The sequence below is a fragment of the Chelmon rostratus genome, chromosome 11, assembly GCF_017976325.1.
Source record: "Chelmon rostratus isolate fCheRos1 chromosome 11, fCheRos1.pri, whole genome shotgun sequence".
In the NCBI taxonomy this organism is placed as follows: domain Eukaryota; kingdom Metazoa; phylum Chordata; class Actinopteri; order Chaetodontiformes; family Chaetodontidae; genus Chelmon; species Chelmon rostratus.
In genome coordinates, this window is record NC_055668.1 from 6464452 (window position 1) to 6536540 (window position 72089).

The 72089-nt window shown below is 42.1% G+C and overlaps 4 protein-coding genes across 5 annotated transcripts in view; 2 read left to right on the top strand and 2 right to left on the bottom strand.

Annotated features, from left to right (window-relative positions):
* The first annotated feature begins 1980 nt into the window (after positions 1–1980).
* Positions 1981–33177, top strand: LOC121613803 (regulator of microtubule dynamics protein 2). Its single transcript, XM_041947437.1, has 11 exons — positions 1981–2030; positions 5613–6067; positions 15932–16109; positions 16200–16302; positions 17402–17462; positions 27092–27167; positions 27951–28028; positions 29301–29399; positions 30265–30318; positions 30403–30483; positions 30637–33177. The coding sequence occupies exons 2-11, from the start codon at positions 5622–5624 to the stop codon at positions 30688–30690; spliced, it is 1230 nt and encodes a 409-aa protein (XP_041803371.1). The 5' UTR covers positions 1981–2030; positions 5613–5621; the 3' UTR covers positions 30691–33177.
* Positions 33178–37374: 4197 nt separating this feature from the next.
* Positions 37375–42897, bottom strand: LOC121613669 (cytochrome P450 1B1). Of its 2 annotated transcripts, none has more exons than XM_041947225.1 (3): positions 42832–42897; positions 39254–40269; positions 37375–38610 (listed from the first exon to the last, which is right to left on the bottom strand). In XM_041947225.1, exons 2-3 carry the CDS (start codon positions 40246–40248, stop codon positions 38004–38006), a joined length of 1602 nt encoding a protein of 533 aa, XP_041803159.1. In that variant the 5' UTR covers positions 40249–40269; positions 42832–42897; the 3' UTR covers positions 37375–38003. The 2 variants fall into 2 exon arrangements, with proteins under 2 accessions (XP_041803159.1, XP_041803157.1); XM_041947223.1 differs by lacking the exon at positions 42832–42897 and adding an exon at positions 40386–40791.
* A 26033-nt stretch (positions 42898–68930) lies between these two features.
* LOC121613713 (N-acetylneuraminic acid phosphatase) lies at positions 68931–71761 on the top strand. Its single transcript, XM_041947310.1, has 2 exons — positions 68931–69062; positions 70480–71761. The coding sequence occupies exons 1-2, from the start codon at positions 68949–68951 to the stop codon at positions 71119–71121; spliced, it is 756 nt and encodes a 251-aa protein (XP_041803244.1). The 5' UTR covers positions 68931–68948; the 3' UTR covers positions 71122–71761.
* Positions 71243–72089, bottom strand: part of polr1b (RNA polymerase I subunit B) — a 6457-nt gene continuing 5610 nt past the window's right edge. Inside the window, exon 15 of the mRNA XM_041947309.1 lies at positions 71243–72089. This exon is cut by the window's right edge and continues 821 nt beyond it. Within this exon, the coding sequence (XP_041803243.1) occupies positions 72028–72089 (62 nt within the window). The 3' untranslated portion in view covers positions 71243–72027.

A 72089-nucleotide genomic window follows, 5' to 3' on the forward strand; every position in this document is an offset into this window, starting at 1 on the left:
ACGACAGGGTCAAGGCTGATGTGATAATGTGTGTTCAGTAACTTTTTAAATCCCGGTGCACATTCTGTTGAAGCTCACTGCAGGGACACACTTGTCAGTGGAGTGAATCATAGAGGTAGGTCTTTGCTTGAGCTTCTTGTTATAGAATACCAAGAATTATGAAAAAAATTATAAGCAGCAGTCCATTCATTTATATTTTATAATTTGCAGGATCATGATATATTGATTGATTTGTTATAGACAGAAGTAGGTGCAGGTTCAAATGAGACTGGAAACATTCAAGTTTAAATTAAACTGGTAAAGCAACTTGTAACGATTGTTGACTCCCTTTAAAGGCAGTTATTGCTACCTGTCCATGCAGCTAGTGTAATGCAGCACATTCCTTCCACTGCTGTACCTACTCTATTGAACTTTGCTCAGCCTACAGACTAGTCTGACTATTCACTCATGTGTTGTAATAATAAGGTTGATAAAAGAGAACTCTTCTCAAGGAATACAATTCTTATGCAAGAGATCGAAAAAGGGTTAATTGTGCTGATCGATTACATCCACATCTACATTTTATGTTATCATTTTAAAAGGCAGCTTATAGACACTGAATATCAGATGACAAGATAATTAATGAGCAGTGCGAACCAAGCCTTGACACGTGCACTGATCAAATGCTTCATTACCTTTTATTAGATTGTGCATTGAGAATGAAAAATGAAAATGCAGACAAATGATTTTGCATGTGCTGTGTACAACTTTATCTGAAGGACATTGTTATCATTTCAGTTTAGAGCCAATGATATATTCTGAAATTAAATGGACTGTCATCAGATCAAGATGTTCTCGTTTTAACACAGTAATATGATAGGATTTATTTTTGATTATTATAGGCCCACATATACTGCAAGTATTTGTAGGTTGGGTGAGGGCAAACATCGTGCAAATATGCAAACAGTAGTTGCACTGTCAATGTAAAATCAGTGATGCATATAACTAAAAGTGTCCACCCATGTAGGAAGCGAAACCTCAAAGATTGGCTTTGATATTTCAGGATGGCTTGAACTTTAATGCAGATTATTTAGCCAACAATGAAATGAAAAAAAGAGTGCAAAACGGTGCAATGTCATTCATACAGATGGTCAGTTCAGAAAAGTGATTGTAGTCCATACATTTTCAGGGTCCTGGAGCTTTACTCCAGTGGCAGGTGGAAAGCTATGTCACATAGGTAGATAACTCAGATATCTATCGAAAATCTAACAAACACAGGCAGACAGGCCACACCTAATGGAAATTTCAACTTTGCTTTTAATTTGACATGCATCAGTTTCAGAGAAGGGCAACCCATGGAAACGTGCAGCTCCACACAGAACACTCCTGTGAGCAGAGGGAGTAATCCTTAAATCCTTTACTTAAGTAAGGTAGAAATACTGTAGTCTAAAAATACAAGTAAAAGTAAAGTAAAGTGCCAAGTAAAAGTTCTGAAGTGAAATTTTAGTAAACATACAGGCTCAATATCTGCAAAATCTGCTTAAAATATTTAAAGTAAAAGTAGTCAGCAATATACAAAATAGCACCTTTGAAAGGCTTATGTTATAATATCATATTATTCTGTTTTAATCACTAACAAATATGTGCATAATAATTAGATAATAGTTTAATGCTGTAGTTTATCAATGTTAAGCCAATTTTAGATGCCTTCTATACCACTATCATATTAGCTTATCATGAGTTTCCAGAGCTGGAGGTCATAATAAAATCAACTTTGGTCAAAGATTTGGATATCAGTGAGAAACTAATTTTTCCTGGCATTTATTTATTTCTTGTTCTTTAAACTCACAAATAGGACGTAAGTGACAGAGTGAGAAATAAGTGAGTAGGCAAATCAAGTAATGAGGTATATTAAGTAGTATGTTTATAGTATGAGGTTGGCGCACATGAAGCCCGGAACTTTTTTTTGTGGCGCCTAAGCCTGCACGGCGTGTTTTGACAGTTGCACCAGCGAAGCCGTAGACTGACGCTCGTCTTACCTGTACAGTAAGGTCTGTTATGTTGTCAATTTTGTGTTTATTTAGAAATTGCGTATTTATGTAACGGGTTGTTGTAATACTGTATTGCTGAAAATGAGCAATATAGCGCGTTATGGTCGTTTAACCTTGGCGAGTAACTTTGTTTTGAGTGCTAGCACAACGTTTCGGCACGGGCGACTTTTAGCTAGCAGCAGGACTTTGTCATTGGCAGCTAATTATCATGATTCATCTTAACAATGAAAATATGAAATTATTTTGGATAAAGCATGCTTGAGACCCCGGTAGACATTGAATTTCCCAGTGTGTTTAGTCTCGATAGAGCTGCTGTTACTGACTGTTAGATAACACGCTCGTTCAGTGATTAGTATGTTGATCCAATTATCTAAGCTAGTTGGCCAGTCCTTCTCAACGTAGTAAACACTATGCTGCAGATAAATGACATTCAGTTTCCAGGGGGACACTCGCTCCTTTATCAATCGGCCAATTCTATTAGCCTCCCTTCACCATAAACCTTTGCCTAAGCAACAGTGACTGAAAACCTGAAGTAGGACAGAGGTGAAATATTGAGTTAAAGCATATGGTCACTGTACACACAGTATTTAGTTTAAACTGTCCTGCTGTCAATATGTTAGTGTTTCACATGTTTCAAGGACACACACCGGAAGCATAATGTCCAAACATAGATAAGAGAATTATGTTTTTTTTTTAGAGAAGCCACACCATGCCGTGTCTCTTAACTAGCACTGTCTTCAGTTTATTATTCAAATCAGTTCAATTCAATTTTATTTATATATCGCCAAATTACAACCAAGGTTGTCTCAGGACACTTTACATATAGAGCAGGTGCAGACCAAACTCTTAATCTACATAAACCCAACAATTCCCTCATGAGCAAGCACTTGGCGACAGTGGCGAGGAAAAACTTCCTTTTAGGAGGCAGAAACCTCGAGCTGAACCAGGCTCTGGTGGGCGGCCATCTGCTTCGACCGGTTTCGGTGTCATCTGGCCCCCACTGTGGTTTTAGAGACTTTAGGAACCACCAGTAAGCCTGCATTCTGGGATTGCAGTGTTCTACTGGGGTAATAGGGTACTATAAGTTCTTTAAGATAAGATGGTGCCTATCCATTTAATGCTTTGTAGGTAAGGAGAAGGATTTTAAATTCTATTCGAGATTTTACAGGCAGCCAGTGTAGCGCGGCTAATATCGGAGAAATATGGCCTCTTTTCCTGGTTTTTGTCAGAACATGTGCCGCAGCATTCTGGATTAGTTAGGGAGTATTTAGCAACAAATTGGGACATCCTGATAGTAAGGAATTGCAATAATCCAGTCTGGAAGTAACAAATGCGTGGACTAGCTTTTCTGCGTCATTTTGAGACAGGAAGTGTCTAATTTTTACAATGTTGCGTAGGTGGAAAAAGGCAGTCCTTGAAATTTGTTTTATGTGGGAGTTAAATGACATATCCTGATCAAAGATGACTCCCAGATTCCTTACTGTTGTACTGGGGGCCAGCGCTACGCCATCCATTTTTACTATTTCATCGGATAGGGAGTTTCTATGGTGTTTAGGCCCAAATACGATAACTAAGTTTTGTCAGAATTGGTTTCCTCTGGCTTCATTGATAAATATAGCTGAGTATCATCTGCATAACAGTGAAAATTTATGGAATGTTTCCTGATTATGTTGCCTAGAGGAAGCATATATAAGAGTGAAAAGGATCGGTCCAAGCACAGAACCCTGCGGAACTCCGTGACTGAATTCTGTCTCTAGTAGTTAGAGTTTTTTCATTAATGAAACTCATGAAGTCGTTACTACTGAGGCTTAAGGGAATAAGTGGTTCAATGGAATTATGACTGTCTTGTCAGCCTGGCTACAGTGCTGAAGAGAAACCTGGGATTGTTTTTATTTTCCTCTATTAGTGAAGAGTACCAGGCTGCTCTGGCAGTTCGGAGGGCTTTCCTGTATGTTTAAGACTGTTTTGCCAGGCGAGACGAAATGCTTCTAGAAAGGTAGAACGCCATTTCCTTTCAAGTTGTCGTGACGTTTGTTTCATTTTGCGGGTTTGGGGGGTATACCAAGGAGCTAACCTCTTCTGTTTTGTTGTCTTCTTTTTTAAGGGGGCAATCGAGTCAAGGGTCATACACAATGAACCTGTAGCACTATCAGTCAGATGATCAGTTTGAGAAGGACTAATCTTGTCACAGCAGTCCACTGTTGAACTGAGCATTGAGTTAAATGCAGATGAGATCACATCCTTAAATTTAGCTGTAGCACTATCTGATAGGCATCTGGTGAAGAAATTTTTTCCTAATGGCGGGTAGTCTGGTAATAGGAATTCAAAAGTAATCAAATGATGATCAGACAAAAGAGGATTCTGTGTTGAAATTTTTAAGGCCTAATTTCAATGCCATTTGTCAGAACAAGGTCGAGAATGTGGTTAAAACAGTGAGTAGGTCCATGAACACTCTAACGGAAGCCAATTGAGTCTAATAATGAGATAAATGCAGTACTAAGGCATCATTATCAACGTCCATATGAACATTAAAGTCACCTACAATAATTATTTTGTCTGTTTTCGGGATTGACCCTGATAGAAACTCTAAGAATTCAGATAGAAATTCTGAATAAGGACCAGGAGGGCGGTACACTATGACAAATAAAACTGTGATGTTTTCCAGGTTCGGTTTGAAAGATTAAGAACAAGGCTTTCAAATGAGTTATAATTTGGAGTTTAGGTCTAGGGTTGATTAATAAGCTAGAGTCAAAAATGGCTGCAACTCCACCTCCTCTGTTGCTGCCTCGAGGAACATGAGTATTAGTATGACTAGGAGGAGTAGCTTCACTTAGGCTAACATACTCATCATGAGAGAGCCAGGTTTCAGTTAGACAAAGAAAACTGACATTAACTCATTTACTAATACAGCTTTAGAGGACAGAGATCTGATATTAAGTAGTCCACATTTAATTCTCCTGTCTTGTACTGTCACGGTGCTGGTGTTAATTTTTATTAAGTTTTTACATATAACTCCTCTCCTGTTTATTTTAGTTTAGTTTAGTTTAGTCTCTATTGAGTGGGTAACTGCTCTAATGGAAGTGCAGAAAAGCTTATAGGAAGGAACTCCTGGACTCAGGAGGCAGATTGTCAGTTAATAAGTGCTTGAAGACAGTGAAGTCTGTAACTGTAAAGTACCCACCAGCATAAGCTGTTCCAGTCACTATCTTTCTGCCACGTGTTTGTTCCTTCTTTAACTGATAATCAAGCTGATTTAAGTATTAACATCAAATGGTAAAAAGCACACATCAGTAAAGAAGAAATTAAAATTCTTTTTTGACTGACAATATGATAATAATAATAATAATAATAATAATAATAATAATAATAATAAACTTTAATTGTGTTGCACCTTTCATACAGGAAAGAAAAACAATACAGAAAAAACTAGCAAATTTCGTCATTTTGGGCCCTGGAAAATCTGTCATTTTTAATTATTTCCTCACATCCTATATACTAAATGATTTTGTAATCAATTGCAAAATTCAAATCAATTATATAAATAATTGCTGTTGTCTTGTTATTTCTGTCTGTTTTCTGCAGGCCTGCAGGATGGCCCAGGCAGACAGTAAGGTGCTGGTCCTGGGAGCGCTGGCTGGAGTGGCTGGCATCAGTTTGGCTGTGGTGTGTTACCAGGGCTTTAGGTCAAGACGACGAGGCTCATGGCCAGGTTTCTACCTCAACCGTGCTAATGAACAGGGGACTGGCATGATGTTGGTGAATAGTCCAGGTCTGCCGACGGGTCAGACCGAGGTGCTGGAGCGCCTGGAGGCCCTGATCCAGTGTGTGTCCGAGCTAAAGGATGAGATGAAGTCGTTGAAGAATGCTTTGCCAGCACTGCAGGACCATGTCAGGGAGGAGCTGAGGGGACATAATGAGGTGCGTCGAACCAGTCCCCTTCACAGGACCACACCAACACGAAGGAAAAGGGCTGCAGGCACCCTCACTGGGGCCCCGGCTGGAGGTCGGAGCTCAGAGGAAGCAGAGAGTGAGGGGGGGTGAGTACTTTAAAAGCTGGGGGATTCAATATTCCAGTTTTATAACAAATGATTAGACAGTGCTCCAAAATTGTGTCAAGTCATACATCACAGCACTCACGTAAGATTTTTATCTTTCCAATTATGGAAGCTCACTTTTGCCACAACAGATTCTGTGGTACTAACATGTCTAAATATCTTCCCACTGATGAAGCCACAAAGTCATACTGCTTCTCACACACATTCATTTAAATGCTTTATTTGAACCCACAAGTTGCATTAAAGTTTAAATGGTTCACACACACAATCTTACAAAAAATAACACAGTGTTATTAAACTTATTAAAACAATTATTAAACTGAACACACACACACACACACACACACACACACACACACACACACACACACACACACTGTCTCTGGCTAAGATATTAATTTCACATTGAACCTTTGATCGTGGCCTGTATTTTGGACTGTTGATCCCATGATAATTAATTTGCCAGATCAGCTTGTGCTCATAGTGCAGTATCGGCATCACACTTGCCATCTATTTGTACAGTAATCACACACTGTTACATCCATAAATAGTATTTTTGTCCCATTCTACATATATCCTCTATGCTGTTGGGAACCCCATAATGCTTGTGCGTAAGAATCTTTCTCTAGTTGAGCTGGCCCACTGCCCATACACATGAATGATACCATGTTAAGAACTAGGTGGTTTTAAAATGCATATTATATCTATATCTAGCAAGGCTCTAAGGAGCATTTTGCTCACATGAGTGAAAAAATTGGAATGTGAAAAAATATTTGAACACATCTGTATAAGTGACTGTGACTTCTGATACCTGGATTTGTCAAAATACAGATTCACTAAGCTCCTGTGCTAAACCTAAATGCATTAACAAGCTCACCAAAAACTGTCCTGTCTCTCCACTGTTACAACAATCAAACACTTAAGTTTGGCTCTCCAAGTTAGATATGAAAATATTCCGGCTCTAGACGCTGCTTTTCCATGCTGGTAATGACCGACCTTCCTCTCACTGCCCTCTTGATTCACGCCTCTCCTGTCCTGGCCTGCCGTGTCTTCATCGTCCCCACAGTCAAAGACCTAGTCTGAGCCACGGCAAATCACTTCAGCACTGTTTTCCCTGTCATCAAACTGGCCCCTGTCAGTCTTGGAGGCTGTGTTCAGTCCTGATTCGTTAAACAAATGGATTCAGTGAATGGATTCAGATTGGATAAAATGCTATCAAATCTCAACATTAATTGCAACACAAGAATTATCAGCCTCTATTCTGTTTGCAAAAGAGTGCATTAATGAAGCATTGCTGTCCTTTGTTAGGTCCCATGTACATCCCGCACAGTATTGACAAATTCTTTAGTAATCTCTTCAATAAGCGTGCCTGGGATCTTTTACAGATAGGATGTATGTGAATGGTGGATGTTGAAAAGAGTTACATTAATATCATTTCTCAAAAATGAGTGCAGCCCTGCCTACGGTTTCAAATTGTGACTATTCAAATACAACTTTTTGAATGTTTAGGAAAACAACATCAGTTCTACTACTGTTTCTTTTAGAGAAAATATATTTGGCAAGAAGTCATTCTGGAAGTGGTTCTGATTCTTGCCGCAGTGGCAAAGTTGTAGCAGTCAGTCAGGAACTTGTATGATAGTGTCGATGAAAGTTGTTTCTTCCTCTACAAAGGCAAATACTACTAGATGAAACGTAGTCTGTGGTTTTCTGTGAACCTAGACTGGTAAGCTCTTCAGATTTGGACGCAGATCAGTAAGATTGTTAGATCAAAGGCTCCTGAAAAGCATCATTTCACATGTGCAACATCTTTGCTTTATTCAAGTGTAGCCTGGCCTGTCACATATTATATATTGACATATAGATGCTGATATTAAATCTATTTTCGAGGTCATTGTGCAGAAACACAGTTTGTAATAATTTAGAGTCAGTGTCATCATTACATAGTTTGTCCAGCAGACTTCACTGTTTACAGTACTTAGCTGCTGCTCATCATGAGGCACAGTATAACAGCTGAACAGATCTGGGTGTAAAGGGTTTTAGAATAGCTCTAAATATCTGGCCTGGGCATTTACTATTGACCAATATATTCAACCTTTTTTCTGGATCAGCCAAAACATTCTGCAGACTCTAGTAATTTAGTAATGGAAGTCATTTAAATAGATGAACAACAGACAAATATCTTAACTGGTGGCAACCTGTAAATTGATTTCAGGTTAATTTCCACTTTTACAACCATATTCAATCTTCTGAACTATCTGTTGATCAGTGTGTGAATCCAACACCTTGAGGCCCTCCTCTCCTTTACCAGTTAAACTCACTTGCTCATTTTATGTGCTAAATTATAGTTATGGCAGTATGCACATTTGCCTTAGGTGCTGCAGAGAACAGCAGACTAATCAAGTACCACATGCACAGTCATCCACCTCCATCCTCAGCCAAACGCCTTGAACTCATGCCAGCCTTGGATAACATAAACAGCAGATGTGTTTCTTTTGAATGGACTATCATTTGAAATCTCATCTCATAAAAACAAATATCAACAGTTAAATGATGATGATTAAGTCAAGGCTTTAATGCTACGAGCAGTCAGGCAGGCTTACGTTTTTCTTGGACATGATTGAATGTGTTTTAAACATGCGATTCAGAAAAAACTCAGAATGCTGAAATTGCAAATTGTAGCACACAGAGACTCAAGGATTTGGATGGACATTATGTTTTACTTAACTTGGATTGGCCTATGCTCCATTTATGTTGGAGTATGTGAAGTAGCGTCACGTTAAGTCACGTTGGCTGGGCTAGCCTACTTAGTGCAAATATAGGCAGGGAAAATATGCAGGAAATTGACAATATGGACGCATTTCGATTTAGCCGTCAATGCAGATAATAACGAAGCAGTTGGTTTTGCAAAATGTAAAGCGTGTGGGGCTCTGATGAGTTATGACAGCAAGCAGACTGGGAGTTCAGCCTTGCAGGGACATGTGGACACAGGGTGCAGGATGACTAACAACAGTTGTGTGAGAGGGTAACACCTCAGTGCTTCATCTTACATCAACTGCACCGGGTTCGGACATACAAACCTGGATGCCTACCGAACTCGTGTCGGGTTATAACAGAAAAATGCAGCCCCAGCCGCACTCTGACATGAAGACATCATGATACTAAGTGCAGCAGCGTTCAAATCCTAACCACACAGTTTTTAGGTGTGCAGTGAGCCTTAGATCAGAGCTGTACGGTTCCTCCCCATCTCTGTTACTGTCCTCGCAATGATTAATCAGTTGCCTTGAAGCCATTTTTTACAACTACAACAACATAAAGTAGGCCAACTGAACATCCAGTGCACCCCGGATAATTAATCAGTGTTGTGTTTTACTGTCTGTGTCGTCTGAGGATCGCATTCCACGCAAAGGCTGGGTCTGTGATGAGGTGTTTTCTTTTTCTTTCTTTTTTTTCTGTAGTTTTTAGCATAAGCCAATGTCAGCAGTTATATTATGTTTAAGATACTTGAGATAATTTTACTGATTGAACAAGATGAATTACAAACTTTTTTCCAATATTTACTTAGGAAAATGAATGATAGAGTGACGTGGAACCGGTACCGGTCGCTCCAAAAGTCACATGTGCTTGTTGGTGCTGGCTCATAGACAGGTAATAGCACCATATCATGTGAGTCTTCTTTCATGATGGTTAAACATTTTAGGTCGACCCAGCTCTACTCATGTTACCCATGCCCTCCTCATCGCAGATGTAGTTCACAGGTTTTGAGTGACAGTTGTCGGCCTCATCAAATGCTTTTAATTACAGCCCGGGTTATTATGCTTTAAAAGAAATCACATCACGCACACACCTCCCATAATTAAAGAGCCTTTCCTGCCGCTCTGTTATTTGTAAGAGCAGAGGGTGTGGGGGATATTGGGAACGGCGCAGTGGAGAAATTTCAGCCCCTTAGGGAACGTGTAGCGTTCCCCAGAGGAGCCAGTTACACCCCTAATCCTCACATTCATTTGAAGTGCTCTTCATGTCTGTTCTGTTTGCTTGAAAGTGTTAGGAGCACAATATGTCCACACGATATCCCCATAAGAGCCGTGGTGCTGGGTATTATTGCATGTTTGTTGAAATCCAAAGCTTTAGGAATACAGTTAAGATTAGCATGATTGGAGCATTTATTGCTTGGTGCTAAATACAAGTTTGCAAACATCTCAGTTGAACATTTTGCCACCTCAAAAACAAGAGGAAGCCATGTTTAGATTTTGCATCCTGTCAGTTCTAGTACCAATCAGCAAGTGATTTGATAAATTAGCGAAACATCTTTAATTGTATAAATTAATGAACTGAGGTAAGTAAAGACATTAGTGGGGCAGCAGATTTCCAACAGGGGGCATCATGCAAGTATGAACAGGGCCTTCAACAAATCCTATAGCAGGATCTGCTGCAGAACATGATAGATGCACATCGTGAATATGCAAAGACTTGTGTTTTAATCTATCAGTAGCTGATTGCTTTAGAAAGCTTAATGGTTTTTTTAACAAGTGTGTCCAAATGTTTTTTTTATGGTTGTGTAATAGCAGAGGAAAATACACTGACCTGAAATCCTGAATGTTTGTCAGAGATATTTCAAGTGTGACCAGCGTTGTCAAATTGTCTGATAAGAAGGTGCAGCACCAGTCTGAGTCTGTGTAACGATGCATTTTACTTCTGCAGAAGTGTTAACAGGTAATAGAACAATTAGTTTAACAATAATGTCACAATTATGGAGCAGTGTAGTGTCACTCAGAATAGTGCAACAACAGACCCAGCCACTGAAAACGTGAAACTTCCAGCTGTTTATTCACTCCTCATGTGTCACAACGGCTTCCTCAGAGCTACCTCTCTGCAGGTAAGGAGACCCATCAATCACACTGTCTGTGTGCCAAGCTGTCAGAAGCCTCATTTAAACGTGTCTTGTAGGAACTTGTAATTCCTTGAACAGTTCCCACTGAGTTTATTCACATCACGTCGCTGTAGCTCAAGGACATTACCACTTCTTTTTTCCTTTTCCAAAAAACATAGCATTTATGATATTGGATAGTTGTTGATTTAAGCAGATTTGAGCAGGAGTTTTGTTTAGTAACGGGCAAGCCTGATCAACACACACAGAAATGTTTAGAAAGAGAAAAAGGAGCTCATTGTCTGCTTTGTGATTAAAAGCTTTAGTCTAACTTCCCTGTGACGACATGGTACGTGCTGCACCGCAGCTGTCTGTATCCAAGACATTCATGTCTATATCCACAGATTCATACTTCGCTGAAAGGCTTTTAGCTAAACAGACCCATTTGCTGAACTGCTTAGAATGTATACCGTGCACACATAACAGCCATGTTCGGCTGTCTGATGTATTCCCAGTCAGCCGGCTGAGTCTGACCACCCACATCATCCCATTCCTGTTTGCTTTAATGGTCAGTGCTGGCTTTTCTGTGATCATACATCCTTGACTGCAAAAAGATCCTTCATGTAAAATTGGGTGATCAATGAAATGTTGTTCTTGCTCCCCAAATTATGTTTTTATTTTCTGTGATACATTTCAGCGGCTATAATCCATATTCTCATTTATATTAACAGTGGCTCACACTCATTACCTGCACATGACATGGGTCTCTCTAAATGAGAATTGTCATCCAACTGCAGTTTCCGTCAGCTCTACAGAGGGCGCTAACATCTCTTAGCTCATTGTTTTGGTTTTCTGGTCCACAACTTTGCTATTTTGGTTTGCTCTCACCCCTCTCATAGTGTTGTGTTTACTTACAAGAAACTGACTAATATGAACTAGAAAGGGTCCTTGGATGCTCGGCTGTCTTGACATATCATAATATTACCATTGTTGGTGGAATAAACTTTTCTTTAGATCACTCTGGCCAGCCCTTTCATATTTCTTTGCTGTCTCTTACTCATTTCTCAGTAACTCTCTCTGCTCTCATCCTACTTCCTGTTCAGATGTATTTCTTTCCCTTTTGGCAAAATTACAAACCTGACATCACTTGTACATTTGTACAGTTGTGGACAAACCAGAGTTTCCAATTGTGTTTCTTCCTCCTGCTATTTTAGGAACAAAGTGTTACAACCCCCCAACAGAAGTGCTATTTATGGTTGAACATGCAAGATGAATTACTGCATTCATTACTGACTTGTAGTTCATTACATTCCAGTGACAAATGAATGGCAGGTTATTTTTCACCCACATTTTTTTCCACTTGTATTATTTACCACAACAGAGGGTGGCATAATTAGAAACACGGATGTTGTCAGCTCAGTGGTTCAGCAGCTGATCAGTGGGAGTTAACTTCTGAATTGTCAGTCCCTGCCCAGCCTTTGAGGAGGATAGAGAGAAAATAACTGGACTCTTTCTAATCTGTCAGCCATTGTTGCAGAGCAGTCTTTCATTGGTCCTGTCACCACAAATACACAGGCTGAATAATCTGGACTGCGTGTTCCAAGGCCCGGTGATGTTGGGATGGTAACTCAGGTTTGTTTTGAACAGTGTAACCACAGAGACTGCCACTGCTAAGCTCTACTGAGAGATCCCTTCATAGCCCCTTGGGGTCTGTATGCTGAATGGCTGATCTACTCTAGTGAACACACAGCCTGTTGAACATGACGCTTAAAGCCTCTCATCTTCACATAGTGCATAGTGTGTTACAAGGTTGGACACAGCATGGGTAGATGTGTTGGACTGTTTCTATTGCTGAATACAAATTGGAAGATAAAATCAGCTGTTGGTGTGGACTGTGTTTTAGACAAGTAACAGATGAAATGATTCTGCTACTGACTTGGTTTTATGAATTGTGCTCACTATACAGTGGTTCATTTCAATTATCAGTGTTGAAATACCAGTAGTATGTTAGGTTAGCTATATTACTTGAATACCTTATTTAAGATATGTGTCCATAGTGTAGCTTTTAAAGTACCACAGAGTAGAATAATTGTTTTAAGATACGTATTATATTTTTTTTAGCATTGTAAACTAAATTTATTTCAATTTTGGCCTCTTTGTGGGAAAACACAGGCTAATAATTTAAAGAAATGGGACATTTTTCGCAATTCTCTGACATTCTTTCGACTAAACGGACAATCAGTAAATTGAAAAAATAGCTGACAGACTATTGGATAATGAAAATAGCTGGTTGCAGCCCTACTCCATATTTCTTGTCTTGTTTGATCAGCAGTGAAAGAAAATTCACAGTGACATTAAACAGAAAAGCAAGCAGCCGCTCAACTTTGTGAAGCAGTCATATTGTTTGTCTAGTAACTAACAAATGCTTCGACCACCCCTTTCAATAACACAAAGTTAAGGTCTCAATGGGCCAGAGTGAATGACCGACGTCAACGGCACCCACTAACTCTTTACCATGAGTATCAGCTCATTGATCCCTACCGTGTCTCTCTGTTTAATGTGCTTCCACTGCTGTTTGTCTTCTTCCGTGTCGTCCTTATTACTTGCATCACAAACCAGAAGTTGGCAAATTGATAAATTTGCCTGCAGAAAATATTGCTTGCACAAGTAGATATACAGTACTTACACACGTACACAGATAGATCCTTAGCTTCTTTCTCCTTTCAACTCAAGTGATTCATGAGCCATGGAATGGCGTGACAGGAATGCGCTGATCACTCAGTGCGTTGCTGCCTGTCTCTCCAGCTCCACTGAGTACATAACTGCAGGGAGGGAGGGAAAACGGACTGCTGAATGAATAAAAGGACAAAAAGATGAATGAATTAGGGAATGAATGAATGACACAGGTTCAATAATGTAACTGTCTTGCCATAGTGAAAAGACGGGTCTGGTTGTTGCAAGGCAGTGCTCTATCGTATGGTGCGGGCAGACAAAAAAGGAAGACCACAACAGTCAGAGTAAACACAAAAGCACACCCATCCAGATTTTTTTAAGATGAGGTGTATTGGCCAATAAATGGTTTGAGCCTTGCCTGCAGGTTTTAGGGTTTACACAGGGGTTAGTGCCGAGTGGGGGATTGTAGGAAGGCTTTGCACGCTATCTCAAAATTATTGTATAAAAATAGATGGAGATTAAAATTAAGATACTGTAAAGTCTAGTTTCTCTCTCAGTTGCAAGAATTCTCCGTTTCCTACTAAGATACTGGATTAGAGTAATGTACAGTACTATGGGTCACAAAGTTTTCTCTTTATATCAATAAATGTCTCAAAACATTTCAACCACAGTCTAATGCTTTGATCAATCTCGCATTAGTTGGTCTGGCAATCGGGATCTATCTTGTTTTTCAAAGGGATAAAATGTAACTTTTGAAAGAAGATAGCACAGTCTTGTCTTTACCAATGAAAAGTTAAAGTCAGAAGCAATAAACGCACCTTTGCTCAGTTTAATATTTGGGGGGTTTGGCTGCACAGTCTTACTTGGTCTGGTATGACCAAACTTTACATTGATGTTGTCAGCTTTCAAGTTTACATGGTCAACTTGTCGGCTAACACTTTCTTATTTACACACCAAGCAGACAATGAGCAACTTTATATTCACTCTTCTTTTAGCTCAGTTTTGTTCTCCACCATGAGTGATCTAAACTGGTGAAGCTAAGCTGTGGCTCATGAAACTAAAACAATGAGCAGAAATAAAGTAAATCTGTCCTTGGAGCTGAGGGAAAGTACAGAGACTGGTTGTAATTCTCTGTGCTTCGTCACTATGAGTGACACATTCCACGAGCACTTAGTCATGGGATCCATTGTTTATATAAAAATACTGAGTATAGCCGCTTTAAAGCAGATTTATCTTCATTTCAATTAGAATGGAGTTGATGGTAACAAACAACATAACACGGTATTCTTTAAAATAGGACAGAATTCATTCATCACAGTGTGTTGTGAGATGTTGACTTTGTCAGTCTCGGTACGTTCTTCTTGACAGTTCCGTTCATGGCTGCAGCTCAGATGCCCTCATATTACTCCTGTAATCACAGCACTCACGGTTGTGTGCATTGTGGGGTGGAGGCACGATGCAGCCTCCGGCACGAGACACCTGTTGGGTCCACAGTGTTTCTGTCTGTGGCCCGCTCTGACACATCCCTCCAGAACCATGGCTCACAGCCCAAAATATTCCCTTAACCACCAATGACGCACATGCAGCCGCTGCCAACACTTAATAGAGGCTTTTCATATTTTCACCCTTGCTTATGTCTTTCATTTTTACCTATACCATTAATATAGCTATTTTTTTTACTGCTGCTTCTTAAGTGTTAGCTTAGGGTGTTTGTACATACTTACACTAGTTGAAAGAGCACCATAAAACATCTAATGTGAGTGTTGCGTGCCTCACCCTGACAAACAAGTCCCCCCGTGTTCGTGGAAAAGCCTTCAGGTATCCCCGTGAAGGCTTCAAGAGTTTCTTAACAGCTAGCACTTATAAACAATTAAGTGCTCCCCTTATGTAAACAAACCCTGCGCCATTTGTGTGTAAACAGACAGTGAAGATTGATCTTTTATAATCAGCACCTGGCAGAGAACTGGTTGTAAAAATGCTCGTTTAGACAGGATTTGATCTGAAAAACTCCTTAGCTGAGGTGTTTTCATTCCACCTCACAAGTAGAGGATGTTTTTTTTATTGAGTTACCGACACACAAGCTGTGGGCTTGTAACTTTAGGTTGTTTATTGATGCTTCCTGAGGCCATGTTGCACATCTTGCCGATGGCAGGATGGAGACAGTCTGTCCAGGTGATTGAGACCACTGAGGTATTCAGTTCAGCTCTCTAATCCACATCAGTAATGTTTAACTGCACATGCTGACAGCTAACTGAAGCTACACATTTTCTTTTAGCAACCCGTTGTGGTCTGTGTTTGTTTGCTTTCAGGTATATGACTGCACTGACAGACTCGGAGGAAGAGGAGCTAAGCGATGCAGAACAGAGGGATGAAGAGCAACCTGCAGACAAGCTATCTGTCCTCCTTGAAAGGATCGACTGTCTACATCAAGGCACTGAATCTGACAAAAGGGAAAGTCTCAATGTGCTTTTGGATCAAAGAGAAGAGGTGTGTAACGCCGTGAATACATTCAGTTAGCATAGGTAACATAGATGTTAGGAATCAAACAGTACGTTTTAACACTCTGTAACTCTTCAGTTTGGACAGAACTCACCATTTCTCTGGCGGCTAATCCGAGCATACTGCGACGTTCATGACGTCAGCTCCACTGCGGAGGAGAAGAAGACCCATGCAGAAACTGGTAATCTACTAAACCTTGTGTTATACTTCATTTGCAAGGAGGTAGCTGTTACACTGGTCAAACCCCCAAATATCAGTGCTTATCTGGAAAACCCAAATCCATGCAAGTCTGCAGTTCTCAGTTAGTTAGAATGAGTTGTTGGCCCACAGTGAATTACTGTAACTGAAACTACTGTGAATTTTTCTTGCAGTTTTTTCAGTGTGTTTGTATTTCAAAGCACCAACGCTATGGCCAAAGCTTGTTGTTTTAGCACATCTGTTTGGTTTTTCTATTTACATCCTAGCACTACAAATATTCATCTGACATGGCTTGAAATTTATATTGTGCATCCGACGCAGATTGTGACCAAGATTTCTTTACAGCCAGTCTACAGGCGCCTTAACACATTCGCCTATATATTTTTTTGAAGTCATTGCACTCTGATCTATCGCCATCAAATTGCAATGCATTAAGTCTATTCCACATGCTGTGAATAGGATGTGCACTTAACAAAGAGGGCACCTTACAGTCTACAGTCTTTGTCATCAATAAGTCAACTTCATGATGACAAAACAGTTTCACAGTGATCAACAAGGTGCTACTGTGAGACCTAGACCATAATATTTTTTTTTCCTCGAACAGAGGCTGTTCTGTGATTCTACTGAAGCTCAGACTGGATTGACCTGTTTCTCTGTAATGAGCCTTTACAGCTGGCCAGGTGCTTCCTGCAAAGGCACCTGTGTCAAAGCATTTGACAGTATGACGGTGAGACATGGATATTTGAAGCGACAGGGCATCATATTTAACATTCATTAAGATATTAATAGAGCAACTGGAATGAGACACTTTCCACTGACTGATGAAGGATTTAAAACTGAGCTCTCTTGTTGGATTGCGTTTCATCACTTCTGTTTTTACTGCTTTAATCCAGTGCCCGGTGATGGTTCTTGATTTATGTACATCCTGTTGTGTTTTCTCAGCCAACACACTCCATGACTCAATTAAGCCTCTCTCTCTTCTGTCGTCATGTGAACAAGAGTGTCCAGGATGAATTACGTGTGCTAAGTTCGTGTTTCAGTAGAGCATCACTATCTGTTGTCTATCTTTTCTTTCCTCTTAGGGAAGAAAGTTGGTGAGGAGGCAGTGAGTCTGAACCCTACATGTGCTGAAAGTCATCAGTGGTAGGTTTGAGTGGTTTCCCTCTTTCCACATGTCATTGTTTTAAGAGCTACTGTTTGTTCTGTTCAGTAAAGTCTGAAGTGCTACCATTGCTGTCATTGAGTCCCTTTGTGTGAATTACATATGGTTGAATTTTAATCCAAATGTTTCAGTACATGCAATGACGGTGAAAGCATAAGCACAGGGACTTTCCCCGGATGAGAGTTGGTGCAGGTGCAGTGCTTTTGAGTGATGTGTCGGCCTCGAGCAGCTGTTTGAAGTGTTTGAATGGAAGTTTGACGCAAATGTAAACTTGAATGAATCCAGAGGAGCATCTCAGAAAGCCCACAGGGGTGAAAGAAAGAGTGGCTTGAATGTGAATGAACCAAAGTGGACTGGAATGTTCAAGGAGAAGTACATACTTTGTCAAACGTGTCCTCCGTGCACATCACCCCCTCAGCTGCCTGATAACATCACATCCTGTTTGAGGAATGTAAACACGAGCTTGTTTAACTTTGCTCATATAGACTGATGGTTACACTGGAATAACTCACGTAATAAACGGTCTTATGTTATTGCAGTTGCTGGTCCTGTATGTTGGTGGTTGCTCCACAGCACAAGCTGTTGATATTGCCAGCTGTGCGTATTTCATAAGGCTTGGGCCTGGAGATACATATGGTCCCAATGCATTGTGGACTTGTCCAGATCATAACATTTGCTTTCATGCACTGTATTCTTGTGGCTGAGGACTATTGTCTGACTTGTCCCCCAGAAATTACTAAAAAGAATATCTCAAAAGGCGTTTTTGTTGAATCCTGCCAGTGGAGATTTCAAAATGGCTAATAATTCTGTCTGCAAGTAGTCCTTAGTGTAACTGTAAGTTATGGGGAATTTCGCCGCCGTAGGTCATTCTCAGACAAAGGAAATCAGAAGAACCTCCTCTCCCCTTGTATACCTCCCCAGTTGTTCTGTGACTCAGGGAAAAATCCCCTTGCTTTTAATTAGCTGTTCAGAGTGGGCCTGATGGCATGAATCCCATTTGTATTTGTGCAGGCCCTACTGGTGCATTCCTCATCTGAAACACTGCTCATGTCAAAACTTGACTGGTGATCATACATGGAATCCATGGCTGGAATAGAGAGATGAAGATTGCACCAGATCCATCTTGCAACTGCTGGGATTTGAAAACAACTGCAAAGTCTGCGCCGGATGCAGCTACAATAAAATGATACAGGGCCCCGTTAAATTAGCTTTATTAAACTCATGTTCAGCTTTGAGCATTGAGCATATATGAATTCCATACAGTAAACAGTGTTTACTGTTTTTCATTGTATATGTAATCGTAATATTTTCCCCAGTATAGATATTTGTTACCGTTTATTACATTCCATGAATTAGTGTCCTGTGTAACTGAGATCATGTGGTTGCTCTCTGTGTACACGCGTATGGACTTTTGTCATGGAAAACAGACCCAGACCGCCTGCTGGAGCCAGCAGCCCTGTTTGCTCTGTTCGTTAGGGAATAATTAGCATTAGCTCATGCACATACCGCAGCACTCGAGACGTCAAGTGAAATAGAAGGCCGTGTTTGTTTAGTTAATTAAGAGCAACAGCTTTAAAAAAGCTTAATGCTTAATCCTATATCCACTAATGGAATTTGTAAGATCCTTAAATCAAGCAGAAACACTGTCTAAATTGAATGGACAGGGCAAAGTCGGTAAAGCCGCACTTTGAGAAGGGAGGAGGCCGGGACTGGGGACGGTGCCAGGCAGTGTTGCAAGGAAGTTTATGTCTGAGGTAACTGTTTACTTAGTGTACCGATGCCGTGAGAAAACTTGTCACCTGTTTTCCTAAATGCCGCCCAGCTCGTCACAATTTGGCAGATGTTGTTTAGACTCACTGCCAGTCAGTTCCTGCTCCGCCACTGAAACTACTTACACTGACTTTTTTTTTTTACATAGCCCAAGTGAATGGAAGGCTTTTTGAACATTTCCATTGCCGTCTACCCTAATTAAACTCATGTTAGAATGCCTTCAAATGATTGCTGCATATAATATGTGAAACATCTTCTAATGATTTTTAACTCACATTTTTGTAACAGCTTCTCCACATCTGTGTGAAAATACATACACAAATAAAATTGGTGAAGTACTGAAGTACGATCTGATGAAATATGTAGTATTTCAGCAAATAACGCAACAAAATAGTGTAATGTCGAAATGAATACACTGCACAGTTAGATTTTATCAACAGCACATAGTTGATGTTCACAGTAGAACGACTGTATGCCGTGTAATGTAAGTTACAGAGACCTTTTGGTCTTCTCGACCTTCCAGTTTGATGAAATATGATGATCTGTCATTGCATGAAGGTTGGATACCAAATTTCTTTACATCCTCAGTGTTAGTGCTCATCATGTGTTACCAAAACAAAGCCTGCACAGCCGACTCATTCTTAGTTAGTACCACAAAGCTGGTTAAAGACCTAGCAAGGCAGGTATAATTGCATGTTGACTAAAATGTTTCTTCTGAATGATCCATTAGTGTTGTAAGTTTCATGACACACAAACTCTGTTGTGTTAAACCTGTTTTACACATCTCCAATTACAAGGTGTCAACTTACTGTTTATCATTTATAAATAATGCAAGTTTAGAGCAAATTATGCAATTTCAGTTCTCACCAAATTGGTTTTTAAAGTGTGTCAGTTGTTTTTGATTCACAGAAATTTGATAAAGTCATTTTGTGGAGACAGTATATCCAGAAACTGTGTCCAATTAACCACAGCGACATAATGCATATTCACTGAGACATCTTTGATTGACAGTTTAACAGGTAGGGTGAGGAGGACAGTCTCAAAAACCTGCTCTGTTGTATATGTAGCGTACAGGGTAAGTCACAGATGTTAGTGGATAGACTGTGTCTCTGTGACACAGAGTACAGCCACACCCAATCTCAGAACCCATCGGCATCGTCTCACGATTTAGCCAATGTTTCTGGGATGGCTGTAGCCAGCAGACATACGGATAACAGATGTCTGGGCCAAGACTTCCTCTTCTGTGCGCTGGTCATTGTTTACAATTCAGTTAGCAACTTGACTTTCAATCTCGACAAAAAACATTTTGGCTAATCTCTACAAACAGATACATGCATATGAATGCAGATAAATTTAACAAAAATTTGTCGTTAGACAATAGCTGATGGGTTCCGAGATTGCACTTCAGCCAGTGCGTTGTGCCTCTTTTGCTATCCACATAAACTGTGTACTTGCATGCAACCAAATCCTGCGCATACATAATTGGTCAGTGCTACTCAGACCATAAACTATCCCAAAACCTTGTCCCTTACAGACAGGTTCTGCATTCATTTGCAGATACCTGTTTATAGAGGTTTAACCTCTGCAGCTGTGTGCTTCTTAAAGGCGTGGATCCCCCAAATATGTTTGAATTTAGACTGAATATGTTTTAACAGGCATGCAATTCTTTCAATGGCTCCTCCTAATACAGCAGAGAAAGGCAGCCTCTTTTTGAAGAATTTTTCAGGGACACAAGCAGTGCATAACTTATACTCATCAGTATCCCATAATTCATTCTGCGCTGGTAAAATTACCTTCAGACTAGACTGTCTCATTTCGGGAGAAGGAGCAGGTTCATCCTGACCTTCAGGTCTTTTGAAGGACTCTCCTTCATTGGCTGTGCCCGTGCAAGGACCGAGTCTGTGACACAACGATATTGTTACGCGCAACCATTACATACTGTGAATCATGACAGTGCGTGAGGAATTTGTTTTGCAGGTGTTTGGTCATAAGCCACAGTATTACCAAACCAATCATCTTCATACCACATTGCAGGTATGCTGCAGAATGATTGTGTTAATCCTGTATATATGTTTGCCTCTCATTGCATTTTGTCCAAATGAGTCCAAAGCAAGACTAGGAAAGATCAAAAACAGCAAGGAGGCGGATTTTGTTGTGTATATAGTATCTACAACTGTCTAGTACAGACCGACTGATAGAGCCTGATATTACTGGCTGACATAGCTTATTGTAAATATATCTGCATTATCACTTATATTGGCTAGTAAGTTACAAGTAACCGCATTTTGGGGTTCTTATTAAGGATATTTTATATGTTGTGATTTGCCATTATGTGAAAAAAATATACGATACATCATCTAAATTCTTAAAACTGGACTATATTGATATTGGTATCGGTCACAAAAGCTGTGAAGCTCATTTTTTGGGTTTGTATTTATTTCTATAGCACCAAGTTGATGCCCATAGTGAAAGATCTCAGACTGTTAATATAGGACCAGGGATTACACTAAATAACCAAGAGCTTTTACCTATTAAAAACTGTCGATGTGCAGCTACAAGTTCCAAGACATTTGTGAGCCTCACACCATCAGAAAAATGCAGAATCCTTTCTGAGCACGTACATTGGCCGTTTGAAGACCTAATGTGATGAATGAATGTGAGGTCCGTGTAACAGTCATCACTTCGCAGGAGATTACACATACTTCCCCTACTGTCATGCACCAAATCTCTGTACTTTTCCCCGGAGAGGTGGTTGAAGACTCTTTTGAAGCTGGATGTGTATTGAGGCACTTGAGTCAAAGAGCACTGGTGGAATGGATGCTATCAGCAGCTCCACACTGTCACCCCCTAAATTTCCCAAACTCTCTGTGTATGTCACAGTGTCATGCCTCCCCCTCTCTCCTCTCAGGTTTCATTCTTCAAAAGCACTCCAGTACCATGTCGCGGCCATGTCTGCCATTAAGATTTCGAGTTAACCACTTTACAAAAGACAGCTGATGTGTGGACCACAGGAGGTGTATAGCATAGGATGTCTTTTTGTCTGGAGGGAGCATACAGTATGCATGCACTGGGTCACATGGGGTGCTTTCATGACAGTGAATGTGAAGCCTATTTGTATAATCTCGGCAGGCTGATGTGATTGCATTCTTGTATCGCTGGCTTTGTTTACAGGTGCATTTTCAATGATCCCACCGTGTGAATTCAGCCCATGTAAATCCCTGACTATAGGGCCTCTCTGATGGTACAAAGGCCTGCGGATTAAGCAGGGAGCCTGTGGCTGTGCCAGTCAGAGGAGGGGGGAGGATGGGGTCACTTTGACCTCTACAGAGACTACTTTAATTTTGAAACACATGCCTGTGTTTGCCATGACCATCATCGGTGTCACCGTGGAAGCGTTGTGCTCTGTTCCCAGTAGCCGTGGAAACCCGGTGTGTGCGTTAACTTCAGAACTCACTGTGCTCCCGTTCGTCACTGTGGGAACACTTGAGACACAGCCGCAAATCCCACCTCCCATGCAGAGAAAACACCATCAGCTTATTCTGTCATGGGCTTAGTATATCTGCGCACCCTCACACATTGTCTCACACATGTTGTCCTCGAATTCCTCGAGTTCCTCCTCCTGTTTCTGTACAAGTTTTAGCCTGGAGTCCTGCCCGGCCCTCTCTGTCTTGAATGAGCTCTCTATGTTTGGATTTGAAGGCTGAAATCAATCTGCTGTTTCCGCCAAGCAGTTGACACTTAGGCCCTTCTGTTTTTGGCCAGTAGAGTGGGGGATTTCGCTGAGCCGCGATAAAAACACAGACTAACCTTGCGCAATTAGGTGTTCTGTCCTCCTCTCATCTTCCCCCCGTCATGTTTTGCCACCGCCCACCTTTCCTCAACCCCTTGATATTTCCCTTTTCTTGCATTAGACAGACGAGGAGAGATAGTATTTCAACTCCGAGAAGAAAGGAAAGGATAAACAACAGCACTTTGGCCCCTGAGGCTAGACACACCTCTGCACACCTTCACATCCAAACTTATGTTCCCTCCCCTTACCTGTCTCTGCCTCTCCACTGAAGGCCTGGTGCTGTTTCACACAATGATGTTGCATAACACCCAAAACAACACACGCTCCATCTCCTGCATGGTGCAGAAGATCTGATCGTTAATTTTTAAATGTTTATTTTTGGAAATTGTAGCTACAGAAGACAGACGCACTGGATAAGAACTTTTACACAATCACAAATGCAAACTCCCCTCCAGTGTAACTCTACAGGAGAAAGTCCAGGTGCAGAGATGAACCAACACTGTTATATGCTGGTCCAATCATGAGCAGCTCTGCCACTGGCACTCTTGGGTCCACATACTTCTCAGTAAACACTGCCAGGATTGCTGAATAATTTTAGAGTTGGCCAATCAGAGGGAAGTAAAACTATGTGTTGCGGTAGCCTGGATGTTAAGCAACCTCTCCCACAGCGCTCACCTGGGCAATGTTCGATCTCAATTATGATTACTATTCCCCTTTGGTATGCTGCTCTGTTCTCCCTCCTCATCTCACCACGAGTGAGATTTATTGCATTTAATCACATCAGCATATTACAGCATGCTTGTAGAGAGAAGGGAATGAGTAACTGGCTACTTTGAAGTTCGGTGAGATCATTAGTATTGACTTGTTTGATTCACAGGCATTGTGGGTGAGCTAAAACAAGTTAGGATTTAGACAGCCTCTTGTTTATTAATCTCATTTATGTTGTAATTTATGTTTATCATCTACATACAGCATCCTACATAAAGCTGTATGTAAGTATAGTATAGTAACTATAAGTAAAGATTATTTTTATTTTATTTTATAAATTATTATTTATATTTAAGTCCAAAAATATGGAAAAAATGGCCATAACAATTTCCCTCAGCCCAAAGTGTTGTCTACAGATAGCTTGTTTTGTTCATTCAGCAGCCCAAAACCTAAAGATGTTCAATTTACTCTAATATGGAAACACAGCCAATCCTCACATTCTAGAAGCTAGGTAGGGCTAACTTTTTGGCTTTTTTGTTGATTGATGAATCATTCAGCTGTCAATTGTTTCAGTTCTAGTATTTTGTGCCTGCAAGTTTTAACAAGATGAAGAATCTATATCCACTTGGTCACAGCGGTGCTTTGAACTCAAGGCTAGTGATGTCATAGTAACACGCTCACGGTGATAATGCTAACATACTGATGTTTGGCAGGTGCTGTTTACCATGTTAATATGCTAACCCTTCTAAGTTAGCTATGAACATGTGACACAGCTAAGGCTGAATGACATTAGTTTTACAGGTATTTGGACATAAACCAAAGTACTGGACAAAATGAAAGTCTGACCTGATGAGTAACTCTTACTGCTCAGAATGTGATTAAAGTGTGGTGGCCAAGCATGAACCAAGTGTACCCTGGCTCCGTTTTTCCCACAGCAGATATTTAGTCTCCGATGATGAATGTACTCAAAGTCTTTACATCCAGCAGTCTGTTTTCATTGGAAGCCAGGCGGCACAACTACAGGCAGATAGCATCTCTGCTCCTGTGATGATCTGGAGCTCTCCACTCATCGTGCGCCAACCAGCGGTAGTGTGACCGCACCCTGCGTTACCTTAAGAAAATAAACACAGTTCTTTTTGGTAACAGTTGCGCACAATTCATCTGCCTTTGTTTGCTTTGCAGAGAACATTTAGGGCAGTGATGTGGTTAGTACTTGTCTTATCACTGTTAATTTTCCACACCACCCACAGACAGTAGGAGTAATGACAGTTAGCACAAAGATTAATGTTTGCATGATGTTCCACCCAATTGCAACCATCTGAATTATGAGTCTGTTTTTCTTTTTTACATTTTGCTCAGTTAGTGCGTGGAACATTGTCAACTGAAGTTAAATTGCTATCTTTACTGACTTCCTCATTCATCATCATTGTACCTACTTTATCTTAATTTAGTAATTACCCGCTAACCGTGTAGTACAATTTGCACTCTGCCACAACTCACTACAGCTCACCCTTTTTTCTTTTCTTTGTTGGTCTTGGTCTTGGTGTTGTAATCTGTGTCGGCATGCTATGCTTGATCACAATCCAGAGACAAGAAAGAGTGAGAGCAACTACAGAGAACAGTAGCCCACCGCCAAATCATGCCCGGTTAAAAAATCCATTCACACATACCAGACACCTCAGTGCACACACGCACAGTTGCAGATTCCATCTACCGTCAGCACCACCATGTCAGACGACACTGGCAGATGACCTCTGTACCCGCTGATCCTTCATGTAAAAAGGTGTTTATGTCGCCATGTAGTGTTTGACAGAGTACCAGCAGGATTAAAGCAGCCTTGCGGTGAAAAGACTTTGATCAGCTCTCTCCTCTCCTCTCCAAACCCACAGCGTCATGCTGACTTACAGATCCCAAATCTGAAATCGCTCTTTGTTTCCCCTCCACCTGCCCACTGGTCCAAGTCAGTCTATTAATTAGTGACTGAGAGGGAGTAAGGTGAAGCAGCTTATCTCTGCTGATGTTGTCTAATGAGGAGTCTTGCTAAAGACAGTTGAGTGTTGGTGGGTTTTCAGTGCCCCTTTGGTTTCTCATTGTTAGTGACCCAGAAAAAAGGTGGTGTGACTGTAAGGTAATGCCAAGCTTCTCTCCAACCGTCCCACCTATGCCAAACTTGACTACTTGACTTCTGTTTTGTAGTCAAACTGTGCCTGTTGCTATCGTCGTCACTCTTAAAGTTCATGTTAATTCCAAATTGTCGGAAAGGCTCAAAATGTTTGATTCTTCCAGGTGGATCATAGGGTTTCATCTAGCGTACAGGTATTAGCTCAGAGTAACTCAGAGTAATGTGGCTCTTTGGGGACCTAATGAAGCAGTTAAAATCATTCCTTATGCAAGTTATTCTGCCTTCAGTCCAGTGGATGCTGCTGATACTCACACACACAGAAGTGATCTTGTTAAGCAAATGGTTCAAAATGCAGACCCAATTGTGTGGGTGTATTAATATTGAAGTGCACCTTTATAAGACACTCGATCCCCAGCTGTCTTAAAGCTGCTACATTATGCTCAAGACAAACAAATTCACATGACTTGTTGTTGTCATGGGTCAAAGGTGTTTATACCAGTTTGTGACAGCCACAATCAAATGCAGGATGAAAGTGGTTCAAATATGGCAGTAATGGCCCACTTTCGTTGTTCAGATGTTTTGTTGAGCAGCTGTTGTATTGTTGAGAGCAAATCTGTTCAAACCTTGCCAACTTTGTCACCTCCATGCAGTGGCCAATCACTGCATGGAGGTGGGCATGCTTGTCGAATTGTAGGTTGTGGGAAGGTCTCAAAAATGTATTCTTATGTCGGAAAGGTTTGGGGACAGGGGGTCTCTGAGGGGACACTGTTCAACCGTCCACCAAGCGCTTCTTTTTGAGCATACTAATGCCTTTAATCAATTTCTCACACTGAATGTATTAAGAGTATCAATAGCATGCACCTTTTAGTTTGCCACTATGAATAAAGGAAAGAAATGCCAAGCGTATGCATCCCAATAGAGCGTAATCGTAATTCATTATTTTCTGTTTGTATAGAAAACCCATCTGTATTCATTTTGAATATTGAAAAACTGAAAGTAGATAAAATAAATAATGTAATGCAGTTTTTTCTTCGTTTACTGGCTTTGGTCATTGTCTTCTTGCAGCAGGAAACACAGCAAACCTATTTTCCGTTTTAATAAATCTGTTGGGTTTTTATTCCCTGTGAAAATTTGTAAAGGAAAAAACAAAAACAAAGACACAATGAGCCAAGCAGTATGATGTGTAAACAACTGATCAACAGATTATTATCTCTCCACAGGTATGCCATCATGTGTGGAATTATGGCAGAATATGACACAATACAGAACAAGATAAGGAACGGATACATCTTTAAGGTGAGTTGTTGTGTACCGCAGACTGGGCTCGAGTCATCCATTGATATGTGTGACTACTTAATGAAATGCTTGCAGTATTAAGTGCATACATTTTTGTTATTGGACCATAATAGTAATGATAATAATAGACTTTATTTGTATAAAACGTTTCATACAAGAAAAGCAGCTCAAAGAGCTTTACAAGAAAAAAATTACACACACACCAAAAGCTTCACATAAAAAAAATATATGGACTGGACATAACGGATAAAATCCTGGAATTGATATTTCATAAAGTTGATCTTATTCTCCATCATAGAATGCACAAAGTCAAGTACATCCAACATTTTAAGCCTAGCTTGTACTTAGAGGTGAGGGGAGTCGCTGCTCGTATGACTGAAGCCAGTAAGGCCACCCCCCCAGCCCTTCAGTTGCATAAGACGAAGTGTGGAACAACGGCACGTAGCATTTTATCTTCTGTCAGCGGCTTCCCCCCAAACACTGTGTACTTTCAAAACTCTTGACAGGTGGAAGAGAGAGAGATAGAGCGCCGGAGAGGGATGATATGAAAAAAAAAACCCCTGAATCAGAGAGAGGGGGAATGGAAAAGAACGAGGGAGGGTGTGTGACAGGCGGGAGTGTGCGGTCGCTCTGCGAGATCGCGTGTGTGAGAGGTGTTTGTGAAATACTTGTGGGTTGGTGAAGCAGGACAGATCAGGTCAGAACAGAAGGCAGTGGAAATAGCAGCCGTGTCATGAATCAACTGTGAAAATCTTCTCTCTGTCTGTCTGCCTCCCCTCCCAGGATCATCTGGATAAAGCCATCGAGCTGAAGCCACAAGACCCCATGTCCTACTACCTGTTGGGCCGCTGGTGCTACGCTGTATGTGACCCTGCCGACACGCAACACATGTATCTCTCCCATCTCTCCTCACATAGATGTCTGCCTCCCGCCTCCCTATGCTCACCCACCCACGGTTTCCCCTCATTCGTTCCCACTGTTTAGCTTTCCCTCAGGTTTGTTTTCCCCTCTGTGATATTCGCAGAAAGCGCCACGGGAGGTTGACACCAGCCATTGTTTGCTTTAAATCAGATTGTACTAGGGACATATTTTCATCCTGTTTCTATTCAGCTCGTGTTCTTTCAGTGCAAGCGGCTGTTTTTGTATGCAGCTGATGATTGTTTCCATGACCATCATGTCTTGTCTGTCAGACGCTGTTATTCGTGAAAATAATGTGTGATGATGAATTACTTTCATTTAGATATAAAGGTTTACAGACGTTCTGCTGTGCTCCTGTTTTTTTTTGCTATTTATCCCCTAACTTGGTGCCAGTTGTCAAACCAACCCTGAAAGGAAGGAAGCTATTACAAAGATTGCTCTGATTACATTTTTTAATACTTACCTCCACCGAGAATGAGCACTGAGGGACGGCGCAAATTTAGTGGAGCAGTGACACCTGATACTTTCAGGGCTCGAGTTTTACGGGTTGTCTGTGGTGCGTTCATGTTCAACAATGATCTACTGTTTGCATTCAGCCAGCGGTTCTGTTTGAAAGGTCCTGAGATGACGCCAAAGCAATGCAACACCTGCAATTAGACGTTGCTCTGATGAATGGTGCGAGGCAGGAACATTGCATGTTTGACCAAGGCTTCTCTTGGTCATTATCATCCTCTGTGAAGTGTCAATGGAAAAGTATCAGTGTACAGGGTACCTGTAGTCATGGAAATACTGGAAAAGTTAGGAAAGTGTGCTTTTCTGTACTGGGATAGTTAAGTGATAAAAATGATGTGGGACCAAACCAGCTAGGACATTTTGCGATCATTTGGTAACAAAATGTATTAACATTAACTGTTACAGCACTTAATTTTACAGTTGGTTGCTCAGAACTGTAATTACATTTACGTACAAAAAGCACAAACCTCCACACTACGTAAATATTTCAGTTGACAGCAACAATATGTCTCAGCAAGATCTGACAGGAAAACCAAATAACTTTTTCTCTTCATGACGTTGGGAAGTTGTTTATTTTATTTTGGAAACCGGAGAGATGTTGATCCTTTTCTGGAAGTTTGTAGGAACTGCATCAAGAAAAAAACTTGTTAAATGTTGTTACTGTTCCCAACAGCTATATCTGATGTCTTGATTATTTTGCAGGTGGCTCAGTTGTCGTGGATTGAGAGGAAAGTTGCTGCAACATTATTTGGAGAGCCTCCAAGTGCTACAGTTGAAGACGCACTGAAGAACTTTCTTAAGGTACTGTGATTCATTCTTCAGTCATTCTCGTGTGTAATCCTTAAGGCTGAAGTGGGCTGAAAACAAACCAGTTCTTATAACATGTCTCCACATCTGAATGAAAAAGTGTGTATAGCTATTTCGCCTCGCATCAGGATGCTGTTTTGACAATCCGACAGTCACATAGTTTGAAACATACCTCCACATTACACAAAAATAGGGGCTGACTTGTTCTTATTTCCATGCTGTTTCATTGATCGAGAATGTGTCCTGTTTGTTTAGCGTCCACTTGCGGCTTGCCTCCAGGTCACTGCTGTGCCCAGCTATCAAAGGCTGAATGCTCCCTGCTTAGAAAGGCTTAATCTTTGTTCCCACATTACAGATGTTTATATAGTAGAGAAATAAGTTTTGCTTCTGGCCAGTATTCCCATGCGTGCCTCTTCCTCATGTCTTCGTGTCCCTGTTACAACATGCCGGTCATCACCTGGAGGAGAGCCTCCGGCGAGGCTGTCGAGCTCCAACAAAAAACAAAGAGCAAGGTTAAATAGATGCCCAGCCTGTAACCAGTGGTTATCTGTACCTGACTAACTGTACAGGAGCTGTTTTGCAGCAGCTGCAGGAGAAAGAGAGGCAAGTGAATGAGTCAGAGCCAACGGCTGCTGTTCCAGGCCTTTATAATGATACATATAGAGCTGTTGACCATGCTGGGAACAGAACAGTGTCTTCATTCTTATTCGTGAATCTGGTTAAAACACTCATTAAAATTTATACCAGCAGCTACTGCAGGATTTTACTGAACACGTTATGTATGAAGTACTGGTATATTGTTATATGCATCATGAGTAGAGTAGAGTTTTAAAGGAAACTTATTTTTTCCCCCATTCAGGTTGAGGAGATCCATCCAGGATATTCCAAACTCAACTATGTGTTTCTAGCTAAGGTCAGTGCCATAAAGTTGACGTTGAAACGTCATTGCCATTTTATTAAAGGACGCATTGGCAGTTTTTGTTCTTTTCTTCGGCAGTGCTACAAAGACCTGGGGCAGAGGAATGAGGCTCGGAAGATGTGTGCAGCTGCTTGTTCAATGAACGTTGTGTCCAAAGAGGTAGACCTCGTCACTGTCCTGTTGCCACGCTGTATTTATATCCATCTCACTGGGATGTCTCGCTTTATAAAATGCATCAGGAATCTTTGTACAAGTAACAGCAAAGTAATTGACTTTATTTAACTGTATTTTAAATCACCTTTTTCTCCTCAGGATGAAGAGGCACAGAAGGAACTGGATCTGCTGTGCCCAGCGCTCGGAGTGTGACGACAGCGACAGCAACAGCACATTCTTTTGGAAATTTAATTTCCGTGTGCGATGTGTGCGTGGGTGTGTGCGTGTGTGGATATAGTGTGTATTGAGAGGCCATCATGTTAATTCACTCTGTGAGTGGAGGGAGGTGTGCTGTGGCATTATATCATCAGTGGGAGCAGCAGTCTACCACAGACAGAATCCTGCTGCGTAGTTTTAAATCTTTAAATCTTTTAATGTCTTTTTTTAAATAGCAGAAAACAAACTTTTCATACCTGATTGCACCAAATCAGTGACATTCTTAATGTTCCCTCTCTCAAATAATCTATTGTCTTTTGCCATCAACTCTGTGAGGTGGATTTGTCTTGATTTTAATTGTTCCAGAAGTTGGATTAATCGTAATCATAGTAAATTGAGTGTGATTGTTAGTATTTGCATTATATAAAGTGCAGATATATTCCCAGTCGATCTGTGTAGCAGACATTCCCTCAGAGGTCTGATTACTGTGATAGCGAGTGTCACTCCAGTGTGTCTCAAGGATACCGAGTTTCCTTGGCAACAAAGACCTGTCACTTTTTGGGAAAGCGACCCAAAGGACTCGCTGTTCCTTCCTGTTCCGTCCTGTTTGTTGTTGCGTCTCCCGCCACACATTCAAGAGGCAATAACAAAAGCACATGAGACAATGGCGCACCCAAACAAAGATCTTGGAATGCCGTGGCCACTGGACGACCCCTTGCCCTCTGCATTAGAGCTCTCTGGCTACATTTACATGCAGCCTGTAAATGATTTGATCGCGCAGTTAACATACGTACATAGATGAATATGTTCTTTTGCGTGATCTAATGAGCTGTGCTTGTTGACTTTGGCATGTGTCCATTGAAGACATTCATTATTCAGTTACCTCCTGCTGCTCGGCTCCTGTGACAGTAATGACAGTCATGTATAACTGCAGCTAATCAAACGATCCATCATGAAGACATGGCAGAAGGCCCTGGGTGCTGTAGGTTTTTCATGCTTTTCCTTTATCTAAACAAAACCCCCTGTCTCCCTTACATTTTATCTTTTATATTGTTTTGAAATTTCATCCATCATTCATTCATCTGTTTTATTATGAGCTTTTCCAGCATCAGAGAAAGTGGAGAGGCATCCTAAGCACACCACTCGAACTTGGTATGCCAAGTTTAAAACAGGTTTAATATTTATTGAGGCTCCTGTTCTTGCATATGTACAACACCTAATTGTCCCAGTTAAACTGGCAATAGGCAGGTTTATGCTGTAATTTATCTTTATGAAGTAAATGTTTGCAAAATGTAATGGCTATTGAATAATGACACCATCTGTGTTTAAATTGGTTCCCTATAAGCGTCGCTTTGTCGGCTCTTTCTGCACCAGCTACGGTCTCCCGGGAAAATGAAGGCTCAATTTATGGCACAAAAGAAGTGCATCGACTATAGGTAGTAGATGGATGCAGTCAGCATGCCCAAATCAACGGATAGAAAGTATCACCATCTTCTTTGTGCTCATTTTGGAAGAACAAAAAAGAACATGATACAACCCAGTTTGCTTTTCTCAACACATACTGAAGAATTTCAGTCTGCTTTCATGTCGTCATCATAGACCACATGAAAGAATGAACTCAAGCTCTTTCTCCTGTTTTCTTCTGCTCCCCCCTCCACCCTGACACCAATCCCTGCTGTAGTTACTTGTTTGCATGAAGCAATGCTCAAATTAGTCATTGCTCCATACAAAATTATAGCAGTTTGACTTCAACTCTACAGTCAACATGCTTCTTTCTTCTCTCTTATTTCTGCATTTAACTGCAGTGTGTTGTCTTCGGCTCTAAGGAAAATGGAAAGGAGGTCGATTGAGGTGTTTAATAAGGACCTTACTGCGTGTAAATGGATATCATTGATAGGGAAACTGGAGAGCAAGTTGTGGTTTTTCGTCATCTGTCTGTAACAGAAAGGTTGGACTGATGGCGCTCTAGTAAAACTATGATGAGTCAAGCAGATGATGCAGACCCATTGCTTTGGCCTGATGTGATGCTGCAGACGACTGCATTTATGCCACTAAAATGTGATCAGATCAGACAGAGGTAGCGTTTAAATGTTTCATTTTATTACTGTTGTAGTCATTCCTAATTATTTTACACGTACACACCATGTGATGCATTTTAGATGTACGTATTATGTGAAACCATGAGGATTCAGTTTCGTTTATTTGAGATTTGTTTTTGGAGAGTGATAAATTTAAAAGATTTTATGTTAAGACTATGTGAATTGTGAAAACTACATGAATTGTTCTTATGTCACTTTACAGATTTTTTTTTCTACCAGCACTACGAATGTATTTGATTTTTTTTAATGCCAAAGCAAGTACCATATTCCTCAAGGTTGCATCAAATCTGATACACTACAAAGAGATTATACTGTAAAGGATCATCGGCAGGGTGCACTGAATGATTCATGGGACTGGAGTCTATAATTAAATCTGTGCAATCGAGATACAAGTTGTCAGTTTGTCGTTTGTCTTGCTTTTATAAGTACCTGAGCTTGTTTTTGTGCTTGTTATTTTTATTGCTGCTTACGAGGAATACCCTCCTGCGATGCATTTTGTAATGTGTAAGTTATTCAAATCTTCACTGATATTTTTTTTTTGCTAAATCATAAACTGGATTGATCTAAATCCAAAAACAACTAAAGATTTAACAAGCAGGCTCCTGCATGACTCTCAGTGACTGGAGTTTTCAGGCATCCTTTCTCTTTCCTCCAGACTGCTGTTTGTGCCAGAGCAATTGGGAGTTTGTTGCTGCTTCAGATTCAGGCCAGCTTCCCACCAGTCTAGTCATGTTTTAGCTTATTTTTTTTGTTTGTTTTTTTCCATGGCAGAACCTCTCTAAATGCCTACCAAATGAGTGCAGGTGTTTATTTATACAGTCATGAAAACTTTGCCTTTCCTCGACTGATTTTATTAGCCTCCTCTGTAGATTATTCAAAAACCCTGTTGAGACTGCTGCAGGATTCACTTACAGAATTCATACGAAGGAAACTTTGGATGTTTAATGTATATCACAGACATTATATAGTGTGTCTCTATGTGTGATTGCATCTAATCTTGCATGTCTGTACATGCTGGCCTAAAAGACAGGACCCTATGTTGGATAAGAATTTAGAGGCTGCAGCTTTCAGATGCACTCTTGTCTATTTTCATGCCTTTTGGTTTAGTCTCCGCTTGAGCACTTAATTTAGGTCCAGACAGGCCGGATTGAAGGAGTAGTTTGACATTTTGGGACTTGCACTCATTCAAGTTAGGTGATTGCCACTCTCATATCTGCCCTTTGTATATAAGGCTACAGCCAGCAGCTGGTTAACTAAGACCAAATAGTGTGGTTCTGGGCTTAGAAGTATGGCAAATTCTGATTTTCACATTTATTTTACACAAGCAAGATACAATGTGTTATTTGGTGAGCTTTTAACCTCAGACCAAGCTAACCAATGCTAGCTGTTTCTAGCCTTTATGCAGGCCTTCTGACCCACCGGTTTCTCCCACTTCCTGCACATTGTGTACATATTTGATAGTATTAGTAATTAGCCTGTGGTAACTTCATTAACTATAACTTAATCTAGGTATACAGCATGTGCCATGTAAGCACAATATCACCTGAAATAATAAAGGTTTTAAACTAGATTTTAACTCCCTCCACAAGAAAAGGCCTCAAGATTATATGATAATGCAGGTTTTTAGGTTAAGCCCGTTTGATTTCAGTTAGTACAGCGTTTAAGAAGTGCATGCATGCAGGATTGCACAAAGAAAAAACACTGTGAACCTGGAGCCTTCGGGACCCCTGAGCCTCTGGGGCTGCAGGACGATTGGCTGCTTTACTGAACGATATCAGACAGTCATGTACAGATCTGTTCGTGTCTTGGCCTTCATTGCTCAATCTGCTCTGGTCTTGACCTGAACACGACCCATTCAGGCAGGGCTGTCTTGACCCCAGCTGGCCCAGACCTGGTCTTGATACTGCTTCAGATTCAGCTGTTGACATCAGCCCTGCGCTGGCACTTCGGTGCTCTTGTTCCTTCATTCCTGAGCTGCTATCAGTCGGTCTAAACAGCAGTGAACTCTCTGAATGTCACGTCTGTACGTTCTTGCTAAGATTCATTCAGATCTCTGTATATCCCTCCATTCACCGTCTAAGCTCAGCTATGTCTAAGTTACACAACTTACAGTCAACAGCAGGAGGATCTTGTTGTGTGTATGTACTCCTTGGCCATTGCAGGATACCAGCTTAAATAGAGAGATTCACGCTAATCTTGCTAATGCAGTCTTGACAGGTCTAAGCTGTAATGACATAAGACACGTCTTACCACTATTTCATCTGATATTTCATCTTTCTCAGCAGGCTTATTCCACCACAGCCCATCTTCTGATGCGTGTCTGCCAGACTCACAGAAGGCACCTGCTTCGCGGCGCGAGACTTGACATTTCCCCTGTCATCTCCCCATTTAATCAGCGAGCACCTCACGTGTTAATGTTTTCGTTTTGGTTCGTTTCCATAATTTGCAGAGTGTGACGGTTCTGTGGCTTTGCTGTATGTTAGCAAAATATCTGCCTCCTTCTGCAGCTTCTTGTAATGCAAGGAGGGAAAAACAACGAAAGCGATGGCCCCTGAAGGTTGATGTTGTCTGCTGTTATGACTCAAGTCATTATGCCACTGAATTAGCCATGTTAGCCATGACATCGTCAGCATCTCTGAACTTTTTCGGCTCAGCTGTGTTTGGCTCCTTCTGACATGCAAAAGCAAATTTATTCCATCCGACTCATAAAGATTATGCTTGGAGCTTTGCCACTCGTGACTTCACTGGCACTATTTAGTCTTCAGATTTAATTTTGTACAGTAAAAAAAAAAGGGAGAAGATAGCACAGAGGGAGCCATATCAGTAATCATCTACTGTAGTTTTATCTGAATTTGTCACGCACAGACGAGAGTCGGCTGGCTGGCGAGCTGCGAGAACAGGATGTTCTGGCAGGGCGAGATAAAGCGCCGTGCAGGGAAAGGGATCTCCCAAACACTTCCCTTTTGTTCCCACCTGACATGGCTGGATGCCAAGACTTCATTGCTTTTTTTTTTTTTTTTTTGTGCTATTATTCACAATTGAGTTCACAGTGAGACTTTGAAATGTTTCGTTAGTCAGATCTGCCTGATCATCAATTCCCATCTATTATTATTTAAATGAGTCCACCTTTTCAGCTTTAACTCGCTCAAGACAGAGAACATCATCAGTGATATGCAAGACAATATTTCATGTGTCTGTTTATTATGTAAATATAATATCATTCAAGAGAGCATGTGGCAAGCAGATTGAGGAAATACTCACAAGAGCATCATCACAGCTGCAGCTACAATATGTGTAGTCAAAAGCTTTAAAAGTACTGCATTGCTACAGTGAGCAGTAATTAATGCCTTTTGTTTAATGAATGTTTAGTACAGCTCTACATGAGAATCATATGAGGTAAAGGCACTGTAAATGCTTGGATCTCAGGTATTTGTTGACCCCCAACATGTTGGCTATATTGGATATTAGCTGTGGAACAGATGTGGAAGTGTTTTCATTTGTTATTGGGTGACTCAAGCTACTGAGCTTTGAACATTTTCTTAGTTTTGATGTATTTCTTTCTAATGCTTTTATTTTCTTCTCCAGCACCACAGTTCTGTAAGTTCACATTTTAGCATTTGGTTCACTGTGGAAAAAACAGCATAGCGTTTGTAATTCTTTTCTGATCTTACCACCATGTAAAGACTGTGTTTTTACATGTAGAAGAGCAGCCTTGTCTGTCATATTTTGTTGTTGTTTCACTGGGCTCCATCAGCGGATATACTGTGATTTACTGAGACACATAATTTGTACCAGTTCTGTTAGCACTTGCTCAAAGTCACCGGTTCTTTCAAAGAAGAATCTGAATGACGGTGTTCCAGATTGCCTCAGCAGGAAGTCAACAAATGATCAAATCCAAGACTTTACAGTCAGTGCATTAGTCTCCCATGCTGAGACAGCAATTAGATGAGTCTACATAGTAATGATAACAATAATAATAAATCACTCCCTGTGTCCCAGCCCTAATTTTGACAGCATGAAAATTTCTGTAAATAAAACAACACAAAGAGGAAATAACCTGGTTACTGGCATCTCGAGCATGAAAATTAAATGACATGGTTTTTCCATAGAGCAGCATTCTACAACATTCACACTGAAACAAAAACCTGTGTGAGTACAAGAGAGAAGTAAATGACTAAATAACACTGATCTAATGTTCGTGTTTTCACACATGCAATAGGCAGCAGTTCACAGACATGAAACAGTACATGCAGCAGGTGTGTTGGGCGCGCCCCTGACGCTCCTTGGCCTCGTCCCTTCAAACAGCGTCTGCGGGAGCTCTCAGAGTATATTAGAGGACTTTGAACAGCATGCTAATTCAAACTGTTTGACATATAAACAGCCTTATATTCCTGAGGAACTACGCTGTTACACTGTACATCACAAACCACATGTTAGTACTTTTAGCGCACTTTATTTTAGTAGACATGAGGCTTAAGGGCTGGTGCACTCCGTGAGCTTATTCACCTCCTCATGCAGTATCAGTCGGGGACCCTGACATCACGTTTGTCACAGAAAAACCTTGTAACTCCAGCTTTGAATGTTTACCTTTAAATATCACATGTTTTGTGTGTTTTTGTATTTTTGATATTGTATTAAAAATGTTTTTGTAGGGGGGGGGGGGACCCCATTAATAAAACAAATAGAAATTGTGTTGAAATTAAAGGGATTCCTGAAAGGCCGGCGTATTGGAGATACAATGTTGTTGCTGTTTATATCTGACAGCAAAAACGTTCATAGAAAGCAACACTATGACGTCTCCGTAAGCTTAATGATGTCTTGTTTTCAGTACATTCTTGCAGCAGTGGTATTCACACTAAAATCACTTGGCTGCGTTACAGCAGCTATTCAACGCTCCTGTGAGGTCAGGCTGAAGCTGACTGCAGTCCTCCACCTTGAGCCATCAAAAGAAGATGCTTATTGTGACACTCAGTGGTATGTCAGATGCAGACGTGGCGTGTCCGCACTACACCACGTCCCCAGATGCCATCTGTTCCCACCCGGCACTATAACACTTGCAAATGAGTCAGTGATCAGTGATAAGAATTTAGCCTGAGATTTCAGCTTAGAAATACAGTTTTCAGCCCATGAACACGAGCTACAGTTCATAAGTCTTTATGTGTGTCAGCCTTCATTTTTTTTTTGCTTGTTACAGTTTTGATTTGTTTTTGTTTAGGAGTCTGATGAGGGCTCGATCTTGGCCTCTGGAGCAGGTTCCTGCCCAGTAGCCACGTTCAGCAGCCTCAGATCCTCACGCAGGGACAATGCTATGTGGAAGGTCTTAGGTTTCAGCGTCAGACCATAGGTGTAGTCCAGCTCGGGTGGTCTGGCTGGGTCTCCGGTGATGTGACACTGGTGCGCCATCAGGGTCGTGAAGAGGAACAGCTGCATTTTGGACAGCTCCTCGCCGATGCACCGGCGCTTACCCAGGGAAAAGATGAGCACGCTGCCGGTCAGGTCTTTGTTCAGCGCTCCGTTCTGGTCCAGGAAACGATCGGGGTCAAAGGTCTCCGGATGGGGCCACATGGCCGGGTCATGGTTGATGGACCACTGGTTGATGAAGATGACCGTGTTCTTTGGGATGTTGTAGCCCATGATGGAGGCGTCCGTGGTGGTGGAGTGGGGGATGGTGAGTGGCACGAAGCTCGTGTAGCGCAGCACCTCGTAGATGAAGGCCATGACGAACGGCAGCTGCACCTGGTCCTCGGTGGAGGGGAGCCTGTTGCGGTCCACCACCTTGTCCACCTCCTGCTGGAGACGCACCTGCATCTCAGGGTACCTATATTCACAGGTGAGACCTGCATTTAGGCAACTACAACAACTCTCATTTGTTTTTCATTAATCATAAGTGAGCCTTCATCTCTGTAGAAAGCTGTGACATTTAGTGACCAAAGAAATTGTGACTTCCTTTGTGAATATGATGCACGGGCACGTTTACTGAACCCATCACGCACGTAACACCCTGTTACAGAAAAGCACTACAGAAGTCAAATTACTAGAGGTAAAAGCATCTCTTTCTGCACAAACAGTGGCTCAAGGCGCTGCTTGACACCAGCAGACTGATCAAGGCATCAGGCACAGGTGGGATTAAATTAAGCAAGATTAAAAAAATGTAAACTCTGCCAAAGATCTCGCTCCTTGCACTGTAAAATGCTGACTGGGCACTTCATTCACTTTCATTGGTGTGCAGTTTCAGCTCTTTATGTTACGCTGCCAGTACCTGCCTGTTCCTCACCTCCAGGACCAGGCTGTTACATAACACAAATGCTACTGAACTTCCTGGAGTCTGTGCAGCTTTAGCAGCAGGATGAGGGACAACTCTGATTTATTATCTAGTGTTATCTCCCATGGTAATTTACAGCCATCTAAAAAGACCAGAGCCTTAAAATGATCAGTGTGAAATGAGAGGAAAAGCTGCTTACTTCACCAGGATGAGGAAAACCCACTGTAGTGCAGTTGACAGGGTGTCTTGACTTGCTCCAAATACATCCCCAACAGTGGGGGTCACGTAGTCCTTCCCTAATGTGAGGCCTGTTTTTTCGCTCAGTTGGTCCAGCGCCACTATAAAAGCATCCGTCATGTCCCTGATGGTGCTTGACTGGATTGTCTTTCTGTGTTCAATAACTTTATCTCGAATGAACGTGCTAAACTCCAGGTTGAGCTGCTTGAAGTTGTCGAATATGGTTTTGATGGGGTTTGGGAAGTACTGGAGCCAGGGCATCACGTCCACTATGCTCCCTGCGCCCACCGTCTGCGTGAACTGGTCGTTCCTGCCCACCACCTGTCGAAACTCCTTGTCCTCGTAGGAGTACCTCTTCCCAAAGCACACCGCGCTCATGATGTTGGCCGTGGACACCACGAGATATGTCATCGGCGAGAAGTACTGGTGCGCCTTGGTTTTCTTCACCAGCAGCTCCAGCAGCTCTCTGACCTCGCAGAGGACGTGGTGCTCGAAAGCCTTTTTGGTTTGCAGGTTCCCGGTGGAAAACAACCGCACCGTGGACTGAGCCACTCTGCGGTGCATCTTCCACCAGTCCGTGATGGTGTTAAACGCGAGGCCGTCCCCGTTGGCGATGAACTGGAAGGAGGTGAAGTCGGGTCTGCCGGCAAATTCCATCCCCTGCTTCACCAGCGCCTGTTTGATGGACTCCCCGTTCAGCACCACCACGGTCCGGCAGCCGAGTTTAATCTGGAAGACGTTGCCGTATTTCTTCGCCAGGTGCGTAAAATACAAGTGCGGCGTTTTGCCAATTTGCGCAGCGTTCCCGATGAGCGGCCAGGCGAACGGACCGGGCGGGCAGCGGCTCGACCGCTTCAAGAGCCACCGCCACAAGTGGAGGGAGATCAGCAGAGTCACACATGCCAGCAGCAGAGCTCTGAGAGTCGCCGGGTGGCTCCCATCCAATAGGACATCCATGATGGGGATCCTGCGGGGGGACTGGGATAATAACAGCAGCATTAAAGGCGCGCGTTCTGGAAGGTTTGGAACAGTGTGATACAGCACAGGGTGAAGACTTTAGACTTTAGATGTGAAAACATCAATTAAATAAATACCTAGTTCTGTCCTTGATTCACCGAGAAACCACCAGCCGACACGATTTATTCAAAATGTTTTCTGTTTCAGAAAACTTCAGATGCCTCTTCAGACGTCTTTCTCCACGAGCGGGTCGAAAAGATCAGCCTACATTTTAACCATCGCAAGCACTGGGCTGAAAATCCTGCCCTACACAGCAGATCCAGCGTGCAGACCACCAGCCTGATGTCAACAGTCATTCACACAGTGCAGCCTGTTGTGCATCCACAGTGCGTGTGCGTGCGTGCACGTGGGCGTGCATGTGTGAGCTCCCTGCTCTCTGTCCGCAGCCTGCCCATGCTCTGAAGCCCCGCAGCCCCAAGTGAAGGCATTTATCCCCAAACAGCGCGGCATCACGGCCCGTCTGCGTCTGTGTGCCCAAGCTCTGTTAAAGTGGGCAGGTTTGTTGCAAAGGGTGTCACCCCACCCTCCTCCTCCTCCCACCTCTCCCTCTCTCCCTCTCCCACTCTCTCCCTCTCTCACTTGGTGTACTTACTTAGGCGACAAGCGTTATTTTGCGACTTACAAAGGAGCGTTTAAACTCAACAGCACTTGTGAAAAGTTTAAATAAAGTTAACTGAGGTGTTTGTGTATTATTTGTAGTAGAATAACAGAGTAAGTCTATTCTTTGTAAGCGCCATTGTACTTTATATACACTTATATACGATTTAATAGTTGGTCTTAACTTATTATTTATTATTATTTATCCTTATTCTTATTCTATTATTATTATTGGTGATATTATTATAATTGTTCAAAACAAACATGTATAATATGATACGAATAAGAATAAGAATAATAAAAATGAGTGGAATACTAATAAAAATAAGAATTATCAAACACAAGCACCTGAATATTTTCGTCATTTTCTCTGGCCTCCTCAGCAGTGTTAGAAAACAAGGCTTGAAGTAAAAGCGCTCGCGACAAGGTGCGTCTCAGCCTCAGGTGTTGCCCGACACAAGACTTCAAACTGTTTACAATAAATGAAAAAGCTCCAATCCAGCGTAAACACTCATTTATAACCGCTGCTTTGAAGCAGGTGTGACGACACATTGTTTCACCTTTAGACAGCTCAATTTATTAGATTATTAAATGTCAAATTAAATTGTATTTATTTATTTAATTGTATTTGTCTCTCGCGGACACGTTCTGTGGCTCCTCTCTCTGTGTTTTTGTGATCACACAGCCGCTGTCGGATCACTGGAGCCGGCCTGTTTTGTTTGCGCTGTCACAGGTGCCCCCCTCTCCGGAGAGGCGGGCAGGTTCGCTCACATCGCGGCCCTGTCTGCATGACGCGTCTGCGCTGGCTCCTCTGGCGCTCGGGATGCCGCAGCCTGAAGTTGTTTTAATGGGATTACAAAGTGTGGGTGCGCTTTCCCATCGAGCCACCAGGAGGAGGCGAGCCCCGTGCTCCGCTCATTAATCCCCCCCTAATAAACAGACATGCTGATCTTCACAGACCTGTCCTGCAGACCTACTTGACACCACACCCTGTGTTTCTCAGCTTGTTTTTGTATCACAGTGCTTCATGTAGGGGGCAGTTTGCGCCTAATCAAGCTTAATCAAGGCGGAAAGATAATGGGGTGTTTGGTTTCGATGCGCCAAGGCTGGGTGATGAGAGCTGTTCCGTACCCGGCCCTCTCCTCTGCTCAGCCGGGCTGTGTGCGGCCAGAATCGGGGGTTCAGAGCCGCCTCTTCATTTTGTTGTTTGTTTGTGGATTGTTTTCTGCCTGTTAGTGTGAGAAGGTTTTTGGTTCTCTGTTGTCCTCTGCTCGGGCCTTCCTGCTCAGGTCTGGCCTGGCTGTGATGGGATTCGGGGATCCTGCTTCAGCACCGCGGACAGCGTCTCAGATAAACCGGCTCAGGTCCTCATGACCCTCAGCTGCTCCCACATCTTCAAGTTTCAACACAAACTACCGCAGCGTGTGATACCACTCATTTTATACGTCGGGTTTAAATAAAATAAATAAATGAAATGTTTAATTTTAAAATCTACATTAATCTCTACTTGCAGTATTTTAATTTACTCCAAACATGCTGCTAATATCCGGATTTCCATAACATCATCATATAAGAAACATGCTTTATAAATGTTTCCATGGTCCTCTTAAGATAAATTCAAACAGTGTATTATAGGATTAATTCGGCTGAATGAAATTAATGAAAAAAATATGTCTGTAAAGTCAGTGTTTAACATGTTTTGTTGGTCTATACTGGACTAATCCTTTTTGCACGTCTAGAAAACTGTCGCATGTCGGCGACTTAAAGATCATTGTCAGCAAGAAATCATTTTTAATCATTTAAATCTAAATATATCGTAAATGATAAATTACGGGCAATATAAATGAAGTTCTACCCTGTTTTAAATTCTAAATGAGAAGAGTAAATACAGTACATTGAGTGAAGGTAACGCACACAGACACTTACTGAGTCTGGACCCTCCGGTTGTTGACGAACCTCTCACAAGGTGACGGTGTGTGATCTTGCTTGATTCCAACAGTAAATGGATCCAGGAGGGTGGAGACAAGCTAGTGAATGAACAACGGGTCCCAGCCTCCTTTACTGGCAGGAATCCCAGCGGGTCTATGTCGGTGTATATATCAATGCGTATGTATATAGATTCTGAAGACATATATATATATATATATATATATATATATATATATATATATATATATATATATATATATATATATATACACATATGTATATGTGTATGTGTATGTATATATGTATGTGTATATATATATATATATATACATATACATATATGTATGTGTATATATATACATATACATATATACGTATATGTATAAACATATATATATATATATATATATAGAGAGAGAGAGAGAGATTAATTGATTTGCTTAAATCCATTCCATTTAATCTCTTCTTTGTACTGTTTCTGCCAGTGTGTTATTTTCCCAAGACCTTAAATATTTTATTATTTATGTCATTGTCAAAAGAAAAGCTGTGGGAAATGTTGCTTTGGCTGATAAAAGTGGGACATTCTTTCTAAAATAATAATAATTCTTAATGCTGAATTTAGTCTTTTAATCCAGAGATCTGGCCACCAGATTTTTGTTTGTTTGTTTGTTTTGTTTTGTTTTTTCCAGGAGGATAGTGGGAGCTGAACAATTAGGCATAAATGGACCATGACACACATACTGGATATCATATTATATTTTACATATTGCAAGCATAATCATTTCTACAGTAGATATCTGTGCCATTCCAGGCACAGAACCAGTCAGTGAGCTCTGATTTTGTGTGAGACTGAACTATACATAGCCTTTAAACCCACATTCATTTGTGCTTGGATGCTGAGCCTTTAGGTAATCCCTTCAAAGGTGCAGTGAGGTGAGTTTAGCTGCAGAGCAACCTGTAGGGTGGATGCCCCCACACAGTGGCCTCTGCCGTGGGCCCCCAAAGCTCCTCACCGCTAGCAAGTTCAGTTTCAACACCGGTTTCCCTTCCTGCATGACTGACAGCTCAATTGCTCATCGCGTGTGAGCGAGCATGGAGGTCAGGGAGGAGCTCAGGAAGGTGTGTACAGGTGATGATTTGCTCAGACAGTAAAGGCACAGTTACACTGTAAAGCTCCAGCAGGGCAGCGATGTTTCCGACAACATTTCTCACATTCAGAGCATAGTTTTGCACGCAGGAAATCAGAGTAAGCCATATCAGGAAGTTACATCATCTGCAAACAGGACTGATAAATGAAACGGGCCATTACTTTGATTTATGTCTGTAATTAGTGGAAGCATGCACAGGACCTCGGAAGAGCTGCACTCTTTTTACAGCACTTACAGGGCTTATCTCACGCTCCGAATCAATGCTGTGAACTTCTGGGGAAAACAGAGGAACAGAGGGGACTGCCCAAGGCTATTCCAAAGGTGCGGAGCAGTCACGCACATGTGCTTCATCATAGGGGTGACAACTGAAGGGAAAGCCACAGACAACTTCACTAAACACAGGTCTACCTCCGTGTGCTTGTCAGGGTTCGGCACAGAATAGAGCTGCTAACACGTTTAGATTTGATTGAGCTCTTTAGCCAGACGCTGAAGTGCCAGCGAGGATTTTTCAAACATGTATGCATTCAAACCATACAGTCACATATACAGGCTATCAGATGTGAGGAGAAGCGTGTCATTTTGACAAGCAAAAGTGATTTAATTTATTGATGAAAATGCATATTGAAAACAAAAAGACAAAATTGAAAATACAAAATTTTAGTAGTAATGTAACTTTAACCTTTAATCTAACACTGAAAGTGAGCCTCAGTTATCTTAACGTGTTGGGATGTAGGATGACAGATGTTTTCGTTTCCATTACAGCACAATACAAGAAGCTGCAGGGTGTGCATAATTATATAGCGGTGTGATGCTGCTTTACTAATGTAACAGGATCTCAAAATTAAAAATGATTTCTATTGCATTGCCTGAAGAGGTAAACAAAAGTAATGTGTAGAACTGCACTGAATTGTTTTATTAATGGCTTTAAACCTTAATAGTAGGTACCTCAGAAACTGGTGGCCTTTTAGTTAGTAGTAGAAAACACAATACTGCAATACAATACTTAATTTCTAGTCTGACTGTATCACACATAGAGTTTCAGTTACAAAAAACATCAGAAATGTCAGCATTTCTCTTCCTTTTTGACGTTCAAACTAAGCTCCTCAAACCAAAGTACTCAAACTACGTACATATACATATTAAAAATTCACTACTTATTTAAAGCTGCACACATCAATTATTTTATATTAACAATAGATCAAATAACTGTGTTTATGTGAGCGGGGTTACTGTGAGCGACAAACCCACAGCGTGTTATTACCAGGCTCTGCAGATCGCCTCTGCTCCACAAAGCATTTTAACATCTTTCAGCGGCTTGTTTTGGTTTCACAGCCCGCTGCTTGTTTAGATTTAGTCTCACCGCTTAAATCACCTCCATATGCAGCTGCAGCGAGGCGGCTGCCTGAAGCAAAAAACAGCCCTGATGAGCTGGCTACGCAGCACCAAGCAGGAGGCAGATGAGCCAGATATTCACTTCAATGAGCTGGTGAGGACCAAACCAGAGCTAAAAGGGAACTGAATGTTGGACTTAGTTTCTGTCCAGGTGGCTATGACAGCAACTCCAAAGAAATGCTAATGTTGCTCTGTTGCTGCTTGCTGCGTGAGGATATTTTTGCTAGCACATTTGTCATTCAGTGTCAGTATGTCAGTGTTGTGTTTACAGATTTTTCCACTGCCAATAAATATGCCAAAAATGTAAACAATTCTGCTTTAAAGGACAGAAAAAATCCCTGAACTAGCAAATTTTAGTATGCCTTGCTAACTGGGACATTCCTTCATCTTTGACCATTAATGGCACAAGCACTTCTTTGTTTTGCTGCCCCCATGTGGCAACACATCCCAAAAACAGATTAACAACAGCTGAGATGAACCATCAGGCATGCAACAAGGCCACGTTTATGTACAGAGTTGACACATGCTGCTGTGAGGCATTCAACCTAATATAAGCCACCACTGTAGCTGTCTGTGCTGCAAGTCCTTTGTCATGAACTGTTTGCATTATTTTGTCCAGTTTTACCATCTGTAACATTTAACAGACATAAAAATGTATCCACAAATCGACAAGTGCACACACACTCATGCAGAAACTCAGACAGACGTGCACATACACACACATCAGGACTGTCCGTACGGCCCCGTCTTGTTAATTGCTTTCCATCAGAGATGAATCAACCTGCCGCCGTGTGATTGGTCTGACTACCACTAAACTGTCATCTGGCTTGGCGAAGAATCAGGGAGAGTTGAGCGCTGGGGCAAACTCTTTTACTTTGGTCCGACCGCGAGCGCCTCATTACGACTGAATGACCCCGGTGACTCCAAATGTCAAACTGTCCCTCAACAACCCCGCCTCCTCCCCCGACTCCCACCCCAATTTTTCCCAGAAGTCCACAAATCCTGTATTTCTTTTCTTTACCGATGCTGAAAAAAAAACTAGCCCTCCATGTAAGTTCATGAGAATGATGCTAATGAGTGTTTCAAGTATCCTAATGACCTTGCAGATTAACTGAGCGCTCATTGAGGTACCTCTATCTGCATGGTCTTTTTTTTTTGTCCGGCCAAGGCTACGGAGGCCCTTGCCAAAGCGTAGTCAGCAGCCCGTGAAGGCGTCTCCCCTCCATTCTCACACTAAAAGGGCATTTTCCCCCTGAATTCTGAATCGCCGTGCATGTCGGATTTTTTTGTCTTTCTGGAGGAAAACCTTTTCAGGGGTTTATGGAGTCCAGCTGAACTGTTGGTACTTCTTTGGAAAGAATGGGAGGCTTATTAAGTGTTCAGCCGCATGACTGCGCTTTTCAAACCCACGCCAACTAAAAAAGCCTTGCCCGCTTCTACCCTTGTAACTGTTGTCATCAGTCATTGTTTTTATTGCCTAATTGAAGAGACTGACAAGAAGCCCATGGAATAACCAGTGAATAGAGTGTGAATAGCTTTTAATGAAGGCGGAGGTGTTTTGTTTTGGCGGATTACTCTGCAAAAGGAATGAATTGAGGATTATGTGAAAATGAATGTCGCTGACAAGATTGATCAGGACCTCGGGTTTGAAAATTGGTGTGGACACGCAGCATTTCTGCTCTTTGTGAGTTTTGTACCAAGCTCCATCTAACAAATGCCGCTCCAAGCTGTGGTGAGCTTATCAGTGGTCGATTCCAGCAGGAAACTATAAACTGAGTGGCCTCTTAGGCACAATTTGCATACGATGTTATTGCGTATCATGTATGTACATAAATGCAAATTCAATCTCATGTACATAAACCACTGTGCTCACACATACAGAGTGCAGAGTCTCCATGCAGGGGAAAACAGAGCACCAGAGGCTGCCACTCCTCCTTCCCCTGCCTGATGAGGCCTAATCTTATCTAGTCTCTGCATGACGACAGTGTTGCTATTCTAACCCAAAACCAAGTCTGTCATTAAAAGTCACTGAAGCTTAGTCGTCTCCCCCCTTGTGTTTATCTCTTTCCTCCTGTGAGAGGTCGAAGGTGAAGCAGCGCTCAAAGGGAAGCTAGGCCTCTCCTCGGCGACCCCCTCCCCAGGCCTGTCTTTGGTGTTTTTACAAGAAAGTAATGATGACGGACAGTCATGCATGATGGGCTGCGGCCTGCAGAGGTGGAAGTCACGCGAGGCGCTGCATCTCGTCTCAGGCAGCCCTCCTATCTACCATATCAGGCAAAACAGCAACGCTCGAAGAAAAATAGAGTGAGGAACAATGATGAGCAATAATTAGCCCAGAAGAGAGCTCAGAGGCAACACTGTTAAGTGATGTCTGGATGGAGAACTTCTTAGATTATACAACCTGTCTGTCTTGCAGTAAAACAAAACCTTGTCCTCAGTTTAAAACGTCCACAAAAACTCAATGATAAAGAGGTACTCCAGTAATGTAATATTGTTCTTCCATAAGACTGGGGAGCTCACGAGAGATACATTTTAAAAAGAATGGTCAAAGTAGCAGAGGCTGAGATATCCAAACTTAGTCCCCAGTGTGGCTCATGCTCCAAAAACACTGGATCCCACATTTCCCATAATGCAACTCAATAGCATTTTTGAGCTTTGTACATGCCCAGTTCTTTCAATGCTGTGCCCCCCAGTTTGTAGCAGAGATTTTCTGTAATAAATGTGCAGCATTGAAGCCAAATCAAAGATGACCCTGATGACATAGGGTTATTTTCAGAAACTTCGGAAAGCTTCCTCCAGAGCCACTGAGGAGGTTATGCAGCTGTTTTAACAGGCTGAGTAATCGTCCTTGTGACACATAAATTGACATTAATATGTCAAATCAGTGGAGTTCACTTTAAATTCAAATAGTAACACTAAAAGTTAGAGTGACAACTGGTTTTAATAGAATCTCCTCATATGAACGAGCCAGCACACAAATAAAAGGCCATACATGTCCCAGTTATTCAGAGGCTCTCAGTCTTTGTATCACATTACAAATTGTTGTCTTATGTTTGTGTCTTCATGGCTGGAAAAGCCCAAACAAACCCAGCATCAGTCCTCTGAAGCATTAAACTGTGACTTATTTTGCCAGTCATGTGAAAACAAAGGGTGTATAAAATGCCCAGCCACAACTGTGGGATGATCTGAGTCTACTGCCCAAGAAAGTGAGTGTTGCGGGCTGCTTTACATGCAGATGACTGTAAGGATTTTTGCACCTTTTTTTTTCTTACTGTTCGATGCTGCATCTCAACATCACAGAAACAGGGACCATGTTTTTAGAGGAAGAGTTTAACCAGAGGGTTGACTCAAAGGTACTGTGCTGTAGTCTGAGCTGTTTTCTCCAAATACCAGTCTTGGTTGTATTCCCTCCTTCAGAGATGCTCTTCAGCTGTTTTTAGGTCTTCATTGGCTCATCTGAATGCATGCTTTTGTTCAGCCGAGGTTTCTTTATGACGGGTCTTCTACCAGATATCCCGGATAACAAGAAAAACACAGTCAGAGTGAACTGACTTCATCCTGGACAATTTGATTTAACACACCTCCACAGACTCATGATGAAGATAGAGGAAATCATTGCAGTCAGTAGTAACAGTAACAGCCAACTGCTGTGATCTCACCTTTGATGCATTTCTGTGGACCTCTGCTATTCTGCTGAAAGGCTTTGGTTTGACTAAACCACCACTATGCTGGAACACTCTGGACAAACATCTGTTGGAAGTAAGACCATGTTTGATAATGTTTGCTTTGTGATTTTTTTGTATGAAATGAGCTGCTTGTCATCATCATTAAGTAGATCATATTCGTCCTGACATGGATGTAGTGTGAACGTGTTTTTTACATTCTACATTAGAACGTAATGTTTGGGTGGTGATCAGCTCATACTAACTAACTGCGGCTGGTTGCAGTTCACAGAGGATTTGTGTGCATCGTGTGTGAGTCTTGCAGGAGGAAGTTTCATGAGATCCTGCCCTATGGTCCCATATGACCGTCTATTCAGGCTCTGAACTGTATGTTCTTTGCTTATTGTTTCACATGGGGATTGGTATTTCCTTTAGGCCAGTGGTTGCTGCTGATACACAGTCCATCTCATAGTTTCATATGGGGGCAAGACCAGGTCATTTAATAAGACATTTTTTCTAATTCTCATTTCTCTTCTCTTTTCTATATATTTATTAATGGCTCAGAATGACAGGATGGAGAAAGGAGAAATCATAATTTGCAAATTATACTCCAGTACAAAAGCATGATGAGAGCAGAGATGGAGTTTAGATATTACATGATTGTCAACAATTTAGAAATAGTCATGCTTTGTCTGTGCTTTCCCTAATCATGATAATGTAATAACTGCCTACAATTGTTTTTAACATTTGTTCATATATTTGAATGGCTCCCACTGAAATAATTATTCCTAAGATGAGTCAGTCTGGGAAGATCCCCAGTGAGATTTAACACGGTTGAACAAAAAGAAAAATATATTATTATTATTAATATATTATTAGTAGTATACTTATATTATTATATTATTATACCACTTTGAATATCAGAAATGATGCTATAGTATTGATATATTCTAATTATAAACATAATTGCTGGAAAATCTAGTTAATACGTCAGTTAAGGCATCCTTCATTCTTAAATGTAAATCTAGTACATCTTAACCTTTATCTTTCATTTGAACCAGAGCTTGCAGGTTTTCATCATTTTTAAGTGTTTTAATCAGTATTTAATCATGTAAAAATCAGTAAATACTGTTGACAGTAAAGAGGAAAAAAACAATTTTTTTTAGATATGATAGTTAATTGAGAACAGTGAAGGAGAGAGCTGGGTGGTCCTTTGTACCAAAAAAAGACCCACAAATATCACTGTGTAGCCTCCAGTGGAAACGAACTACTTCCTCTCCACCCACATCCCCTCCACCCCCACCCCACCCCCCAAGTCTGAAAACCCCTCACAGAAATAAAAAAGGGTCCCAGCGGATCTTATTCTATTGAGAGAAGGAAGGGTGGAGGAATACACAGGGCAAGACGGCAAAACACACCTTATCATCTGAGCTAAAAACCACACACACACACACACACACGCACACACACACACACACACACCTCTTGTTTTTTCATATGCTGAATTTGATCAGTCATGATATGCCTGCCAGAGGGAAACAGTTCAGTAAACAGTATTTAGTAGCCAGACAGTATATGCTTGAATTTAATTTATCTGTAATTTTTTTTACAAAAAATGCTGCTTTAAATTCATCATTATATTGTGTAACACTAAAATGTTTAAGTTCAAACTCATAGTATCGCCTTATTCAAGTTTAAAAACTCTTATTATCCTATCATAGCCAGCAACAAGTAGCTTCCTTCTAGGAATCCTAAAGTCTCTTTCAGTTCTTCGGTTCTTGTGGGACCAAGATGGCGGCGCCTGCAGACGCAGCGGCTCGTACGACCTGTGTTCACATTTTTGTTTTTACTCATATTCACGACGGAGGAGGCACCGTAAACAAAAGCGTGGCAAGAGAGCCGGCTTGCGTGCTAGGCTACAAGCTAACCCTCACAGACCGGCTCTCCCTAGTTTCTTCCTCACTAATGCCAGGTCTCTCGCCAACAAAATCGACGAGGTCCGTCTAAGGATAGTCTCTCGCTGGATGGACAGCTGTGTTACCGTTGTCACAGAGACCCAGCTGGACGACAACATCCCGGACGCAGCGGTGGAGATAGCAGGGCGCTCTCTGTTCCGGGCGGACAGGTCTGCAGCTTCAGGTAAGAGCAGAGGCGGAGGTTTGCGCTGTATGTACACAAGGCCTGGTGTACAGCCACACGCACTGTCAGCGTGTTAGAGAACTCTCGTCTGTTGTTATTGTGGCCGCCTACATCCCACCACAGGCTAATGCTAAGTTAGCATTAGAGGAGCTGTACTGCCTGATCTGCGGGCAGATGAACGACAACCCGGAGGCGGCTGTGATTCTGGCGGGAGACTTTAATCACGTCGAACTGAAGGCGGTGTTTGCCAAATTTCATAAATACATAAAGTTTCCTACCAGAGACAGTAACATTTTGGATCATGTTTACTGCAACATCCCTGCTGCTTACAAGGCTGCAGCAGCTCCACACCTCGGCATGTCAGACCACATCTCAGTGAAACTTATTCCTGCCTACGAGCCTCTGGCCTGCAGAACAAAGCCAACCACCAGGACAGTACAGATATGGACTGAGGAGGCCTCCTCTGCACTTCAGGACTGCTTTGAGCTTACAGACTGGACTGTGTTCAGAGAAGAGGCAGACCTGGATGAGCATACATCATCTCTATTGTCCTATGTTCAGTTCTGCACTGATGCTGTCCTCCCTGTTAAGACCATCACATTGTTTCCCAACCAGAAACCATGGCTGGACAGCACAGTGCGGTCCCTGCTGAAAGCCTGGGATACTGCCTACAGATCTGGTGACAGGCTGGCTTACAGCAGGGCTCAAGCAGAGCTGAAGAAAGGAACTAAGCAGGCCAAGCTCCGGTACAAAGAGAAAATTGAAGATCACTTCAATAACAACCCACAGAACATGTGGAGAGGCATCAGAACCATGACGGACTACAAGCCTAACACTCAGCTCGCCAGCCACAACCCCACCCTGCCTGACACCTTAAACAGCTTTTTTGCCCGCTTCGACACATCAGGCAGCAGAAAAGCTACACACCTACCCCGGCTGGAGGAGCAGCACCAGCCCCTCGTCCTGCAGTAGCACCAGGTGACATCCACCCTGAGGGAGGATCAACACCCGCAGAGCTGCAGGACCGGTGTCAGGCAAGACTTTGAGGACATGCGCTGACCAGCTAGCAGGAGTGTTCCTGGACATCTTCAGTCTGTCCCTGCAGCTGTCTATGGTTCCTGAGTGCCTCAAGTCCTTCACCATCATACCGGTACCTAAGAAGACATCCACCACCTACGGCCTGTTGCTCTGACCCCAGTAATCATGAAGTGCTTTGAGCGGATTATTCTCAGGTACATCAGAGGCTTCATCCCCTTGGACCTAGACAGCCTTCAGTTCGCCTACAGAGGGAATCGGTCTACAGAGGATGCTGTCTCCATCACCCTGCACACAGCCCTGACCCACCTGTAGCAGCCCAACACCTACACCAGGATGCTATTTGTAGACTTTAGCTCAGCTTTCAACACCGTCATCCCAGACAAGCTGGTGCTGAAGCTACACGCGGTGGGTCTGCCTGCGTCACTGTGCCACTGGAGACTTTCTCACCAACAGGCCTCAGGTGGTGAAAATAGGGAACACAGCATCATCCCCTCTGGTCCTCAGCACGGGCACGCCACAGGGTTGTGTGCTGTGCTCAGTCCTCTTAACCCTGTTTACTCACGACTGTGCTGCCATCCACCCCACCGACACCATCGTGTAGTGGGTAGTGGGTCTCATCTCAGATGACAGCGAGACCCACTACAGAGAGGAGATACGCCAGCTCACCCAGTGGTGTTCAGCCAACAACCTGGTGCTGAACACAGGGAAGACCAAGGAGGTCATTGTGGATTTCAGGAGGTCCAGGAAGACGTATCCTCCCTCGTCATGGATGGAGAAGTGGTGAAGCGTGTGGACAACATCAAGTTCCTGGGCCTCCACATCACATGGCCTGCTGATGTGCCCTTGAGCAAGGCACTTAACCCCCCAATATGCTCCCCAGGTGCTTGATTGCAGCCCACTGCTCCTGTGTGTGTTTCACTGCATGTTGCATGTTGCATGTGTGTGTGTTTCTCCAACAGTGATGGGTGAAATGCCGAGAGTAATTTCCCCAGTCGTGGGATTAATAAAGTAAATAAATAAAAAATTAAAATCACATCTGATCTCCCCTGATCCACAACAAAGGCTCTTCTTCCTCAGGAAACTGAAACGGGCTGGACTCTCGGTTGCTCGTCAACTTCTACAAGGCCACAATTGAAAGTATCCTCTGCCTAAGTGTGACAGTGTGGTATGGCAGCTGCACGGCACAGGAGAGGAAACAGCTGGCACGGGTGGTTAAAACTGCACAGGGCATCGTGGGCTGCCCCCTTCCTGACCTAGACTCTATATATGCAGGCCGGGTAAGGAAGAGGACGAGATCCATCACCACGGACCCCAGCCATCCGGGCCACAGACTGTTTGTACCTCTTCCATCAGGAAAGCGGTACAGGAACATCCGCACCACCACCAACAGACTGAGGGACAGCTTTTTCCCCAGAGGTGTCAGAGCTATTGCCCCCAGCAGCCCCACACTGGAGTGAGAGACTGCGAGGACTATGAGCCACTGCACACCGCACTTTTACACCTTCACCTGCACCTTCTGTATACTTTACATTTAAGTACACACACTTACCTAAATTGTCAGCTGCATTCAGTATATACATTTTAGTATATTCTCAGCTGTTCTTGGTATATTTTATTTTATTTTTATTACATTTAGTATATATTTTCTTACCATATTTTTATTTCTGGTATATTTTTATGCATGTACGCATATTTTTACTGCATGTTAAGTTATTATATTATATTATCTTTATTTTATTTAATTATCTTTCTTATTATTTTTGTGTCTAACACGAGGTTTGCAATGCAAATTTCATTGACATGACAATAAAGGCAATCTTGAATCTCTTGAAATAACATTCATCACTCTCACAGAAGGGCGTGAGCTGTGTGATCAGGCTTCAGTCCAACACAGCAGTGTGAGGCAACTGTCTCGATTATTTGTTTCACATTCGGAAAGGGACGGACATCAGGGGAACAGATGCATGTTTACTTTGGATGACACACTTTCTCTAATGAATACTGAAATATAATGACTAGCATTAAAATAAAAGGTGCAAGTTGCAGCTGTTAAACTTGTTAGACGTGTGCTCGTCCAGTCTTTGCTAACTTTGGATGCAGGTTGGTACTTCAGGGCAGCAATCACGGCAGAAAAGAAAACCAAGAAAACATAAATGGATAATTAATAACAATCAGCAATAATGACAGAAGCTCTTTATTTCCTCTTTCTCCATTTTTTAAGTAGTACCCCTTCAGTTCAAGCTCAGACTACAGGCCCCTGAGGGCTGTGGGAGTTAATGCGATATAGTGGTGATCTGGCCCCTAAATGACAAAGGAACCCCCGCTCAATAGATAACCCATAAAGCGTGGAGGTCCCCTGTTGTGTTGGGAGGAAACGGTCTCACACACACACACACACAAACATGCACAAAAGCCTCCAAACTGCCTGCGAGACAGTGGAGACAGATCTCTCAAGCATGACATTCTCATCATGTTGCCACAACACTGTCAGAATGTCACAGCTCCTCAACATGTTGCAGATAAAGGTGACACCGGGGGTCCGGGCACACTTGGACAATCAATCTGAAAAGTGGCAAAGGATTTTGGGGGGCGGGAGAGTGAGCAGTGAACCGTTTTGTCAGTGGTCGTGGTGTGGTGCAGTCGCCTCACAAAGACTCTCCACAGGGTGAGGCTCCTTTAATTTGAAATGAAAAGTAGACGTTTCATGATTTAAACATTAAAGTTGAACTTATAAGTATGTTTATGTTGGCAATTGATTGAATGATTACACGTATGTACAGCAATCACGTATGTAATAATCACTTGACTCTGTTTTAGCGTCATTCAGCACGTTGTTTTGTCTATACGTCGCTGAACTTCTCTGCCTTGGTTCATTATCAGCGGCGTCATAAACAGCAACAGTAGGCAGCTGTTAATGAAAAAGTTTTGATTAACCCAGCAGCAGACAAAAAAAGTGAGCAACTAGCTGGTGAGCACAGGAGCATTTAACAGCTAATAACCTGGATGAACCTAGACGAGCTGGTGGAGGCCAAAAACAGAGCTAAAAGGAGAGTGACTTTTGGATTTGCGTTTTTCAGGTAGCCAGAAACACGACTCCAAATGAATGCTACATGTGTCTGTGGATGAGCAAGTGTTTGCTAACATGTAAGATGGCAGTCAGTGTTCTTCTGCAGCCTCAAAGTGGCCAAATCAATGAATGCTCCTTTTTAACTAAATGCTTTGAATTAACTGGCATTAACTAGGCAACAAACGCAGTCTTGTATTTCTCTTTTTTGTAACTGTCACTGTTTTAAAAGGGAAATAATCCCGTTTAAATTTTGACCATCAGTGCCTGAATGATGCCACTTGGAATCCGTCTGTCTGTCTTTTCACGACTTAAGACATTACTCGCAAAAATGTATCCTTTCTTCTCAAAAACCATGTTTACATCTTAGGTTAGGGCTCAGTTTAAAAAATGCATGTGTACGATGATCATTGTGGTCACGATGAGCCTATGATACCAATGTTGATAGGTGTAATTGAGGTCAAACGTATGTACGTGCTATATCCTCAGACACTGTTTGGGTGTGTCTAACAGTCGATGGCACAAAGATAGACGTTCTCTAATAACGCAGACCGAACTCAGATTAGATCCCAGGTCTCCACTCGGGTGGATTGAGCCCCTCCCTCTTGTCTGGATTGACAGAAAGACGTGTAACTGCTCACTTATGATACAATGACATCTTCTATCTATTCTGTTTCCACTCAGACAGATTTGGCAACGCTGCCTTTATAGTGTGACGCAGACTATGGTCAGCTAAGCAGAAATTCAGAAACTTCGCTCCACATTTTTGGAGTCATCTGCAGCTTTCCCATGCTGCCATACTCCCAGTTTTGACGCCAGGCGCCGTGGTTGCCAAGCCGCTAACAAGGTGTCCAAAGCACTGCCAGGATCTTACGGGATTGTTTTGTTTCTCTGACTTGAGACTGAGGAAGAAAAGAGGTGCTGTCATGGCTTGCTGGCCTGTCACTCTGGATTACTTCTGTCTCAGCAGGGCTTTGATGTGCACTGACAGCCTCAGATAACATTTACAAGCTGGGGGAACATACGCTTCCTCTCCGTGTTTGGATTGGCTTCCATGGACAGGACAGAGATTCTACTGGCAAGCGCGTTCCCAGTGCACAAGCATAGCAACTTTTCCAGGAGGAAAAACATCTACAGTGACTTAGTCTTACTGTCTGCGTGAGCTCGGGCCATGTTTCAGATCGAGGGATGTACGTGACCATAAGGGAAACATGTTGCAGTGTGTTCTCTTCTTCCGTCTCTGCAGGCCGTTTGTTCAGACGTACATGATGCATGTGCATTCAGGTGGATTTATGAATGGCATGTGAGAAAGGCTTTTTTCCATTCATAAAAGTTTTTGTGTTCTGCCCTGAGTGTCTTTTTTTTTGTATCAACATTCTTTGTAGTTTACATTCCTGTTTGTAACTAGGTAGTGTGTGTGTGTGTGTGTGTGTGTGTGTGTGTGTGTGTGTGTGTGTGTGTGTGTGTGTCAGGCTGAATGGAACACACCAGACTGGACGGACAAGGTTGTAGCAGCACAAGCACGCGATGCTCTCTAATCCTCTGACTCTTGCAGCATGCACGTATGCACACAAACACACCTGCTGGGAGATTTGCTCTGCAGCCTCGAACACACTCGGACATTTGCACAGCGAGTGCAGATTTTTGAATTCTTTCGAGCTCAGCAATTAAAATGCATGTGTGTTGCATTGATTTTTTTTTTTTCTTTTTTGTCAATGGCACGAGCTGCCTGTTTTCCAACTGTTCAGAGACTGTGTATGATTTATGAATAGCAGGACTCAGCCTTGGCTGCTCAATAGATGGGAGCAGGTGAGGGTGTTCAGAGGTAAGATGAGCTGTCGACGAGTTATTGTTACAGCGCAACCATCACGTGTGGTGGCTCTGCCCTAACAACTCTCTGTTGCACCGTCTTCTCACGAAAACTTCGAGCGAGGGAGGGGAGGGTTTGTAGCGCGGCGCAATATCTAATGAAGAATCTCTCAGAAGCAGCTATTAGAGTCTGCTGCATCAGATAAACGGTGAGCTTGCGTGGATATCAAGATTTTGCTCAAAGCCTTAAAAGAGCTCAGCTCAGTGGGACAGAGTTGGAGGGGTGTTTCTGGCACACTCAGGACGGCGACAATACAACAGAAAAATGAGACGTATGCTCGCAGAGAGCATGCTTCACTGAGTCAAGGCAGCATCACATATCAAAGTGAGTGTACAGGGATGAATGAAACAGTGTTTGAAATACACCACACTCTGCCGGAGAGGACATTTGCTAAGTAATGTGAATCATTCATTTAAAAGACTCACAGGATGATTATGTCTAGATTTGAGCAGGTCTAACGAGATCATTTCGATGATGTCAAGCAGTTTTTCCTGACCGATTACTAACAGTCTCACAGCTCCAGCTGCTTGATAGTATGTTCAGTGTTAACGTCAAATCTGGATCAAATTATCAACAGCTTTTGGTGAAGGCACTGAAACACTGTCGCAGGAGTGGAGGCTGGTTAGACCAGTGGCTTTTTTTAAATCACCTACACAAACGTTGTATATCTTCCTCTTAAAGAGCCCAGATGTCATATTGCAGTTTCTTAGAATCAGAGAGCAAAGACAGAACAAAAATAGCTTCTCAAGGTATTTTGAAGAGATTTGTTTTTAGCTGTTTTTGTGCACAGTATTTTCATGGCCAACCTGGATTTAACCATTTATGGCACAGATCATGTGAGACAACCCTACTGTCGCACCAGACAAACGCGTCAATATTTACAGATTTTGCTAAATCCCAGATTGTGTTTGATGACAAACATCCAGTGCAACATTTTTACAATTATCACTTTCTACATTATCTGCACATGTAACTACAGTATGTTTAAGATCAGGGAAAAAGCATGTTTGTGACTAATTAATTAACTCTGGCTAAGCTATGATTAAGTTTAGGCAACTGAAACACAAGTAATTACAGCCAATATAAAGTCCAATGAATTATATTTGCACAGTTTAAAATTACAAGGGATTTAAACTCAATAAATAAAAAGGCAATCATTAACTGTAGTTCTGTGACAGGATGTGAGCTCACACGCTCATCCACCATCTGAGGTGCAGATTTGTCCAGTATGAATGTCATTACTAGGGCTCACATGATATTATCATTCCCAAAAATGTGGTTCGTTTTGCCCCTGGAGACAGGAGCTGCTGTTGCTAGTGATTATTGGAAAAATATTTGTTGGCTTGTTATTTCTCTGCTGGGTTTACATCACTGTTAACCATAATCCAGCCTGTTTCATTTCCAAATGCTTAGATTTGTGCTGCTTCATTGAGAGCCACCACTTAAGTGTAATTTCTTTGATTGAGGCCTTTTCAGTGATACTTGAGCCAGGCCTCCTCCTGCAGTACAACTGAAATAATGTTCGGTAATTACCGGACGGCTGATTGTGGCACTGACAGCTTCTCATTGTGTTGCGTAAGCCCCGTCAGTCCTTCTTGGTGTTCACATGTGCATGCTGAATTTAACACTTTCCACAGGACTTAGTGACAGACCTTTGTTTGCGTATGTTTACTCGTTGCTAATTGATGTCAACATCTGCTACTTTCCTTCCTGCACCACAGGTTAAATATAACACATAAGGCCATAAGAAAACACAACGTGCAATAATCAAGGTGAAGGTTTGAGTGCAGAATTCACCAAAACGCACAATGGAGTTCATTTTACATGATCTAGATTGCAATTATCTTGACAATAATATCTTCTTTAAATAGAGCTCACTAAGTATGACGTGACTCTGCCCTCATATAACAATGACCTCACCACGGACACTATGTTTTTACAAGCATTTAGGTGTATTAGATTAATCGCTGTCCCACCCTGAGAAATAAAGCAATGCACCTCAACTGGAACCCTCAGGTTCCAGTTGAGGTGCGGTTGAGGAAAGAGTGATTAAATAAAACTCGGTGTGTGTCACGGTCTACATATCTCACCCACTCCCAAGCAACAGTTGACATATTTCCTAAAAAAGTGATTGTCTACCTGTGCAGTACGTGATATTGCCACATTCCTATTTTTAACGCTGATGTATTTGCTGGATGCTGCCATTGTGTTCGCGCAGTTGGCTCGGCTTTGGCACTTTGAAGTTAGGTTGGAAAATAACCGTCAGGCCAGATACAGTAAAAAACAATGTGGTGCCATTTTGTCTGTCTCTTTTTATCACACCATTTATAGCTTCCTGGGTTTGGATTTAGGGGGGTGGCTGCCTGCCCTACCTTCTTACGGACTTCACATTATTTCCAATTCTATTGAGGTAAAATGCGCCAAGGGAATATGTGTCTGTGCGTCCACATCCATGGGTGTATCAACACTGTTATATCAGTAAAGGGTTGTAATTGAGCAGAAAGGAGGCTGTGATATACAGGAGATACAGCTAATCAACCTAAGCTGAAGAATTTAAAGATAAGACATGTTAAGTCTAATTACCCACTGAAGAAGCCTGCAGCCTGGGCCATTTTGACCAAAACAAGAACACATCACTTGTGGCCTGTTGTGGCTATAAGTTCATCCACCAATAAGGTAAAAATAGGTCAGCATTACCCAGCAGTGGCTTTGCTCATGTGTTGAAACTGTATTTTCATTCATAAGACTGCAGGTGTAATAATGCGGGAAAGCCACGGTGGCTCAAGTTGATACAACATACGTATTAACTGTACAACACACAGACATATGTCATGAGAAAGATAATCCAGTGGCAGGATTAGGCAATAAAACCCAACAATTACCCGTGCTGCGAACACACCGTTCCCGCCGCGAGCCAGTTCGAGTCACTAACATCATCCCAGGAATGTAACCGTCGTCGTGGCTCATCATTAGCGTAGTAGCGCACCACACCAGCCTTCACAAAACCCAAGTCCCAACACATCATTACCAGCTTACTCACTCACCTCCTTAGTCATGGAAAACGATCTGAGTCCTGAAATCATTTTCAGTTCGTACTTTATGTACCCTCAGGTTACACCACTCACAGATCCTCAGATACGCCAGCCAATTGTTGATGCTGGGTGGATGGAAGCATTTGCTCTTCAGGTTGATACTTCTATCAGTGATTATTTCCTTTTATTGCACAGTAGATTTGCCCTTTATTTAAAGTAGTAACAATTGATATTTTTGCCCACATGTGAGCAGTGGAAGAAACTGTAGACGGGTCACACAGAGAGCCAAAGGCCTGACATGGAAACCTCCATCTTTGTTAGCATAAAAAAAAAACAGAGATGTTTCATCAGCGACTGGAAATTTTGTATGTTAAAGGCGACTAAATACAGAATTATAAAACATTAATATAAAAATAAACATCTGTCACCCTCTTTTTAGCAATAGTCTGGTCTGGTAATGTCTTTCTCTGTACTTGATGCTTCACTATATTCACTTGTCATTTGTCTGTCTGCTGTTTGTAGGTGGGTTCACCACCTACAAAACTGTGGGTTGATCAGAGCTTTTTGGCTGAAAACAAGTTGATTAGAGCATTGAGACAAATGAATCAAATCAGTAAAGCTGCGACCCTTAAAACCCAAAAGAATGAGCTGAAAGCGAGAGCTGAGAAGCTGAGAGCGGTAGTGCAAAGTCTGGTGAAAACTCTCTAGGGGGTCTCCACTATGAGCAACACCTTTCACATGACACATACGCATAAAGTACCAGTCAAACGTTTGGACACATCTTCACATCCAAAGCTTTCTTGTTTTCTACATTGCAGATTAATACTGAAAACATCAAAACTATGGAACGACTTGGGGGATTATGTGTTAAACAAACCAAAATATGTTTTATAGTTTATATTCTTCAAAATAGCCACCTTTTGCTTTGATGACAGCTTTGCACACCATTGACATGCTCTTCATCATCATGAGGTAGTCAGCTGAAATGGTTTTTAATAGTCTGGTGTGCCATGTCAAGAGTTAGAAACTCTAGGTAGGTCTAGGTATAGAGTATAGGAATTTCTTGCCTTCTTGCATTTGAGACCATCAGCTGTATTGAGGTAGTGTTGGTATACAGTAAATAACCTCATTCAACTTTAGTAATCCATATTATGGCAAGAACCACTCAACTAAGTAAATAAACGACAGTCCATCGATACTTTCAGACAGGTCTGAAGGTCAGAAAGGTCAGAGAATTTCAAGATCTTTGCTGGTGACACTGTTGGCGATTTATTCAAAATTAAAGGCACCCTGACCACACACAGGAACCAGCATGGCTACCACAACATTCTGCAGCGACACGCCATCTGGTTTCTGCTTCGTGGGGCCATCATTTGGTCTTCAAATGGACATTGATTAAAAACACACGTCCAGGCTGTGTGAGGGCTATTTGACCAAGAAGGAGAGAGTGCTGCATCAGCCGACCTCGCATCCGCAAACCCAGCTGAGATGGTTTGGGATGAGTTGAGCTGCAGAGTGACGGAAAAGCAAAAGAAGAAAACGTGCTCAGCGTTTATGGGATCTCCTTCAACACCGTGTTCCAGGTGAGCGCCTCATGAAGCTGACAGAACAGCGCCTACAGCTGTCATCAAAGCCAGAGGTGACTGCTTTGAGAAACCAAATAGAAAGCATGTTTTGCTCTGTTTACATTATTTTCACACACCATTACATATGTGCTGTTTCATGTGTTTTATGTATTCAGTATGCATCTACAATGTAGCAAATAGTAAAAGTAAAGAAAATGCATTGAATGAGAAGGTGTGTCCAAACTTTTCAACTGGTGCTGTAGTTATTTGATCTGAAACACTGTCGTTTTATTTCATTATTAACTATTTTTATCTTCCCCTGCTACCTCCATGACTTCCTATGAGACTTCTTCGAGTAGTGCGTGCTGTAATAGTTTATTATTATGGCCGTATTGTGACGTGTAAGCTCAGTGAGCCACAGCAGGGCTGATCATTTGATCTACCTCAGCCATGCAGCGGCAGATAAACACCGCAGCTCTGCCCACATCATGGACAGCCTCTGCAGGGACAGGAGGAGGCTGCTGGCCCACAGAGAGCCCTCTTTGTTGTCCATTGGTGCCACCATGGCATGCTGACAACAAAGGATCCCTTGAGCCTCTGCGGGCCAGGTCAGAGGTCCCGTTCCTCCAAGCACAGGTGAGACAAAAGACGGGTCCGGCTATCAGTCTCCCTGGGGGCCGTCTGTCACCAGCCCTTATCAGCATCTGGGATCCTGCTTCATGAGAGCAGCCCCACATAAAGACCCCCAGGATGTTCAGTGTGGAATGTGATTCACCAGCACTCCCGAACCTCTTTGATTGACTCTTTGAGTCATTAGACGTAAGACAATCCTTAAGATTGCAGTAAAACCTTTATTTGTCTTCCCCTTTATGTGCTGTAGATCTAAATTTGATGCCATTCATATATTCTCAGTCTATGCTATACAGTGTTTGCAGTGTTGTGTTATTGGGAACTGGTTTGTATAATTTGGAGCATGCATGCTTCCTTTGCCCTGGAAACAAAGTCCACTTGATCCAGTTATTGAACGATATAAGTCATATAGTCGCTGCTAAAAGAAGAAACCTCTGCAGACTTTTCCAGCTCCCTGAGGTGAAGGATGCATGAGAAACCTGACTCCATGCATACCCCTCTATACAAATGTATGAAACCATAACATAAACGCTGTGAAACAAAATGAAGGCTGCTGAATATTTTAACGAGAGAGCTTGAATTTTCATGACACAACCTGGCAGTTTACGTCGTTCTGCTATGAATGACACTTTTCTACTTGACATTTTATCATTGTTTTCTGCTGGCGGGAAGGTCAGAGTCAGTTTTTCTGGGAGCAATTAGAGTCTTCTCACAGATGCTTGAGAATTTCTATTCATGACATAATCCTGTTAAACACAACTGTGATTTATCCAATAATTCAAATTCACTGATTTCAGTGTGCGAAAGAATACTTTACTAGTGGGTTTACATCTTCCTCCAACACAAGACGCATATGCTTCTGTCATGAAATGCTCTTTCCATCGATCCACGAACCTGTGTTTGCAAGAGAATATTTCAAAAGGTGGGAATATTTCACTGAGGTTGTACAACAGAGTAATATCTGGTACTTTGCACTGTGTGTGTGTCTGTCTGTCTGTCTGTGCTATGTATGTGTGTGTCTGTGGGTGTTTATTTCTAAGAAAAAGACTGAATCAGCTCTGACGGTCTCTGAGTGACAGTGGGGCGAGCAGCTTGTATCATACTATGTCACAAATACTTGGCAGCGAGGCAGAAACTGTTCAGCAGACACAGGAAGTGTGTCAGTGTGGGACATACTGTACATCTGTATCACCAACTATACCTGCGAAGATTTCACTAAATGTGGGTCATAACAGTAGGCAGGGACAGGGCGTGTTTCCAGCCTCATACGCTGATAAAAGTCATTCGAATGGATTTGAAAAGCTGTGAATCTTCACATCAGTTTGTTAAATCTGCTCAGAGAGGATCTACAGAGGAGCACGATGGACACAAACCACAGACTGTTCCTTTAAATGTCTGCTGCGAAGTCTTCTTTCATGCTAAATGGAAAAAGAAAACCGGTTCCTTCTTCTTGACTCCTAAGCCAAAGTTCTGGGGCGAACCCACGTACAAGGACGTCCTCCACGTCAACACCAGGCCCTCCATCTGGAAGCCTCTTTTAAACCTCTGCAGTTGACACAGGACGTGTCATCCACGCTCCTCCTTCAAGTGGAAAGTGTCAGCACCCGGTGCAGTTGGAGTCAGGCAGCTTCACACCATCTGTTCTCTCTGTTCTAAATAACCATAGAATGTGGTTCAAACTATAAGTAAAACAGACACTTTTCAATTCATTTCAAGTAATAGTCTTACATTTAGATGAGAAGGCTGATGTAACGTCTGCATGGTAAATGTGCAGCTACAGCCAGCAGGTGGTTAGCTCTTGCGACCTCTCTGGGGGGCAGGTTGGAAAAATATGATCTGCACGATGATTCTATCATCTGAGACATTTTGTGAGAGTTTATGTTCAGCTTCAAACGATGTATACGGTCTGAGTTCGCAGCCTTGTATGAGTAATCACCTGACACGTGATGGGGCGAAGCTGGTACCGTTTGATTGGAACGGCTCAGCTTTCCAAATGTCCCTTCAGGGTTTTTCCAAACAAACCCATGATGTCAGAGTTTCAGAATCACACAGGGAAGCAGCGTTCACAAAAATCCAGATGATACATGTTTTCCATAAAGAAGACTGTTCCGGTCGAACCGAAATTATGTTTCATGATTTTCAACTTTTCCTTTCGGCCTCAAATGAAACTGCTAAATGCTACATTCAGTTTAACATTCAGGTCGGGGTTTCAGTCATCATTTGTGTTGATCAAAACTATAAAAACAAGAACTTTCCCTCCACTGAACCCTTTGCTGTTGTGTCACTATCACCACGCTGAGTCTCAGAAACCTGACTAATGTGTTTTGATAAGGGATTACATTGCTTTTCACAGTTTACAGTGTTACCAGCTTGGTAACAGCACGTTGTGTCTCCTGTTGTTTGCCTCATGTGTGTCAGGGAGAAGCATCAAAGCCTCTGATGCACCTCGTCCACTCACCTGTCTCAGCCTGTCCCGTCTCGTCCTCGTCCAGTCAGCCTGAAAATTGCACCTTTGGGATACAGTGACGTGATGTAGAACGTGTAGTATAACTCCTCTGGGTTAGCGGAGCTCCATCACACACACACACACACTCATATTGATTTACTCCAGGCTGCTCATACCTCATGATGAGTCAGCTAAAAAAAAAAGTCGTCTTCAGACAAATGCTGATTCTCCAAGTTTCTTTATGAACTTTCCAAAATGTGTGAACTCTGAGAGCCAAACTCACAAAATCACAAAGCGATAAACATGAATATAAATATAAATATGGCACATGTGTGATAAGTTGCTAAATGTGCTGAGATTTCCGGCTTTCAACAGCCAGTGCTTTTTCAGCAATAAAAGCAAAGCCACTGTCATTAATGCAGTATTTTATATCATCATTTATTGCATCTTTAACACAAATTTCTGTCAGATCACACTTTACTTAGATTGTTTATGTGCCTCTTTTATAAAAATGCGACAAAATCAGTGACATGTCAACAGAGCAGTGCCTGTTCAGGTTGTTGTGACAGAAATTAGAGTCAGAGATTACTTAAAGTCACAATTACACAATGTTTCTGATGTGATTTGTGTCCCACTGAAACAGAAACTGGAGTAGCAATGAATCACTGAGCGTCATATGATATGATATCAGCTTTGGAGTGAACGGCAGTTTATTTCCGAGTGAATGATGGCGGCCATGATTCTTCAGACGTCTGTGATTTATTTATTGGTGGGAACTTTCTCTGTGAACCTGCTGCAGCATGATGTGACCAATAAAAAATACATTTTCATTTTCATTTTTTGAATTATTCCCATTTAACGATTAACGGCAATAAATTACACAACTCCTATTTTTCACAGCTGTTACATAGAAAATACTATCACTTTTTACTCATTAAAAACAGCATGTACGGGGTAAAGTATGATGTGGAAAATTAACAAGACTGAAAAAAAACATTAACTTGAGACTTAATGTTTTTATTCTTTAGTCTTTTTAAAGTCACAGGTGCAGTATATTCTACAGTGTTGAAAAGTTGGAAAGGTCAAACTACTATTAAACAAGGTTTCATTCTGATCCTGCTACTCAACACACACACACACACACACACACACACACACACACACACACACACACACACACACACGAACACAATTATTTTTTGCCACTAAGTAACCAAACACTGACTTAATTCCTTGAAGACTTAACCATAACTGTGTATCCCCAGCTCTTATTCAGTCGGACCAGCTTTTCGTCCACAAAATGTGACTGTGTGAGAAGATTTTTGTACCTGTAGCGCATGTAGTACCAGTTCACTCACACATTCCCCCCAATTAGCTGGATTGGGATTGGATGATCTTTCGGGGTCCGGACTGTCAGTTATTCTCCAGTGACCACACATAGTTTGTCTCCCTTCCTACTGCTGTGCTGGTTCAATGGCCGGTCAGGAGAACTCAGGTGTGTCAGCACACAGACGGGGGCTACTGGAAGCCTGCCAGACAACTATGGGAGGTCCTGTCCATTCATAGGGAGCCCTCAGCACAGCCATACTGAATGAGCCCACTGAGAAAATGGCCAATTAATGCTGATGTACATTTTTGGACTCAAAGAGCTGCCACTGTTGACATGCTTGATCGACACAGATGCAAAATACTTATGATATGACAAAAACACTGATGTCTTTGGGTGGGAGGCTGCCGGAGGCAACGAAAACACAATTTACACAAGCTTTGCAGAAAAACATATCGCTCCTCGATCATGGAGAGCGTTGCATAACCGCCTGAAGAGGCACCGTCCTGCCCCAGATCGTGTTGTTTTTGTTTGTGTGTACGTGCAGGTTGCCAGACTCCCTTTGTTACCATGACAAATGCCATTAGGCACACTAGTGTTTCTCTACTTAGACTGTAGTTCATACATTCCCCTGGCCTCGATAAAATCTCACATCTACGTGTGTGTTTGTCTCTATATCACAGGCGAGGCTTGTTGGGGGCACCTTGGCGAAGAAAGGACGGCTGGGTTGCAGTTATCGCTCTCCTCTCTATCGCAGCAGCATCGTAGGCATATTTGATCCAAATCTTTCAGATCTGAAGAATGTTCAATATTTCTTAATGATTATAGATAATGAATTTGGTGTCCCTGAGTCAGGAGTGGCCCAGATGAGCCACATATGTGTGAGGGAATCATCATATCTTGATTTGCAGGTGACCCTCACACTTCATATTAAACACGTCTGGCTCCATTCTCTTTAGATGACCTTTGAAATCCTCAGAATCTCAAATAATGAGCTCCTTCCTCTGATGGCCAAAAGATGAACCATCCCTCCAGCTTACACTTGTCCTATCCAGGCCTGACCCAGAATTAGTCCTGAAAGAGGAGCAGACCTGTCCCCTGTACGCTCACTAACACACACACACCCGCTGAGGCACCCATAGATCAGAAACACAGCTGACCCAGATGAACGTCCCAATTATAAAGAACTAAGGGAGGGTCACAAGAACATAATACGTGATGGTTAAGTCTTTAAACAACTGAAAAAATACGGCAGATCAAATATACCCAAGTGTTATCTTGCTGCTCCGGAGAGGCTATAAGGTGTTTGGTGGCATGACACCCTTAATTATTGGCCTCTGCGGGGGATTCATGCCCAGCTGAGAGATAGCGTGTGACTGTGTGCAGCCAGGGCCACCCACAGAGATAAAAGAGGAACGGTGTCGTGCAGACAAAGACACTGGGCCTCACCGGCCCTTCAGATGCCTGCCCTTTCTTGGAAGAGTCATATAAGAGCTATTAGGGAAGTCATTTGCTTCTTTTCCCACTTCCACATCAGAGGGGAAATTCCATCTTTATACCTGTCAGTTCACTCTTCACAGATCCACTGTCTGTGGTTCTCTTTCCCTTTTAAGGTTAAGGGTTACATTTTTTTTTTTTTAATGTTTTGAGTTAATTTGCAGCATATCTGTCACTTAAACAGGCACATTCCTCTTCGCATGCAAGCGGCAGGTGTTGTTGTTTCTGACAGATAATAGCAGTCTAGTCCTCTCCCACCATTTCATGATTTATAGTTTATCTCTGGCATTTTTTTGTCCAAGGTAATTGAAATAATTAGGTCAGGTTCGTCTTAAAGACGCAAACGCTCGCAGGTAATGTGAGAAAGGATTGTTGTGATTTCTGATTGAGTCAGGTGGTGCAACAGGCCTGTACACCGTTGCGTGTGAACCTCTGGCTCATTGCCAGGTGAGAGAGCGAGTTAAAGGACAGGTTGCATAAGAATTGCGGTATGTTTTGATTTTGAAAGAGCGTGTGTCACGGAATGTGTGTTTAAATTGGCAATACGCATGGTCAAGAGTCACGTAGGGCATTTAATTAGACAAGTGATGACACTGATTGTTTCCTGCTCACTTTGACTATCGTCACCTTTCTAAAAATATTTTTTGCAGTGTAATATAAGCAGGCTCCGGCCACAGTTCAGCCACCACCAAAAGGAAAACTTGTCCATAATGGAAAACGGTGTGTGAACACATTGTAATAACAGGGTCATAACCTAATCCATTTCTGCAAATAATAATAATAATAATAATAATAATAATAATAATAATAATAATAATAATAATAGTTTCATATTCTTAAAAAAAACAATAAGATTACTTAATTGTTATTTTACAATACTTTATTTGATAAATCTATAATGATATAATCAGTTATGATAAATCTATAACGTCTGTTTTCGTGGCTCTACAGGAACTTTAATTTGGGGAGGTTTTGAAAGTATTTTAAAACAGAAACATTTGTAGTATTCTTCGCTCATTTATTTGTTGTTTTTTGTAAAGGTATGAAGCACAAAACATTTAAATCTAATTTTGTTCTAAAGATTTCTTCTAACTGGAGCGGGTGAAGCGCTGTTTGGTCGGTGTGCAGAGCTCTTTGAGAACTTTAAGAGCCGCTGGTAAGAATTATTTTTGATTATTGGCGCCCTCTAGGGGATTAAACCTGAAAGTGCCTGATATTTAGCACAACTACATCTCCCGTCATGCAGTTCACCCGGAAGCGCTTTCGCAGTCAAACCGTGACGTGTTTTTGGGGGTGCGCGTACAATGAATGGACGGTCCTCTCCGGCGATGGACGGCAGAGCTGTGAAGGCCTTACTATTCGATTTGGACAACACGCTTATTGAGACAAGTCGCGCAGGTGGAGTGGCGATACAAAAGGTGACGAAGTCTGGACATTAACTTCCGCATTTGTAACGTCAGTCTGCGGGAAATGTTCATTGAACTAAATTTAAAGAGCGAGGACCACTGGGGACTCATCTCCAAACACCGGACGATGAGTGTCATTTAGTTTGTTTAAACAGGCTGTTTTGATTGCTGTGTTAAACTGTAATTAAGAAAAATAAGTAATGGATGGGCTACTGCTGCCCGTGCTCACTTCTGATTGGCTGAGGCGCTGGGAGGGGCAAACATGTAACGGTGCAAATACTTACTGTATTTCAAGTTTTTTGAAGCATTTAAACTTCACCCAAAGCCTGTATACACACATAGTCCACTCCTACAGGTGTTTTCACCAGGTGATAGTGAATAAGTAACTAATTAACAGTGGCTCCATTCCAATCAGGTGACCCATCCATGCAATGGTGGCAAGTGACAAGGTAGTTTTACTCAAGTATTGTACTTTCTTGAGAATGTCTTTTGTCTGATACTTTTATACTTTTACTCATTTCAGGGACAAATATTGTGTGTGCAAATTAAAATTTTACACACAACACAGTAAAATTTCCATTATTGCAGATTAAACCACCCAACAGGATGTAAGGCCACTACAGTTAGCTCCACCTCAGCCAGCCACAACACTGAAATGCTTCATACATGTTTATGGATCAGTTGTAATATTTCACTAACATGATATGGAATAATACCTGACAGAATGTGCATAATGCACAGACTTCCCATACTTCCTGATATAACTTCAAGCACCAGATTGAAACACCGCTGCAGCCATGCCAGTGTGTCTGTGACCCTGCATGCACATAGGAGGGACCTGAAACTGGAGCAGCCGCAGCTCAGACCTTTACCGTTCGTATTAGTGCATATAATATCATTTCCAGTAAAGCTCTGCTCAGCATCAGCCTCTGAAATCCTACACCATAGTCAGGATTTCAGAGGAGGTTATCAGTCCTTTTTTTTTTTTTTTTTAAACTGGCTTTGGTTTAAAAAGTCTATCCAGAAGCTTTCTGCTATATTCGATCTTTTTCAGATGCATGGCTTTAAACGTGAGCAAATGTCTGATTTTCCTTTGCAAAACATGCAGGCATAGATGCCAAAAGACTTTAGGTTGATGTAAATTTTATTCTTTAATATGAGACCACTGTTTTTAAGAGGATCTGACATGCTGCAATTTACTTACCTGATTTTCACAGAAGATGTATATTTACATGTAATAATGGTTTGCTAAAACACACCCACCAGGAGAAGTGCCTTTAGTGGTGCCTACAACCTCCTCCCACCACAGACGGTTGTGTTGCACTTTAGCCTTAACATTTAAAACAGTCTCAACACTGACCTCTTGTGGTCATTGCTGAATCAGACATACATGTTTTATTATGTTATCTGTTGTGCTTGAATCTTACAGACCAGTGACTTTTTGAAGAACACACTGGCCCTTGATGACATGACCATCAGCAACATTTGTGACAAGTTCAAGCAGAAGCTTCTCCGTGAGAGTTTTGACCCCTCAGCTGGCAGATCCATTGACGAGGTCCGTGTGGGTCACTGGGAGGAGAGCATCCAGGAGGCAGTGGGCGGCGGTCACACACCCTCTCTGGCAGCTCAGTGCTACCACCTGTGGAAAAATAGCCGCCTGGAGGTCCTCAGTCTGTCCCCTGAAATACGCTCCCTCCTGAAACAAATGCGCAGCAGATACAAGCTGCTGCTGCTGACCAATGGGGAGTCTCAGACCCAGAGAGAGAAGGTGGAGACAGTCGGATGTGAGGAGTTCTTCGATGCCATTGTGATTGGTGGAGAACACGCAGAGCAGAAACCGCTCCGCTCCATCTTCACATTGTGTTTTGAAATGCTGCAGGTGGAGGCCCAAGACTGTGTTATGGTGGGAGACTCTCTGGACACAGATATTCAGGGGGGCTTTAATGCAGGAGTACGGACTACAGTTTGGATCAGCAGTGCAGGAGGCGCTGTGCCAGATGGTTCAGTGAAACCAGACTACACCATCCCAACTGTGCTGGACCTGCCAGATATTCTGGCACAACTGCAGTGAGGAAGACTGGTGATTAAAACCATGTGAAGGAGGACGACTGTCACTTATGTTAATTATGTTATCACAGTCATTTTTCCAACTTTGAACAAGTGCAAGTTTTACTTGTATCCTGTAATTTTAGAGTGTGTAGTACAATGTGGGCAACTGCGAATCAGCACTGTACGTAGTACAATTTTAAATACTTTCCATTTTCTGCTTCTTTTTACTCCACAACATTTCTGACAGCTGTAGTTTTTACAAAAAACACACTTATCAAACACAATCTGCTATTAATGATTAAATAAGTGGTTCCCAACCCTTTGAAACAGACAACATATAATGAAGTGAAAACTTGCTCCACAACTACCCAGCTACTACAGTGAAATGCCTTGAGTCATCAGCAGTCTAATACATCAGTCACATGGGCAATTTCCTGCACAATGAGTACTTTCACTTGTCTTATCTAAGAACATTTTACTGACAGTATGTCTGTTCTTTCGTTTTGCAGTCCTACCCTAAAATCCGGATTATTTGTAATGGAATTACTTAAGTGAAGGATCATACTTGTTGGTACGCAGGTACATTTTTATTAAACGCTCAGACTGACTGTACAAAAAGACCTTTGGGTTATTTTCACACACCTTACCAGATGTCAACACATTCATTCCATCACATGCTGCCACTTGGGTGTTTTTTCCAACTCTTGACTTCTGATAAAAGGAGATAAACTTCTCAGGCACCTTCTGACACATCATGGCTTTACAGTTTGATGTTGAATCTTTCTTCAGCACGGTTAACTCCAGCAGCTTCACTGGATATAAAGACACATTTTAATGAAACACACAGCAGTTTCATACAAGAAACTTTCCCTTGATTTTGATTTTGTCGCATTTAAGCTATATATCTTTACTGGTTGTTCCACAAAATTCATTTAACATCTAATTTGACTTTGATGTTCATCGCTGCGAGCTCGGCGACAAAGTAGCGGA

Coding starts and splice junctions, on each gene's coding strand:
- LOC121613803 (XM_041947437.1), top strand. CDS start 5,622: ATGGCCCAGGCAGACAGTAAGGTGCTGGTCCTGGGAGCGCTGGCTGGA. Junction 27,168..27,950: donor GGAACGGATACATCTTTAAG/GTGAGTTGTTGT, acceptor CTCCCCTCCCAG/GATCATCTGGATAAAGCCAT. Junction 28,029..29,300: donor TGGGCCGCTGGTGCTACGCT/GTATGTGACCCT, acceptor ATTATTTTGCAG/GTGGCTCAGTTGTCGTGGAT.
- LOC121613669 (XM_041947225.1), bottom strand. CDS start 40,248: ATGGATGTCCTATTGGATGGGAGCCACCCGGCGACTCTCAGAGCTCTG. Junction 38,611..39,253: donor GTTTTCCTCATCCTGGTGAA/GTAAGCAGCTTT, acceptor CTGTGAATATAG/GTACCCTGAGATGCAGGTGC.
- LOC121613713 (XM_041947310.1), top strand. CDS start 68,949: ATGAATGGACGGTCCTCTCCGGCGATGGACGGCAGAGCTGTGAAGGCC. Junction 69,063..70,479: donor GTGGAGTGGCGATACAAAAG/GTGACGAAGTCT, acceptor TGAATCTTACAG/ACCAGTGACTTTTTGAAGAA.